This window comes from Phocoena phocoena, chromosome X (genome assembly GCF_963924675.1).
Source record: "Phocoena phocoena chromosome X, mPhoPho1.1, whole genome shotgun sequence".
NCBI lineage: Eukaryota > Metazoa > Chordata > Mammalia > Artiodactyla > Phocoenidae > Phocoena > Phocoena phocoena.
This window is the reverse complement of record NC_089240.1, coordinates 122,552,099-122,624,187: the sequence shown is the minus strand read 5'-3', so window position 1 is coordinate 122,624,187 and position 72,089 is coordinate 122,552,099. Positions and strand designations below refer to the sequence as shown.

General features: G+C 39.4%; 1 pseudogene; it reads left to right on the top strand.

The window, feature by feature from the left end:
• Positions 1-52,954: 52,954 nt before the first annotated feature.
• On the top strand, positions 52,955-54,940 carry LOC136142284 (tigger transposable element-derived protein 1-like; annotated as a pseudogene).
• The last annotated feature ends 17,149 nt before the right edge of the window (positions 54,941-72,089 follow it).

The following is a 72,089-nucleotide window of genomic DNA, read 5'->3' as shown; positions in this document are numbered from 1 at the left end:
TTAAATATGTCCTGCCACTCCCTCTGGCTTGCAGAGTTTCTGCTGAAAGATCAGCTGTTAACCTTATGGGGATTCCCTTATATGTTATTTGTTGCTTTTCCCTTGCTGCTTTTAATACTTTTTCTTTTTATTTAATATTTGTTAGTTTGATTAACATGCGTCTCGGTGTGTTTTTCTTTGGGTTTATCCTGTATGGGACTCTCTGTGCTTCCTGGACTTGATTGACTATTTCCTTTCCCATATTAGGAGACTTTTCAACTATAATCTCTTCAAATATTTTCTCAGACCCTTTCTTTTTCTCTTTGTCTGGGACCCCTATAATTCAAATGTTGGTGTGTTTAAGTTGTCCCAAAGGTCTCTGAGACTGTCCTCAATTCTTTACATTCTTTTTTCATTATCCTGCTCCCTGGCAGTTATTTCCACCTTTTTATCTTCCAGCTCACTTATCCATTCTTCTGCCTCAGTTATTCTGTTATTGGTTCCTTCTAGAGTATTTTTAATTTCAGTAATTGTGTTGTTCATCACTGTTTATTTGCTCTTCAGTTCTTCTAGATCCTTGTTAAATATTTCTTTTTTTTTTCCATTCTGTTTCCGAGATTTTGGATCATCTTTACTACCTTTACTCTGAATTCTTTTTCAGGTAGTTTGCCTATTTCGCCTTCATTTATTTGGTCTTGTAGGTTTTTACCTTGCTGCTTCATCTGTAATGTATTTTTTTGTCATTTCCTTTTTTTTTTTCTTTGATGGGTGGCACCATATTCCTGTTTTACTGGTTGTTTTGCCTGAGACGTCCAGCACTGTAGTTTGAAGGCAGTTGGATAGAGCTGGGCCTTGGTGCTGAGATAAGGACCTCCAGGAGGCCTCACTCTGACTGATATTGCCTGGGGTCTGAGTTTCTCTGTTAGTCCAGAAGTTTGGACTCAGAGCTCTCACCACAGGAGCTCGGGCCTGACCTCAGGCCTGGGAACCAAGATCCTGCAAGCTTTGTGTTGTGGTTAGAAAATAAATAAATAAAAGAAGAAAGAAAGAAAGAGAAAAAGGAGCAGTACAATATCAAAGAAGAAAAAATAAAATAAAATTAGAAAGATAAAAAATATATTAGGAAAAATAAAACTATAATTGAAACAACTTGCAACAAGGTAAAATAAAACCACAACAGAAAAAAGAAAAAAAAAAAGGTGGGGGGGGACAAGCCAGAAGGAGAGATCACCAGTCACTGAGGGTTCCTCCCATCCCCTTAGGTGTCTGTGGTCCCCCACCAGTGCCTGGTAGGTGCCATAGTTGTGAGGAGACTCGAATTCCATATCCTCGTAGTATGTCATCTTCAAATAGATACATCTTTGCTTGATAAGAGGCAAAGACATTCTCATGTTGAGTTGAAACTATGTATGACATGACATTAATTTCTAGGAAGTTCCATCAGTAGAATCCTGATACTGTGCTAATATTTTAATTAATTAATTCATGGTAATACCTATTTTTATAAATTATTATAAATTCAAGTTGTTTTTAGGTTTATTGTTGAATACACTTTCTACAAAATCCTATTCGATTTTTACTTCTCCTAATGAATATTACTTTGGCTCCTGAGGGTTCCTTTTGTTGCACTCTTGTTTCATTTAAGTCTCCCCTATATATTTACAAAGTATATATTATATTTATATATATTTTTTATGTGTATATATTTATGAAAAAGTAAATGTTTTCTTTTTTCATATATTAAATCTCTTTTAGGAGAAATATATTTTTGAAGACTTTCCTACTTTTGTCATCTTCTCTTTTGTTGTAGATTTTTTCACAGGTTCTGTGCTGTTTTTCCATTTCCCTGAGTTTGAATTAGTTAATATTGACAATGATACTAACAGTAACAGTTACAATAATAATCATAGCTACTAGTAAGCAAATGCATTTTATATAACTGGAACAACATTGCATATTTTATATGTATTATTTCATTTAGTCCTAATAACAAAATTGTGAGGGAGACAAATGTTATTACTATCTTCTAACAGAGCAAAAAATGAAGGCTCAAATGGGCAAAATATATTGCCTAAGGAAAGACTTAAAATAATAAAAAACAGGTAAGCCTATCCTGTCATTCAAACTACTCACTTCTAAAGGATGTTAAGATCATTCCCGATATGTTTATCCTTCACTTGGGAAATTACGTTGTCTTGAGTGTTTTCTGAATGTTTTTGAGCTTCAGTTAGGTTTAGACTTTCTTTTAAACATAAAATATTTCCATTTTTCAGGAGGATAAAACCTAGCTAACAGTTAATCTTTCGTTTGTGAATTTCAATTGCATGTTTTTTCTAGATTGCAGACTGTTTCCCATGTAAGATATTACTTAAGGACAATTTAACATTTATTCTCCATGAGATTAAAAAAATTCTAACCTATAGAAAATCTCTTAACAACAAGCTTATGAACTTTATTTCATGGCATATCAAAGATAATATTTATTACTTTCCTAATTGTAGCTATTGTACATGAGGCAAGAATCGATTTAGGCAAAAAAGTAGATATAATTTGATTAGAACATTACTGAAGTATAAAAAATCTTTGGCCTTTCAGTTTAAATAATGATCAAAAACCAATATATCATCCTTGGATTCTGTTTTCTTGACAGTTTTGAAGGTGATCACTCTGGTGGATTAGAACAGTGCAAAGACTCAAAGTTGCATTACAAAATATGAATCTCATCAATGTATGTTTTAATGACAAAGCACAGTTAAAACTAATTCCTTGAAACCAAAATTTGATAATTGTTGCAGTTGAAAAATAATTTTCATATCCTAGCACTCTTCCTGACTCTGGTGTTCAGTCTTGCTAAATTGGTATTGTATTTTTGTTTCATTTTTTAACATTATTTATTTATTTATTTACTTTTTGGCCACGTGGCATGTGGGATCTTAGTTCCCCAACCAGGGATGGAACCTGTGCCCCCTGCGGGTAGAAGCAGGGAGTCTTAACCACTGGACCACCAGGGAAGTCCCATGGTATTGTATTTTTAGAAACACATTTTTCCTTGAAATGCATAATATAAAGAATTTGATCAATATTTTTATGTAATGAATTACATTAAAGAATAGCAATCTTTACTCTGCCAACAAGTATGTATGAATTCTGACAAAGTTCTCAAATCAATAAACAGGAAACCATTTGCAAATCAGATTTATCTGCCCAAAGTTGCATATGCCTACACCATTCCTAAATCATCCTTAACTCAGGACATGAGACCATATTATCTTTCAGGGACAGGGAAAGACCACTGTGTAAATGTTTCTCATGACCCCTTTATATCTCTGCAGTTTTTGACATGTTACCAAGTCAAAATGATATGATTTGCCAGTGATATGAAATACAAGAGGCCCAGTTAAATAGTTACATTTGAATTTCAGATAAACAATCATTTTTTCAGGTAAGTCTATCCTATGCAATATTTCAGATATACTAAAAAAAATCATTCATTGTTTATCTGAAATTCAAATATAACTGGGCGTCCTGTATTTTCATTAAATCAGGCAACTTTACCTCCTGCCCACATTTACAGCTACCCCTCTACCATCTTACTGTTCTCTGTCTTTCCACTGTGGGTAGTAGACCTAAGCCTTCTGTTCTTCACTTCTCATTTTCCTACTCACCACAGCTTCCTCTAAACTTTATCCTGGCATCTCTTAAATTGAGAGTTCTCTCCTCTTAAGAAAAGTTCTAATCATGCATTCTAGCTGCCTGCAGGCTACCTTTGCTTGAGTATCACACCTGCATTTGAAATCTAAAATATCAAACATGAAGCCTATATATTCAGCCTCGAAAATGTGTCCTCCAACCCATCACTGCCATTGCTTGACGGGGTACCACCATTCTCCAGGGCCTCAAGGCATTTTGCTGAACTTTAATGAGTGGCTCCTTCCCCTTGACCATCATATCCAGGCAGTTACTTATACTTGGTAAGACTTTATCTTTTCTACATTGCTGCTGTCATCAACTCATCTCCAGGTGCCCCTCACAACGTGCCAAGAAACCAGTTCCTCTTTAGACAATCTTCTTTTAGGAAGAATTTTTACCTAGAATATTCAACCTGGGAATTGAATCAGGAGAGGAGGTAGTGTACTATAAATTGAGGATAATTATACTTAGTATATAAGATATCTATGAAAATAAGCAATGCATATGTACATAGATGGAAAATCATCATTATTATCAGCTTTAACCACCGTACGAGGATAAATATAGTGTGGATTATGTGTTAAATATCAACCACTGTTATGTAAGGCAATGAGAAAATGGAAGTATATTCTCTCCCTTTTGTGTTGGTGTGGATCTTTTTCTTCCTTTGGAATTCTTCTCAGAATCCCTTTTATTTACATCTCTCACGGCTCCACATTAATCTACACATATCGGTACCCCATAAGAGATATTTGAACCGTAGACTGCCCTTAGTGTCACTGTCTGCAATTCAATCACAGAGACCTTTGGCCTCACCTACACAAACTTCAATTGTCTATAGACTTAGCTATTTCTGGGCCTATTTGCTATTTAATCCAAATGCATGCCCATTCTTGAAATTTACAGGTGTGGCTCTCCTCCAGTGTGAATTCAAGCCACCATTGCCTTTGACAAATTATCCATGAATATGTCATATAATATTACTTTTGTGAAGTGAGTGGAGGTGTCTGGACATCAGTGGTTTTAGATGCAGAAAAAACTAGATGGAGAGAAAGTGATACTTGGAAGCAAATTCACTGTTGCATTCAGAAATTCTTTCCTCTTTATTTGTTTCTCATTTTCTGTTGAACCTTCCTCCAGTTAGAGTTAACTGGTGGATAAGACAAAATGACCTCTGTATGGCAAAATGCTTCCTGCCTGACTGTGGGTTTATTCTTTAAATATCTCATGTGCAGTGCAGTTACAATTGGAATATTAGTTTCCTCCTTAGAGATCCTCCCCCTCTGGTTTAGCGTCTCCCAATTCATCTTACACTGTTGCCAAGCTACTCTTCCCCAATTTTCCCCCATTTATTCCTCTATCTTATAGATTCTGATGATTCCCTGCTGCTTAGAAAGTCATGGCCAATGCCTGAGCATGACTTATGAAGATGTACATCACCAGCCCCATCTTCCTAACCCATAAATCCTCTCATGACATCTTGTTTCCATTCCTTCTACCTATATCAACAGTAAGAAAATTTATTTTGTACTCCTATATCATAAATCTTGATACATAGTAGTGCAAACCTGCCAAATTTTATCCTCTTCATAAGTTTTCTTTTTCAGTATTTTCTCAGGTATTCTTGGTCCCCTATGTTTCTAAATAAATTTTAGAATGGACTTAAACCAGCTTGTTAATTTCCACAATAAAATATATTCTGATTTTGATTGGAATTTCATCTGTATATTGGGATTTATACCTTTGCTACTGCTGTCTGCCACAATTTCTCAACCTTCCCAATTACTCCAAAGCTCATAATTACTTCTCGAACAGCATACAGACTTTCTCCTCCATTAGGTCTTCATGGAAAATCACAAGATCGAAATGACCATTTTCACTGTTACATATGATACTCTCCTTTTTGAGCCATTTTGTATTTTGTCTACCCAATCAATTTAACAGAGTGTAACAGCTAAGGACTGCCTTCTACTACTTTGAGTCTCACTTAGTACAGGTCTTCACAAAGTTTGTAGCACTAAATGAATGGATGAATAAGTGAATGGTGTAGTGGAAAGACCACTGGATTTAAATTCAGTGGATCAGGATTGAAGTCTCAGTTTTCCTATTTATTAACTTGTTTTCTCCTACACAAGTGATTTTAGACAGGAGTGCCTATTCCTTTACCTGTAAAAAGGGGATAAACTACCCATCCTAATTAATTCATAGTGTTGTTAGTTGTTGTAAAGAAAAAATCAGGTAATATTTTTGAAAACCATCAACTTGGGACTTAAAGGAAATATAAATTTTGGTGTCATTGCATATCCAGTGTGTTTACAGATGAGAGGCCCAGCAAGTACAAAGGCAAGGCCACCAAATGACCCTTCCAAGAACGTGGAAATAAACAAACATTTGCCTATCTTTTCTAGCTGTAAGTCAAATCACTGCAGTAGATTTTCGCTTTTCCCATATTTCATTATGGTAATACAAAATCAGTCAACCTACCCATGAATTTATTCAGGGATGATTTTTATGTTGGCAAAGTGCCTTCTGCATAAATCTATATTTTTCTCTTCCCAAAGGTCAGATGTATTGCTGAACATCTGCTCTAAGAAAATGTTTATGGATTCAATAGTGTTCTAGAATAGGGAGCCACTTAATGCTCCCAGAACGTCTTCTGTTGTCTGTCCCTTGTCAAATGCCCATGCCTTATTGAACACGGTACTTCAACCAACACATAAAGCATGTTGGGATATGCAAAACTATTTTAAAGAATTCAATCTATAAGACGAAATGGCCAAAACATTTCTGAAAATGCAACAACATATAGCTGTTCTTATCTGGCTATAAACATCTGATAAATGATGATGGAAAACATTTGTATAGTACTTACTGTATGCCAGGTAATGTTCTAAGTGCTTTGACCAATGAATTAGCTACTACAGTGAACCATATTTTATAGAGGAGGAAACCAAAACATAGAGAGGTTAAGTGGCTTGTCCAAGGTCTTGCAGTTAGTAGGTGGCTCTCCAGAATTCAAACCCAGGTAGTTGGGCTCCAGAGTTTATACTTACAACCACTATGCTATATGCCTATCTGAATGATTAAATTTCTTTTTAAAGTTGGCACAGTACTGCTTTGTATGAATGGATCATAATTTGTGTAACCGATCATCTATTAATGAATATTTTGGTTCTTTTTGCCATTTTAAACTTTTCAATGAACATCCTAGTACAAAAATGTTGGCATATTTGTCTAAATATTTCCTTAGGATAAATCACTATACTTTCTGGAATAAAGTATTCCGGAAAGCTTGTACCTAGAGATGTTATTTTCACATACAATATCTCATTTCATGAACATAGCAAATCCACGACTTGGGTATGTTTAATTATCTTGGAATCTGGAAGGTCAAGTGAAGTGCTCCAAACCAGATAGCTAATATGTGGTACACATCAGATTTTAATCTAGGGAAGTCCAAAGTCAAGCCTCCTATATTCCCCTGTTTTCTTCAGTCAAAGCTCGCACATTTTCAGATTACATGCAATGGACTTAAAGGTCTTTTTCCCTCTGGATCCAGGTCCACCCCAGTGGAGCTCATCCTACAACTACATATCTTCATTCTGCTCTCTACAGAAAACTCAAACAAAGGCAAAAGCAAGAAAGCCTATTTCACTTCAGACCCCCTAATGCTCCACTGCAACTTTTTTCAGGTTTTGAAAGTTTAATGAGCAGATTTTATTTAATAAAAAATATTTTAAAAAAAAAATTCCTGTGTCATAATATAGCCATAAAATCACCCCAGGCGAAAAGCAGTGAAAACAATCTAATGAGAATCAAGCATAGTTATTTGTGGATGTAGTTATTTGTGACCTCTTAATAAAGGAGTTCCAAATAAGTGCTGCTGATATAGGTGGGTAGTTGAAGGAGATTTGTGTTTTTAAAAAAGAGAGAAAGAATGGGGTTGTCTGGTTAAAAATGGCGAATTAAACATACATGATTGTTACCACGCCTTCCAGAATCCTCAGTAAAATGATAGGAAAAGAAAGTGAAAGGATACAGACACAGAGAACAGACTTGTGGTTGCCAAGGGGGGGTGGGGGGTGGGGGAGGGATGTGGTGGAAGTTTGGGATTAGCAGATGCAAACTATTATATATAGAATTGATAAACAACAAGGTCCTACTGTAGAGCACAGGGAACTATATTCAGTATCCTATGATAAACCATAATGGAAAAGAATATAAAAAAGAATAGAGGGACTTCCCTGGTGGCGCAGTGGTTAAGAATCTGCCTGCCAATGCAGGGGACACGGGTTCGATCCCTGGGCTGGGAAGATCCCACATGCTGCGGAGCAACTAAGCCTGTGCGCCACAACTACTGAGCCTGCACTCTAGAGCCCGCAAGCCACAACTACTGAGCCCAAGTGCCACAACTATGGAAAGCCTGCATGCCTAGAGCGTGTGCTCCGCAACAAGAGAAGCCACCGCAATGAGAAGCCCGCTCACTGCAACTAGAGAAAGCCCGCGTGCAGCAACGAAGATCTAATACATCAACTATACTTCGATAAAATAAGTTTTTTTTAAAAAAGAGAAAGGACCAAAAGAAATGAGAGAAGAGAAAACAGCAGAGAGGTTAACAGCACGTCTGAAGACAGAAATGGGATGGGCCTTCATTCACTAAGCAGATCTGAAAGCTAAGAGCTTACTGAAGGAGTCTGTTGCAGGGATAACCACCAAAGAAGCACATTGTTGGTACTCAGATGCTTGTGCAGTTCTTTCACCTTGCCTCTGGGTTGGCCCTGTGATTTGCTTTAATCAACGGAGTGCAAGCAGAATGATGCTGTGTCAGTTCTGAAGATAAGTTGAAAATCAGTTTTTCTTTCTCTCCTGGACGTTTAGAATTCTCATACACATCCCCCAAGCAGTTGATGAGAACAATCCTCTCAAGAAGCTGACCAATTCAAGGGAAAATAACTACAGGGAATGCAATTCAGGAGAATGGTGAAGGGGATTCCAAAGTACGGGTCAATGGAAATAACAGGATTACAACCGTGCAGCAAGCCAGAGGTCTCAAAGAACACCTGTGACAGAGGGCTCTAAGAGGGAAAAAAATCCTCATAGAATACTAGATATGCTTGAAGAAAGATTTTACAGTTATTTAGGAGAGTTTGGGGGAAAAATTAATGACTTTATATTGAAGAGTAATCGAGTGAAAAAATCAAGGCAATTTTTAATTTGTGGCAAAACAAAACTTCCTAACAGATAAGAGATGTGTGTATGGCTCTTTTGTGAACAAAATAACACAAACACTGAGGGTTTAGTGAACCAAACGTTTTCATAGTATAAGAATGTTGAGGAGAGAGTGATTAAGGGTATGTGGGAGTGGTGTGGGAGTGTGAAATTTACAATTTCCATAGTAGAAGGAAAACAACTAATGTCTAAAATTGAAAAAAAAATCAAGTTCTGGCAGCATATGCATATTATTTAGAAATATGGAAGTAAAATCCAGAAGAAGAAGGGCAAAGACTTGGAAATAGGTTGCCTCTGAAGGACAGGGCTGAGAGATGTAGGCAGAGGAGGGCCGTTTTTCTTTTCTTTTTTTTTGGCCATGCCACGCGGCATGCAGGATCTTAGTTTCCTGACCAGGGATCGAACCCATGCCCCCTGCCTTGGAAGCATGGAGTCTTAACCATTGGACCACCAGGGAAGTCCCCCATTTTTCTTTATAAGCCTTGAAATATTTGTTCGAACTCTGTACATGACTTGCTTTAATTTAGATACACATAATGTTAGAAAACCAAAAATAAAAACAAAGAGGAAGAAAACGATAGCTGTATAAAAAGTGGGAAAGGATAATCCCATTTGCTTGCAACACTGAATGTGTGGAGCTAATAATTTTTTAAAATCTCTTCAAAAGACTGCTGAATAGGAACAGTGAGAATCTAAGTGCTGATTTCCTCCTCCACTTACACTGAAGATGTCATACACCTTTCCCAGGTTCAGATATTGAGTAAAAGCAAGCTGTGGCCAGATTAGTTTATATTTACAATTTATACATTCCTGTGATTTTTATCTCAAAATAAAATCTTCATTTTATTCCAGAAATTGGGCAAAATTAACCATTCATGGGAGTAAAGATTATTTCCATTAAGAAGAACTTTATGGCAGTTTTATTTAGTGTTTCAGTTTTGCCATCCTGGATCGCTAGATAAAAAATGCCCAGAATTTGTCTCCAGGCAACTACCCAAATGCAGCGAGCTGCAGAGCAAATGAAATCAGCAAGTGACAAGCTATGGGCATAAGCATAGGGAGAGATGGTGAAATGTGACTAACTGAAGAACTCGCACAGTGCAGGGGAGACATCCAATGAGCAGAGACAACAAAGAATCAAATAAGGTCTTAGAGACAACTCGAAAATATTCCTTAAAATAGAATTGAAAGCATAAGTAGAATGGCAGCTTTCCATTTTTCGAAAATGTACAAAAATAATCATCTGAATTGAGTATAAAGAAGGCAAGAGCAAGAAAATAAGCCAATTAAAGAGATCAAAACACCCAGACAAAACAAGGGAAAGAAATAGGAAATGTGGATGAAAAACAGCAACAGAACAACACAAAGCAGAAAGACTCTAGAGAATGATCAAGCTGCAAATACTCCATCATTGAACTTCTAGTCATTACGGTCAGCTAAGAGCACACAGAAAGCATTCCCTCTGGCTTCAAACATAGAGAAGTACTGAATGAAATTCATTTTTCTTTTAAAAAGTGTAGACCGGGGGGACCTTGAAGATGGCGGAAGAGTAAGACGCGGAGATCGCCTTCCTCCCCACGGATACACCAGAAATACATCCACACGTGGAACAACTCCTACAGAACTCCTACTGAAGGCTGGCAGAAGACCTCAGACCTCCCAAAAGGCAAGAAACTCCCCACGTAACTGGGTAGGGCAAAAGAAAAAACAGAGACAAAAGAATAAGGACGGCACCTGCACCAGTGGGAGGGAGCTGTGAAGGAGGAAAAGTTTCCACACACTAGGAAGCCCCTCCGCGGGCGGAGACTGCGGGAGGCAGAGGGGGGAGTTTCGGGACCGCGGAGTAGTGCACAGCGACGGGTGCGGAGGGCAAAGCGGGAAGATTCCTGCACAGACGGTCGGTGCCGACCAGCACTCACCAACCCGAGAGGCTTGTCTGCTCACCCGCCAGGGCGGGCGGGGCTGCGAGCTGAGGCTCGGGTTTTGGTTTTGGACGGAGCTCAGGGAGAGGACTGGGGTTGGCGGCTTGAACATAGCCTGAAGGGGTTAGTGCACCACGACTAGCCGGGAGGGAGTTCGGGGAAAAGCCTGCACCGGCCGAAGAGGCAAGAGACTTTTTCTTCCCTCTTTGTTTCCCGGTGCGCGAGGAGAGGGGTTTAAGAGCGCTGCTTAAAGGAACTCCAGAGACGGGCGCGAGCCGCGGCTAAAAGCGCGAACCCCCGAGACGGGCGCGAGCCGCGGCTGAAAGCGCAAACCCCAGAGACGGGCGCGAGCCGCGGCTAAAACCGCGGACCCCAGAGACGGGCGGGAGACGCTAAGGCTGCTGCAGCCGCCACCAAGGGGCCTGTGTGCGAGCACAGGTCACTCTCCACACCCCTCTTCCGCGGAGCCTGTGCAGCCCGCCACTGCCAGGTCCCCGGGATCCAGGGACAACTTCCCCGGGACAGCGCACGGCGGGCCTCAGGCTGGTGCAACGTCACGCCGGCCTCTGCCGCAACGTCACGCTGCCTCTGCCGCCGCAGGCCGGCCCCGCACGCAGTGCCCCTCCTTCCCCCATCCCCCAACCCCCGGCCTGAGTGAGCCGGAGGCCCCGAATCAGCGGCTCCTTTAACCCCGTCCTGTCTGAGCGAAAAAACAGACGCCCTCCAGCGACCTACACGCAGAGGCAGGGCCAAATCCAAAGCTGAGCTCCTGTGAGCTGTGAAAACAAAGAAGAGAAAGGGAAATCTCTCCCAGCAGCCACAGAAGCAGCGGATTAAAGCTCCACAATCAACTTGATATACCCTGCATCTGTGGAATACCTGAATAGACAAGGAATGATCCCAAATTGAAGAGGTGGAATTTAGGAGCGAAATCTATGATTTTTTTCCCTTTTCCTCTTTTTGTGAAGGTGTACGTGTATGCTCCTGTGTGACATCTAGTCTGTATACTCTAGCTTCCACCATTTGTCCTAGGGCTCTATCCGTCCATGACTTTTTTTTTTAAAAATTCTTTTTCTTAATAATTAAGTTTAATTGTAATAACTTTATTATACTTTACCTTCGTTCTTTCTTTCTTTCCTTCCTTCCCTCCCTCCTTTAGACAAAGAATCACCCCAAATTGAGGAGGTGGTCTCAGGGAGCAGGATTTATGATTTTTCCCCCTTTACCTCTTTTTGTGAAGGTGTATGTGTATGCTTCTGTGTAAGATTTTCTCTGTATAGCTTTGCTTCCAACATTTGTCCTAAGGTTCTATCCGTCCCTTTTTTTTCTTTTGTAAATATTTTTTAATTCAATAACTATATTATACTTTATTTTATTTTTACTGTATCATCTTTCTTTCTGTCTTTTTTTCCTTCTTTCCCTCCTTCCTTCCTTCCTCCCTCCCTCCCTCCCTCCCTCCTTTCTTTCCTTCTTTGCTTCTTTCTTCCTTCCTTCCTTTCCTCCTTTCCTTCTTTCTTTCCACATACTTCTACTAATTCTCTCTACTTTTTCTCCCTTTTATTCTGAGCCGTGTGGATGAAAGGCTCTTGGTGCTCCAGCCAGGAGTCAGGGCTCTGCCTCTGAGGTAGGAGAGCCAACTTCAGGTCACTGGTCAACAAGAGACATCCCAGCTCCACATAATATTAAACAGCGGAAATCTCCCAGAGACCTCCATCTTAACACCAGCACCCAGCTTCACTCAACGACCAGCAAGCCACAGTGCTGGACAACCTATGCCAAACAACTAGCAAAACAGGAACACAACCCCACCCATTAGCAGAGAGGCTGCCTAAAATCATAATAAGGCCACAGACACCCCAAAACACACCACCAGACGTGAACCTGCCCACTAGAGAGACAAGATCCAGCCTCATCCAGCACAACACAGGCACTAGTCCCCTCCACCAGGAAGCCTACACAACCCACTGAAACAACCTTAGCCACTGGAGACAGACATCAAAAACAACGGGAACTACGAACCTGCAGCCTGCAAAAAGGAGACCCCAAACACAGTAAGATAAGCAAAATGAGAAGACAGAAAAACACACAGCAGATGAAGGAGCAAGATAAAAACCCACCAGACCTAACAAATGAAGAGGAAATAGGCAATCTACCTGAAAAAGAATTCAGAATAATGATAGTAAGGATGATCCGAACTCTTGGAAGTAGAATGGACAAAATGCAAGAAACAGTTAACAAGGACCTACAAGAACTAAAGATGAAACAAGCAACGCTGAACAATGCAATAAATGAAATTAAAATCACTCTAGATAGGATCAATAGCAGAATAACTGAGGCAGAAGAACGGATAAGTGACCTGGAAGATAAAGTAGTGGAAATAACTACTGCAGAGCAGAATAAAGAAAAAAGAATGAAAAGAACTGAGGACAGTCTCAGAGACCTCTGGGACAACATGAAACGCACCAACATTCGAATTATAGGGGTTCCAGAAGAAGAAGAAAGAAAGAAAGGGACTGAGAAAATATTTGAAGAGATTATAGTTGAAAACTTCCCTAATATGGGAAAGGAAATAGTTAATCAAGTCCAGGAAGCACAGAGGGTCCCATACAGGATAAATACAAGGAGAAACACGCCAAGACACATATTAATCAAACTGTCAAAAATTAAATACAAAGAAAGCATATTAAAAGCAGCAAGGGAAAAACAACAAATAACACACAAGGGAATCCCCATAAGGTTAACAGCTGATCTCTCAGCAGAAACCCTACAAGCCAGAAGGGAGTGTCAGGACATACTGAAAGTGATGAAGGAGAATAGCCTGAAACCAAGACTACTCTACCCAGCAAGGATCTCATTCACATTTGATGGAGAAATTAAAACCTTTACAGACAAGCAAAAGCTGAGAGAGTTCAGCACCACCAAACCAGCTTTACAACAAATGCTAAAGGAACTTCTCTAGACACGAAACACAAGAGAAGGAAATGACCTATAGTAGCGAACCCAAAACAATATATAAAATGGAAATAGGAACATACATATCAATAATTACCTTAAATGTGAATGGACTAAATGCTCCCACCAAAAGACACAGATTGGCTGAATGGATACAAAAACAAGACCCTTATATATGCTGTCTACAAGAGACCCACTTCAGAACTAGAGACACATACAGACTGAAAGTAAGGGGATGGAAAAAGATATTCCATGCAAATGGAAACCAAAAGAAAGCTGGAGTAGCAATTCTCATATCAGACAAAATAGACTTTAAAATAAGGACTATTAAAAGGGACAAAGAAGGACACTACATAATGATCAAGGGATCGATCCAAGAAGAAGATATAACAATTGTAAATATTTATGCACCCAACATAGGAGCACCTCAATACATAAGGCAAATACTAACAACCATAAAAGGGGAGATCAACAGTAACACATTCATAGTAGGGGACTTTAACACCCCACTTTCACCCATGGACAGATCATCCAAAATGAAAATAAATAAGGAAACACAAGCTTTAAATGATACATTAAACAAGATGGACTTAATTGATATTTATAGGACACTCCATCCAAAAACAACAGAATACACATTTTTCTCAAGTGCTCATGGAACATTCTCCAGGATAGATCATATCTTGGGTCACAAATCAAGCCTTGGTAAATTTAAGAAAACTGAAATTGTATCAAGTATCTTTTCCGACCACAACGCCATGAGACTAGATATCAATTACAGGAAAAGATCTGTAAAAAATACAAACACATGGAGGCTAAACAATACACTACTTAATAATGAAGTGATCACTGAAGAAATCAAAGAGGAAATAAAAAAATACCTAGAAACAAATGACAATGGAGACACAACGACCCAAAACCTATGGGATGCAGCAAAAGCAGTTCTAAGGGGGAAGTTTATAGCAATACAAGCCCACCTTAAGAAGCAGGAAACATCTCGAATAAACAACCTAACCTTGCACCTCAAGCAATTAGAGAAGGAAGAACAAAAAAACCCCAAAGCTAGCAGAAGGAAAGAAATCATAAAAATCAGATCAGAAATAAATGAAAAAGAAATGAAGGAAACAATAGCAAAGATCAATAAAACTAAAAGCTGGTTCTTTGAGAAGATAAACAAAATAGATAAACCACTAGCCAGACTCATCAAGAAAAAAAGGGAGAAGACTCAAATCAATAGAATTAGAAATGAAAAAGGAGAAGTAACAACTGACACTGCAGAAATAAAAAAAATCATGAGAGATTACTACAAGCAACTCTATGCCAATAAAATGGACAATCTGGAAGAAATGGACAAATTCTTAGAAATGCACAACCTGCCAAGACTGAATCAGGAAGAAATAGAAAATATGAACAGACCAATCACAAGCACTGAAATTGAAACTGTGATTAAAAACCTTCCAACAAACAAAAGCCCAGGACCAGATGGCTTCACAGGTGAATTCTATCAAACGTTTAGAGAAGAGCTAACACCTATCCTTCTCAAACTCTTCCAAAATATAGCAGAGGGAGGAACACTCCCAAATTCCTTCTACGAAGCCACCATCACCTTGATACCAAAACCAGACAAGGATGTCACAAAGAAAGAAAACTACAGGCCAATATCACTGATGAACATAGATGCAAAAATCCTCAACAAAATACTAGCAAACAGAATCCAACAGCACATTAAAAGGATCATACACCATGATCAAGTGGGGTTTATTCCAGGAATGCAAGGATTCTTCAATATACGCAAATCTATCAATGTGATAAACCATATTAACAAATTGAAGGAGAAAAACCATATGATCATCTCAATAGATGCAGAGAAAGCTTTCGACAAAATTCAACACCCATTTATGATAAAAACCCTCCAGAAAGTAGGCATAGAGGGAACTTTCCTAAACATAATAAAAGCCATATATGACAAGCCCACAGCCAACATCATCCTCAATGGTGAAAAACTGAAAGCATTTCCACTAAGATCAGGAACAAGACAAGGTTGCCCACTCTCACCACTCTTATTCAACATAGTTTTGGAAGTTTTAGCCACAGCAATCAGAGAAGAAAAGGAAATAAAAGGAATCCAAATCGGAAAAGAAGAAGTAAAGCTGTCACTGTTTGCAGATGACATGATACTATACATAGAGAATCCTAAAGATGCTACCAGAAAACTACTAGAGCTAATCAATGAATTTGGAAAAGTAGCAGGATACAAAATTAATGCACAGAAATCTCTGGCATTCCTATATACTAATGATGAAAAATCTGAAAGTGAAATCAAGAAAACACTCCCATTTACCATTGCAACAAAAAGAATAAAATATCTAGGAATAAACCTACCTAAGGATACGAAAGACCTGTATGCAGAAAATTATAAGACACTGATGAAAGAAATTAAAGATGATACAAATAGATGGAGAGATATACCATGTTCTTGGATGGGAAGAATCAACATTGTGAAAATGACTCTACTACCCAAAGCAATCTACAGATTCAATGCAATCCCTATCAAACTACCACTGGCATTTTTCACAGAACTAGAACAAAAAATTTCGCAATTTGTATGGAAACACAAAAGACCCCGAATAGCTAAAGCAATCTTTAGAACGAAAAAAGGAGCTGGAGGAATAAGGCTCCCTGACTTCAGACTATATTACAAAGCAACAGTAATCAAGACAGTATGGTACTGGCACAAAAACAGAAAGATAGATCAGTGGAACAGGATAGAAAGCCCAGAGATAAACCCAAGCACATATGGACACCTTATCTTTGATAAAGGAGGCAGGAATGTACAGTGGAGAAAGGACAGCCTCTTCAATAAATGGTGCTGGGAAAACTGGACAGGTACATGTAAAAGTATGAGATTAGATCACTCCCTAACACCATACACAAAAATAAGCTCAAAATGGATTAAAGACCTAAATGTAAGGCCAGAAACTATCAAACTCTTAGAAGAAAACATAGGAAGAACACTCTATGACATAAATCACAGCAAGATCCTTTCTGACCCACCTCCTAGAGTAATGGAAATAAAAACAAAAATAAACAAATGGGACCTAATGAAACTTCAAAGCTTTTGCACAGCAAAGGAAACCAGAACCAAGACCAAAAGACAACCCTCAGAATGGGAGAAAACATTTGCAAATGAAGCAACTGACAAAGGATTAATCTCCAAAATTTACAAGCAGCTCATGCAGCTCAATAACAAAAAAACAAACAACCCCATCCAAAAATGGGCAGAAGACCTAAATAGACATTTCTCCAAAGAAGATATACAGAATGCCAACAAACACATGAAAGAATGCTCAACATCATTAATCATTAGAGAAATGCAAATCAAAACTACAATGAGATATCATCTCACACCAGTCAGAATGGCCATCATCAAAAAATCAAGAAACAATAAATGCTGGAGAGGGTGTGGAGAAAAGGGGACACTCTTGCACTGCTGGTGGGAATGTGAATTGGTTCAGCCACTGTGGAGAACAGTATGGAGGTTCCTTAAAAAACTACAAAGAGAATTACCATATGACCCAGCAATCCCACTACTTGGCATATACCCTGAGAAAACCAAAATTCAAAGAGAGTCATGTACCAAAATGTTCATTGCAGCTCTATTTACAATAGCCAGGACATGGAAACAACCTAAGCGCCCATCATCGGATGAATGGATAAAGAAGATGTGGCACATATACACAATGGAATATTACTCAGCCTTAAAAAGAAATGAAATTGAGCTATTTGTAATGAGATGGATAGACCTAGAATCTGTCATACAGAGTGAAGTAAGTCAGAAAGAAAAAGACAAATACCGTATGCTAACACATATATATGGAATTTAAGGGAAAAAAATGTCATGAAGAACCTAGGGGTAAGATAGGAATAAAGACGCAGACCTACTGGAGAACGGACTTAAGGATATGGGGAGGGGGAAGGGTGAGTTTTGACAGGGCGAGAGAGAGTCATGGACATATACACACTAACAAACGTAGTAAGGTAGATAGCTGGGGGGAAGCAGCCGCAAGGCACAGGGATATTAGCTCGGTGCTTTGTGACAGCCTGGAAGGGTGGGATGGGGAGAGTGGGAGGGAGGGAGACGCAAGAGGGAAGACGTATGGGAACATATGTATAGCTGATTCACTTTGTTGTAAAGCAGAAACTAACACACCATTGTAAAGCAATTATACCCCAATAAAGATGTTAAAAAAAAAAAAAAAAAAAAAAAAAAAAAGAATTGATAAAAGATAAAAAAAAAAAAAAATAAAATAAAATAGATAAAAATTTGGCTTCACACAGATATATAGCTGCAGAAGGGAAGATAATTTTAATAGCTTTTTGAGATAATTGTGGCCATTCTTCTTTGCTACCACACCAAAAATATACAGGCCGCAGTTTCGTAAAGATTATTTGCAATGTAAAATCAATTAACTTTTCATATTCAGTTACATTAAAATCCATTGGTCTCTCTTGCACTTTGAAAAAAAAAAAAAAAAAAGTGTAGACCCAAGGCTAAAAGCAAGAAGGAGAAACCCCTAGTAACCAAAATGAAGCAGACCTCCAAGCCAGAAGGTGAGCAGGAAGCATATGAACTTGAGAGAAGCCCTGAGACGTGTGTGGCTATGGAGCTAGAACTGAGCCCCCCAGATAAACTCCATCAAAAGTGGAACTAGAAAATAAGTGTTCCCATAGGTCTAAGACAAGGCAAGGAATCTTCCCTGTCCTGTCCTGCCCTACTCCAATCCCTACAATGCTTTGAGAAAAAAAGAAACAAACAAAAAAGGAACTACCTTGATAAAATGGAACTCTAATATGCACTGCCCGTTGTCTACTTAAAGAACTACACTGGGAATTAACACCAGACCAGAACTGGGGCAATCCTGCAGCAACTAATGCAGAACCCACCAGAGGTAGGCCCCTACTCTAAAGGCACGAGGGGCCTCCACAGAAAAACTGTGCTGTGTTAATAAAGGAAACTGGACCCATAAGAAAGAAGTGGGATGAAAAAGCAAAGAAACTGGTTAAGATCCACTGTGAAATCTAAATAAATACTGACGATAAATAATAGTAATAGTGAAAGTAACAGCAACGGCAAATGTGGAGGGGTCAAAACCAAAGTGAAATATGAGACATACATAGAATGGAAGGTGGAATGGGAGTATTTGAATTTAATCTTTCTGAAGGCTTGAGGAGCAAAGCCAGCACGCAGCTTTAGAGTTGAAACACTTGTGTTAAAAAGGTTAAGGGTTGCCATGAAAAGAACAGACATAGAAGCCTATACTGGATAATTTCCATTTGCCATTAAGACCAATCTCCACCCTTCTCTGTCCTACTCTGTGCATCTAGAGGCTTTACCTCTAACAACTACATCAACTGGCCGCTCTTGGTTTGTCAGTAGCTGAAGTAGCTGAAGGCCACAGCTCTGACGGGATGACCCTCTCCTGTAGCCTGCCACACTTGCTGGACCCTGCAAAAGCCTCTCTCCTCTTGCCTCTCAGGCCTCTGAAGTGCTAGTAGCTTCTTTTGGTCTCTTAGAGCCTATTGAAAGAGCCTCAAGATTATCAATGATCCCTTGTTTTTGTTAACACCTTTGAGGGCAGCCCTTTCGATAATCTTTTCAATAACCCATTTCGAGTGTGTAATCTGTGTATTTCCCTGTGTATTGGACCCTTACAAATACAAAGACAGAACTTCCAAATCAGTATGAGGAGGAAGAAACAGGGCTGGAGAGGGTAAAGACAACTCTAAATCCTAGGAAACTAGAGGAAAAATAAAAGTCAAACAAACAAACAAGCATGCTAAATAGCAATACTAAATAATGTGATTGACGTAAGTCAAAATGATATACACAGTGAGGTGCCATGTATATATATTTAAAAATGAACAAAGTGATATTTTGATCATAGCTACATTATGCATATAAAATTATAAAATCATGGATTGGCATTATATATACCAAATTCAGCTTAACGGTTGCCTCCAGGAAGGCATAAAAGAAGACGGATTCAAAAGGAGGAAATTTAAATTGATCTAAGTATTTTATTTCTTGAGAAAAATATTTGAAGCAAATATGTGACATATTAGCACTTTTGCTTATTTTGGGTGGTGTCTGTGTGGGTGTTATAAAACATTCTGCAGTGTTCCATGTGTCTGACTGTTTCATAAAAAAAAAAATCTATTATTCCAAAGGAGAACTGTTTGGTTCTTACTCAGATCCTGTTGTATCCTGATTGGTTTCCCTTTTATATGACCCACACTATTATCTTAGAATGAAAGAAGTCTTAAAATGTCACAAACATAGCAACAAAGATCTTTTCGCCATGTGTATTAATAAATACCTTTGCTGTGCCACTACTGACATATAAAATGTCATCCTCAAGTGTCTCGTAACATCCCAGGTGCTCTGGGATTTACAAAGCACTAAGAAGGCATAATCTCAGCCCTCAAGGATCCAATAATAATGAGACTTTAACACCCCCAGATGATATGAATTAAATAAGAAAAGATAGGTGCATTAGAGAGACATTGTAGCCATATCACATACTGGATTGCTAAAACCATCCATGGACATTTCAACACAAAGTCATACAGTTATTTAGCAGGTTGAGAAAAGAAAAGCCAGCTCCCACTGACTTTTATACATATATATATATATATATATATATATTTTTTTTTTTTTTTTTTTTTTTTTTTGGCGGTACGCAGGCCTCTCACTGTTGTGGCCTCTCCCGCAGCAGAGCACAGGCTCCGGACGCGCAGGCTCAGCGGCCATGGCTCACGGGCCCAGCCGCTCCGCGGCACGTGGGATCTTCCCGGACCAGGGCACGAACCCGTGTTCCCTGCATCGGCAGGCGGACTCTCAACCACCGCCCCACCAGGGAAGCCCCACTTTGATATATCTTAATAAAATAAGATGGAATCAAGTGGCCATCTTTCTGAAAACTAACTATATTATTTACATTTTGTCATATGACACTGTAGATATACGAAAATGTAATTCAAATTTCCTTTCAATCTTCATATGGCTTTCTGCCCCAGATATAATATTCTGTTATGCTCTAAGAAACAGAATAAATGTGATAAAAATTGGCATAGGGCTTCCCTGGTGGCGCAGTGGTTGAGGGTCCACCTGCCGATGCAGGGGACACGGGTTCGTGCCCCGGTCCGGGAAGATCCCACATGCCGCGGAGCGGCTAGGCCCGTGAGCCATGGCCGCCGAGCCTGCGCGTCTGGAGCCTGTGCTCCGCAACGGGAGAGGCCACAACAGTGAGAGGCCCGCGTACCGCAAAAAAAAAAAAAAATTGGTATAGTGTTACACTGAGAATGGTAAATATATTTTAATCCAATATTCTAATCCTTTCCCATTTTCCTTGTGCATTTTTATGGTCATAAAAGATAGATCTCACTGGGATTTATGTCTAGGAAGGATATCCATAAACCTGCAGATTATCTAATACACAAGGGAGAATACTTTCAATTAGGGAAGGGCTGATTTCACCAAGTTCTGGATTACACAAAGGCCTTTGGGTTCCTTCTGATTACCAAGATCTCAATGTGAGGCAGCTTTACACTCAGTTGTACTGCCAGTCTTCTTCAAGTATGAGTAGAATGGGTGAAAGAGAAGAAATCTCAATTCAGTCTAAGTTTGACATGATAGTATTCTAGATAGATTTTCTTAAAGAGAAAGACGTTAATACAGACCAAAATGTAATTTGGAGACTACACATAAATTCATTTTTGATACCATCTTCCCCATAAGCGTGTAGAAAAGATTGACTACCAAGTGCTTAACCAACAGCTGAATAAACAGTGAAATGCACTCCTATTCTCAAAGAGAAGGAGGCGAGAAAGGAGCTGAACACTAATTTATCATCCCCTGTGGGTCATGAAGCTTTGAATGCATTATATCATTTAATCCTCTCAACAATCTTAATTTTACAGATGGGGAAACTGAGGCTCAGGGAAGTTCACTAATTTGCCCGTGGTCACACAGCAATTAAATTGTGAATCCGGGATTCTAGTGCCAATAGTTTTGGCTGTCAATCACAAATGTAGCAACAGATGGAATTGAGGGTATTGGTTTTAAACCAGAATAAAAATTCCAGGATCCCATTTTCTTTGTAGATATTCACCCAGAAAATACTCCATTTAGGATAGATGGAAAAAATCTTACTTCCCTCTACCCCTTGGAATAGTTTGACCCGTCCTCAAGACGAAAATCTAACCTCAAGGCTGGATCTTTGCAAAATGAAGACATATACTACAAAGTGATTTTCTTCACCAAAAAGTCAAGTGGAAAGAGACTTTCATGGTCTGAAGACAGTGTTGTTGACACACTTCATTCAATCAACACATCCGTAGAGTTAAGATCAAGTGCAAGGTTGCATGTTATAATGGCGTGAATCAGAAAAGAATATTTTAGACCTGGATGGAACCCAAGAAACCTAGTCCAGCAGTTTCAAAGAGCTTCTCTCAGGGGCTGTGGAGGGAGGTGGAGATAGAATTCAAGGGCAATAATCTCGGCCTTTCACCCCTACTTTAACCAGAACAGTTCTGGATTTATCTGTGTAAATCATAAACTTCTTCATGAGGCCTCATTTGAATACACTGTTTCACAAAATATAACAACTTGAAAATTATTGTTCTGGTTCAACTCGCTTAAGTTTTCAGAGAAGGAATATGAGTCCAGTTTAGGGAAAAGACTTGCCCAAGTCTGCATAGCTACTTAGGGCTGAGCTGGAATTTAAACAATTCTGTACCATGTCTTATTCTACACCTAAAGTGCTTTTTCTTTTTCAGTGTTTGATTATCTGAATTTATATATTTCTTTATTTATTTTTATTGGAGTATAGTTGCTTTACAATGTTGTGTTAGTTTCTGCTGTACAGCAGAGTGAATGAGCGATACATATACATACATCCCCTCTTTTTTGGATTTCTTGCCCATTTAGGTCACCACAGAGCATTGAGTAGAGTTCCCTGTGCTATACAGTAGGTTCTCATTAGTTATCTATTTTATACATAGTAGCATATGTATGTCAGTCCCAATCTCCCAATTCATCCCATGCCCCTGCCCCGCTTGGTATAAATGTTTGTTCTCTACATCTGTGTTTCTATTTCTGCTTTGCAAATAAGTTCATCTGTACCATTTTTCTAGATTCCACATATAAGCGATATTATACAATATTTGTTTTTCTCTTTCTGACTTACCTCACTCTGTGTGGCAGTCTCTAGGTCCATCCACCTCACTACAAATAACTCAATTTCGTTTCTTTTTATGGCTGAGTAATATCCCATTGTACATATGTACCACATCTTCTTTATCTATTCCTCTGTTGATGGACATTTAGGTTGCAACCTAAAGTTCTTATTATTTTAGTTAGCATACAGTTAAAGGCTACTAATAAATCGTAATCTTATTATGTACTGTGAATATAATTTCTATAGTGCGTTAAAATTTTGCCTTGTGTTTTTATGTCTGTGTTCATTACTTGTTCCTTATAGTTTTTCTATGAGTTGGGCAATGTTAATAATAGCACCTTTATTCACAGAAAAAGATTTTGAGGTTCAGTGTGTAAGTGTTTGAACTAGGGCCAGAAACTAGTTGTACTAATTTTCAATCCAGTACACTTTTTTGTACTCTTAACAGTATTTCTGAACGTCTTGATTAGGGATGAGCATCAGAACTACTTCCTTCCAAGAATATTTTGTACAATATTACATTTATATCTATGAATTTTTACTTAAAAAGAACAAAGAACAAGGTCATTCATGACCTTGCTGGAAATTCCAGAGCTTGCTGTCCCTGCAGTGAACTAGCTTATAGATATCATCCCTGCTTGTTTGAGGAGACTGGAAAAGGAACATTTTCAGACTTAGGCAAACATCAAAGACCTATTATTGCTGATAAATTACAAAAACCCACTTTGGATATTCTTCTCCACAAGTTTCAAAACAGAATTTAGTAAAAAATTTTCAAGCGCTTTTTCCATAACATTGATCATAAACTCAAATTCTTTTCATCAACCACACATTCTACTAAAAAGCAACATTGCTACTCACCTTCACTATTGAGGGAACGAATGAAAGAAGAAATGCAATAGCTTCCTTATCTTTATTGCTCATTTGGAGGTGCCTCATACATGCCTCTTCAGCCACAAGTGGTAGGTAATTGAATTCTTGAAGGTATCACAGACCTTGAAAAGTATTAACAGTTTTCTTAAGGAAAATATCACTGTCGGTTTGTTTTAAAACTGCTATTTTTCAACCAACACATATATATGGGTGTATACACAAACACATATCCTTCATTTGGCTTCTACCACCCTGACCTGTCAAGTGATATTTGCATGGTCCTTAATTTTGGCTTTCCATTTACTCTGGTGGAAAATGGATGCTGCTATATGTGTGAAAGAAATTTGTAAGCTGTAATTTTCTATTTAAATGTACTGAATTATTATTATTACATTTTAATAATACCAGCTGCTACAGGATAGTTTGGGATAATAACCAGCCACACCTTTTCACTTGAAATACTCATGTGTCATACCACATCTCAGTCTGCACTGTTGAATATCTCATTGTGCACCTTCATTATCAACTCACACTAAATTGTGCAGCTATAGAATTCACTAACTGTCCACGGAAGTTTATTCCACAGTTAATCTTGTCTTAAGGTTTACTTGAATCAAAAAATAAGGATTCTCCCCTGATTTCTTACTGTGTTCTGTCCATTTTGCCTGAAGAAGTTGTTTAAAGTTTATAATAGAAGGAAATCTTGAAGGACATTTAATCCAACTCCTTCTTTTGCCCAAGAGAAAGTGATTTGCCTAAGACAGCACATAGACAAAACTTATTTTAGACCCTTGTCTTACAATTACCAACCCAGCCTTCTTTTTTAACACCAAGCACAAGCAACCTAAAAGTGCTACTTTCCCAGAAGAAATTCCTCTTCAAATGATAACAGGTGAAAAGGCTGTGCCTCATTTATCTCTCTGGCTTATTTTCTAAAGGTATGGACACCTATAAGGCAGAGTTTTGCTATTAATGCCACAGAACACCATGCTATTCTGGTGGTACAAAATATAGTGGCCATAACATATTCCATTATATCAGCAGATTTTGTATAATAAGGAACACAAACTCATGGCTCTTCTGTTCTCCCATTCAATTATGAATGCACTAAAATAGGAATACTGATATTATGGAGTTTCCCCTAAGGGCTACTTCAGCTATTATTTTTTATGACATATATAGGCTTAAAGTATTTCACAATACATATTCAAAAATAGAATTACAAAAAGTGAACTTGGGAAAGCAATGCCACATGAAAACCTATTGAAATTATAAGACAAAGCCTCCATGAAAAGTGTAAATTCATTTCCATTCACTATGCCTCAAAAGACAAAGTGTACTTAACGGTTTTATTCTGCATAAAATATCACCGTAAGACATCCAGAGAATGTTCTTAATGAATTTTGTTTATAATCTTTTTTGAGAAAATTAGGAAGAGTAGTCAATGAAAACTCATATTTTCCTCTCCCCCTGAACAGAGACCCTCTTTCTTCTTCCACGTTTGGTAATAAAATACACCTGTGACTGTGCATTTTTCTAAAAGTCATAAGAGGGAGAGGGAATCGAAAACAATATTTGCAATCTTTTGGGGGATGTTTAGCATTCCCACTGGAAACCTATCAGAAATGTGAAGGCAAACACCTTGCAGTGTTAGATTATCCTATGGGAAATTACCCATTTCTTTCCCCCCTCAAGGCTTTATTAAGGTATAATTGACAAATATGTATATATTTAAAGTGTACAACATGATGATTTGATATACATATACATTGTGAAATGATCACCACAATCAGGTTAATTAACACATCCATCACCCCACATAGTAAGCTTCTTTTTGGTGAGACACTTGAGATCTACTCTTTTAGCAAATTTCATGTATACGGTAAAGTATTATCAACTATAGTCACCATGCTGTTCATTAGATCCTCAGAACTTATCTTGTAACTGAAAACTAATACCCTTTGACCAGCGTTTCCCCATGTTCCCCACCCCCAGCCCTTGGTAACCACCATTCTACTGTCTATTTCTATGACTTAAGCTTTCTTTTTCTTTTATTTTTCTTTAGATTCTACAAAAAAGTGAAATCATACAGTATTTGTCTTTCTCTGTCTGCTGTATTTCAGTTAGCATAATGTCATCAAGCTTCATCCAAGTTGTCATAATTGGCAGGATTTTCTTCTTTCTCACGGCTGAATAAAATTCCATTCTGTGTGTATATGTGTGTATATATATATATATATATATATATATATATATATATATATATATGTCATCATCAATGATACTTGGGTTGTTTCCATATCTCAGCTATTGTGAATAATGCTGCAATGAACATGGGAGTTCAGAGATCTCTTAGAGATAGTAATTTCATTTCCTTCAGATATATATCCAGAAGTAGAACTGCTGGATCATATAATAATTCTATTTTTAATTTTTTAAGGAACATCCATATTTTTTGATAGTGGCTGTAACAATTTACATTCTCACCAACAGTGCACAAGGGTTCACTTTTCTGCATATCCTTGCCAGCACTTGTTATGTCTTGTCTTTTTGTCAATAGCCATCCTAACAGGTGTGAGGTGAGATCTCATTGTGCTTTAGAATTGCATTTTCCTGATGATTAGTGATATTGATCACATTTCATGCACTTGTTGGCCCTTTGTGTGCCTTTGAGAAAGTGTCTATTTAGTTTCTTTTTTTTAATAGGGTTACCCATTTTTAATAGGGTTACTCAGTTTTTGCTTGAGTTGTATGAGTTACTTATATATATATCCCTTATTCGCTATATGGTTTACAAATATTTTCTCCCATTCCATAGGTTGTCTTTTCATTTTGTTCATTGTTTCCTTTGCTGTGCAGAAGCTTTTAAGTTTGATCTAGTCCCACTTCTTTATTTTTGCTTTTCTGTTTGTACTTTTCGTGTCATATCCAAAAAGTCATTGCCAACGACCAATGTCAAGGAGCTTTTTTCCTATGTTTTCTTTCAGGAATTTTACAGTTACAAGTCTTACATTTAAGTCTTTAATCCATTTAGAGTTAATTTTTGTGAGTGGTGTAAGATAGAGGCCCAGTTTCATTAGTTTGCATGTTGCAATCAAAATTTCCCAACATCATTTATTGAAGAGAATATCCTTTCCTCATTGTATATCCTTGGCTACTTTCTCATAAATTAATTGACCACATATTCACGGGTTTATTTCTGGGTTCTCTATTCTGTTACATTGGTCTATGTATCCATTGTTATGCCAGTGCCATAGTGTTTTGATTACTATAGTTTTGTAATACAGTTTGAAATCAGCAGGTGTGATGCCTCTAGCTTTGTTCTTCTTTCTTAGGGTTGCTTGGGTTATTTGGGTTCTTTTGTGGTTCACTAAAAATTTTAGGATTTTTTTCTATTTTTGTGAAAAAAGCCATTGGAATTTTCATAGGGATTACATTGAGTCTGTAGATGCCTTTGGGTAGTATGGACATTTTAACAATATTAATTCTTCCAACCCATGAACATGGGATATCTTGCCATTTGTTCATCTCTTCTTCAATTTCCCTCATCAAAGTCTTGCAGTTTTCATTGTACAGGTCTTCACTTCCTTGATTAAATTTATTCCTAAGTGTTTTGTGGTTTTGATGCTATTGTGAATGGAACTATTTTATTTCTTTTTCAGATATTTTGCTGTAGTGTATAGAAATGCAACTGAATTCTGTATGTTTACTTTATATCCTGCAACTTAACTGAATTTATTAATTAGTTCCAACGTTTTTTTTGGTTGAAACTTTAAGACTTTCTATGTATAAATTGTATCATCTTCAAGCAACAACTTTACTCCTCCTTTTCTCATTTGAATGCCTTTTATTTTTTTTACTTTGCCCAATTGCTCTAGCTAGGACTTCCAGTCCTATGTTGAATAGGAGTGGCAAGAATAAGCATCCTTGTCTTGTTCCTGATCTTAGAGGAAATGCTTTCAATATTTTACCATTGAGTATGATGTTAGCTGTGGGTTTGTCACATACAGGCTTTATTATTTTGAAGTACGTTTCTTCTTCACCCAACTTGTTGAGGATTTTTATCATAAAAGTATGTTGTATTTTGTGAAATGCCTTTTCTCTGAGATGATTATACAATTTTTTTTACCTTTCATTCTATTAATGTGCTGTATCACATTTATTGATTTCTTGAACCATCCTTATATCCCAGAAATAAGTCCCACTTGATAATGGTGTATGATCCTGCTGTTAAATTTGGGTTGCTAATGTTTTGTTGAGAAATTTTGCATCTGTATTCATCAGAGATACTGGCCTTTAGTTTTCTTATAGTAACCTTATATGGCTTTTGTATCAGGGTAATTCTCGCCTTGTAAATGAGTTTGGGAGTATTCCCTTCTCTTCAATTTTTGAAGAGTTTTAGAAAGATTGGCATTAATTCTTAGTTAAATATTTGTTAGAATTCACCAGAGAAACCATTTGGTCCTGGGCTTTCCTTTTTTGGGAAGTTTTTCATTACTGATTCAATCTCGTCAGTCATTTTTGCTCTCTTATTTTGGTCCGTATTAGCAACATAGTCTATCTTGGCAAATATTACATGTGCTTTTTAAAAGAACTTATATATATATATATATATTTTTTTTTTTTTTGGTTGCATTGGGTCTTTGTTGCTGCATGCAGGCTTTCTCTAGTTGCAGCGAGCGGGGGCTACTCTTCATTGTGGTGTGTAGACTTCTCAATGTGGTGGCTTCTCTTGTTGCAGAGCACCAGCTCTAGGCACGCGGGCTTCAGTAGTTGCAGCACATGGGTTCAGTAGTTGTGGAACATAGGCCCCAGCGTGCATGGGCTTCAGTAGTCGTGGTGCATGGGCTCAATAGTTGTGGTGCATAGGTTCTAGGGCGCATGGGCTTCAGTAGTTGTGGCACATGGGCTGTAGAGCACAGGCTCAGTAGTTGTGGCACATGGGCTTAGTTGCTCCGTGGCTTAGTTGCTCTGGACCAGGGCTCAAACCCGTGTTGCCTGCACTGACAGGCAGATTCTTAACCACTGCGCCACCAGGGAAGTCCTCCATGTGCTTTCGAAAAGAATGAGTATTCTGCCATGGTTGAAGGGAGCACTATAGAAATGTCAAATGTGTTATGTTGTATGAAAGTGTTGTTTATATTTTCTATATACTAATTTTCTACTTGTTCTATCAATATTAAGAGAGGTATAATAAAATGTCTGATTATAATTTTGGATTTTTCTCTTTCTCTTTGCTGTTCTTTCTATTTTTATGTAATGTATTTTGAAGTTTTGTTATTAGGTGCATAAATGCTTAGGATTCATTGACACTTTTATCATTATGACATGGCCTACTTTATTTCTGGTAATATTATTTCTCTGAAATCTACTGTTTGATATTAATCTAGCCACACCAGCATTGTTTTGTTTTGTTTCGATTAGTGTCAGAATGGTAGATCTTTTTTCTATGTTTTTATTTTCAACCAATTTTTGTCTTTATAATTAAAGAATTTTTCTTATAGGCAGAATAGTGTTTTGCACCTTTACCCAACTGACAATCCCTGCATTTTAGTTGGGTTATTTAGACAATTTACACTTAATATGATTTTTGATATGGTTAAGCTTAAATCTATCATCTGCCTACTTGTTTTCTGTTTGTTCTACTTTATCTTTAGTCCCTTTTATCTTTTTAACTTCTTTTTATTGAATAAAGTATAAACTTTATTACATTTTATCTTTTTTACATCCTGTAACTTTTTGTTTTGTTATTGTAGTGTGCTTTAGGGTTTATATTTTACACTTTTAATTTGTCACAGTCTGCCTTCAAGTGGTAGACTTGAAGGTACGACTTCATATACAGTATAAGACTCTTGAAATAGTATACTTCCATTTCTCTCCTCCAGGTCTTCATGCTATATTGTCAGATATTTTACTTACACATATGTTATAAATCATGCAGTACTTTTTGTTATCTTTGTCTAAATAGTCAATTATATTTTATTTTAGAGAAATTAAAATAGTAAGAAAAAATCTTATATAGTTTTGCATGTAGTTATTATTTCCAGGAATCTTCATTCCTTTGTGTATAGCCATAGTTCTATCTGGTATTATTTTTGTTCTGCCTAAAGGATATTCTTTATCATTTCTTGTAGCATGGGAATGCCTTTGATGGACTCTTTCACCTCTTGTATGTCCGAAACATCTTTAATTCATTTTCATATTTGAAAAATATACCCACAAAGTATAGAACTCTAGGTTGCCAGTTGTTTTTTTTCTTTTAGTACTCTAAAGATGTTGCTACACTTTCTTCTCCTTTGTACTATTTCCTGTGAGGAAACTGATATCCTTTGTTGCTGTGTATGTAAGATGTCTTTTTTCTTTTGCTGCTTTTAAGATGTTTTCTTTATCACTGATTTTGAGCAGCTGATTATGTTGCGTCTCAGTGTAGTTTTCTTCAAGTTTCTTATGTGAGGTTTGTTGAGTTGCATGGATCTGTGGGTTTATAGTTTTCATCAAATTTGGAAATTTGGGGACCATAAATTCCTCAAATATTCTTCTGCTCTCCTGTTCAGAGACTCAAATTGCACACATATTAGGGTGCTTGTAATTGTCCCACAACTCTCAGATGCCTTTTTTCAAATGTTTTCTTGTTTCTCTCTGTATTGCATTTTGGATAGCTTCTAGTGGTATGTCTTCAAGCTTACTAATCTTATCTTCTGCAATGTCTAATCTATCTTTAGTCCCATCCTGTACATTTTCTATTTCAGACATTGTAGTTTTCATCTATAGACATGTGATTTGGATCATTTTTATATCATCCATGTCCCTATTTAACTTTTTGAACATATGGTAATGCAGTTATAACTCTTTTAATGTCTTTGTCTACTAATTCTAACATCTATGCTATTTCTGGGTTGGTTTTAATTGATTGATTTTTATCCTCATTATGGAACTTATTCTCCAGCTTTTTTGCATGTCTGAGAATTTGTCATAGATGCCAGACCTTGTAAATTTTATCTTATTGGTTGTCTTTCTATAAATATCCTCAAGCTTTGTTCTGGGATGCAGTTAACTTATTTGGAAACAGTTTGATCCTTTTTTGGCTTTGCTTTTGTGATTTGTTAAGTGGGACCAGAAGTGTTTAGGGCTAATTATTCCCCAATGCTGAGGCAAGTCCCTTCTGGGTACTCTATTTAATGCCACATGGATTATGCGTTTTTCCTACTTGGCTGGTGGAAACTGGCACTATTTCCAGCCCTGTATCAACACTGAGTGCCGTTTCCTCTAAATCTCTCAGATGGTTCTTTCCCTGCCCTTGGATAGTTTCCTCATATGCATGTATTCTGCTGAATACATGCATGAGACCCTCTGCAGGTGTCAATGTTTCCATTTCTGTTCATTTCTTTCCTCTCCAGTACTCTGTCCTATGGACTCCAGCTCCCAGACACTCACCTTTATTTCCTCAAGTCATATAATTCACCTGGCTTCACCTTGGTTCTCTCTCCCTGTGGTGCAGCTTGAAACTCTTTTAAAGAAATAAGCTGTAACAATTATAACACATTGCTTGTTTTCCACTTCTCAGGCAACTCCTGTTTATTGTCACTTGATGTATACTGTCTTAAAAGCCATTGTTTCATAAATTGTGTGTGTGTGTGTGTGTGTGTGTGTGTGTGTGTGTGTGTGTGTGTGTTTTGGCCAGGTGGTGTTTCAGGGAGACGGTGAATCTGGATGCTGTTATTCCATCTTGCCTGGAAGCAGAAGTCTTGCATATGTTTTTTCATAGGGTATTCTGTAAAGTATAAATTATCATACGCTAATGTCTCCTTCATGGAATCACTAAGGTGGCATAATTATTTCAATAATCACCATGAATTAACTTCCAACTGCATACAGAACACTAGGTTTGAGACAAATGACAGGAAAAGAAACACAGTCAATATTATGACTCCTGAGCTAAAGAAAATCATAATCTTTTTTCCCAGACCATATCTATGATCCTGGTGGTGCCACACACGAGCCACAGAAGCAGAATCCAAGGAAGCACATTATCCATATGATAAGAATTCATCACTATGGGCTTTCCCCTGTTGTATATGAATTCTTTTTCCATAAGAGTGATTCCAATAGGCAAGATTATTTCTCAGTTCCACGGCTCCTCCCCCAAATAATCACATATAGAAAAGAATTTTAGAACCATCAAACTTTTGGACCATTTTCTAGAATTCTATGTAGTTCCTTAATGGTTAGGTCAAACACAATCAAGCATCCATAAAATGATCCTCACATCTACCTTTGGTTTGGAAGGCAAGCTACATAGTATTTCCCAGATTTTCTGATAATAATAATCAGCTGGGGAGCTTGTTAACAATCTAGCTTGCCAAACCTATCTCTTGTAGAATGTGCTTCAGATTGTCTGGTGTGGACCTGGAAATTTTTCTTAGCAAATTCCCCAAATGATTCATAAAACCAGGGAAGTTTCGGAAATAATTAATTAGAGGACTTTTGTACAGTGGGTTCCACTAAAAAATGTACTCTCTAGTTATAATCTACATACCAGCCTCATACTTGGCCTATTTTTTCTCAGGCCAAAAGAAACTAATTCTGCATAGCTACTAGGTAATGCTCCCTGATGTCCGATGACAGTGAGATGGCATCTATGACCCAATAGCAAAAAAACAGGTTGCATTTCTACTGTACATTTCTGAGGAAAAAAACCCTTTTTTATAAACCATAATCCCTTCCTTTATTTGATATATAAGTGCTATTTTCAAAATCTCTGTGCCCATGATCTCCCAACTTGAGAAAAACATCTCATAGAAATAAAGTACTTTGCTTGATACTAGAGCATTTGGCGTCTTGAAATAAGTCATTTACAGTGGCTTCATCATTCAATGTGAACAGCAAACAACAGAAAAAATTACACTTGATGAGGCTCCAGCATCATGGCTTTCATCTTCCTCACTAACAGCACTCACAAGAGATGGACTCTATTTAGGCAATCTTTTCAACCTTTGATTAGCCAGTTTTAAAGAACGTGTGTTGAAGCTATATTAAAGGCATGGAAGTCCGAAGTTTGTTTGGATGGCATAGCAGTCAGAGGAAGAGCCAGGGATGGGGGATAATAGCACCTGGAAATAGGACTGTAATAGACAGCTGACAATTTCTGAGCACTTAAATGCCAAGCACTGTACCAGGTACTTTACATATATCATCTCATTTAATAAGTTATAACAACCCTAATGGAAAATGAGACTTTGATTCTGGGTTACCAAGAGCCAGTCATCCATGGTGTGGTGTGTGGAGAACCTATCCATGGATAGGTTTTCCTATGGAATTCAGAGGGAGTGTTAAATGCTAACACTCAGGCTACCAGTTAGCAGAGGGCCTGGCCCTGGGCGATCCAAACATTGTCAATCAACAGTGTCCTAGAGTGAAAACCCTGAAGAGCCTTTTTATGAGGGCAGGAAAGACAGCTGGGGAACCTAATCGGACTCCTCCCACCCCAAGTCTTCCTCATTATTCAAAGCTATGGACAATAAGGAAAATTAAATATCCCAGCCTTTTCCCACACTATTATTTATCACAGAGGAGGGGAGGGTGTTAAGCAGAGGTGGTGGGTGCCTGTACATGTGCGCGCACGTGGGCACAAAATCCTCCAGGCTTTCAAAACTCCACTTCCTCTAGGAAGAGCTATGAAAATGCATATGGAACCTGGATACACTTCAGTTTTCCTGGGTAGCATTTCTTCTCTATTCCTTCTCTATCTATGGTTTTGGAAAGCTGCTTAGGCTATAATGAGCAATTATTGCAATGGACCTTTGTATGAAGCAAGATAAGTAAGATACACATCACTTCATTTGTTGCAGAAGACATTCATGTGCTCTCACATCTGTAATTGAAACTGCCATATTGTAGTGCTACATGACATTAATGGAGTATGACATGTAATGTTACACTTGGGCAAGCCCAGTCCCCCCAGGCTTTCCCTCTAGCTAGGTCAATATTTAAGAACCATTGCAGGAAACCAGTTGGTAAGTCCTAAAGGCAAAAGGCCATAGCACTTAAATTTAGAGACTGCTAAAAGCTATTTCTATATTATTATATATGCTTTTTTCAACCATAGAAAGCTATGCAGCAAATATCAAAATATTGTTTTAATGTATTATTAATTCTTCAAAGTAAATAGCATACACAAATTAAAACATTCTTTCAAATTATCCAAGCTTAGAATAGTACACCTTTGCTAACCCACTGCCCCACTTCCCTTTGGTCATCTGAACATCCATTACTTTATAGCTTTCACATACGCTAGATCTCTGTTACTCTCCACAGCTTGGGGACATGAGGATTTCCAAGGAAATCCTACAATAAATAAAGCTAAATAAGGGAGCTGTCTATACTAGCGCTATCCACTATAATTTTTAAAAATTATTTATTTATTTGTCCACGCCAGGTCTTGGTTGCGGCACGTGGGATCTTCAATGCTGCGTGGGGAATCTTCGTTGCAGCATGCGGGATCTTTAGTTGCAGCATGCGGGACCAAGTTCCCTGACCAGGGATCTAACCTGGGCCCCCTGCACTGGGAGCGCACAGTCTTAACCACTGGACCACCAGAGAAGTCCCTCCACCATAACTTTCTGTTATGATGGAAATGTTCTGTGTCTACACCGTCCATTAGGTAGGTACTGGCCACATGTGGCTGTCGAGCAATTGAAAGTACATTAGCATGAATGGGGGTCTGAATTTTTAACTGTATTTCATTTAAATTCATTTAAATTTAAACAGCCACATATGGCTAGTGGCTATTGTATTGAACACTACAGATCTATACCAGTGGTTTAAGACCACTATCTACTTTAAGACCAGTCAAATCCTGGTGAAAGGTGAGCACCAGAAAAACTATGTAAGATGTAATATCTACATAAATTATCTCCTTCTAACAAGACAAGGCCTGGCACACAAAGCTGGGGAAAAATTTCCTCTTCAGTGCTCTGGGATTTGGGAGACGTGTGTTCCTCATATTTTGTAAAGTGGCAAAAGTTAACTCAATTCAAGCCATGCCTTTGGAAATGAGACTATATGCCCCGCCCCCACCCCCAGGCCACCTTTATTGTATATTCATCAATACATCACACAGCTGTTATAACTAAAGAGTGCACTTGATCAGTGCTAATTATTCAAATAAGAGACTATAATACAGAGGGACTTCCCTGGCAGTGCAATGATTAGGACTCCGCGCTTCCAATGCGGGGGGCGGGGGTGTAGGTTTGATCCCTGGTCAGGGAACTAAGATCCCACATGCTGCACAGCCAAAAAAATTTTTTAAAATAATAAAAATTTAAAAAAAGACTATGATACAGGTGAAGTGCTGGTACTGGCAGTGCAATGCATTCTAAGCCTCATTCTAGTGGTGGTGAGGACTGTGGAACATGCTTATCCTCAAAGCACCAGCCTAGGTCAAGAAAAGACCACTTCCTTTGCAGAAAACTTTCTCTTTAGCCTGGCTCATCACAATCTCTGAGCAATGGGTACCATTTTATTTCCTTCTCTCTTCCTGTGCAATGCATTTACCTAACATGACTGACAAAGACTATTATATTGTAAATCCATAATCCAATATCTCTAAAGGTAATGACCTCTAAAGGGATAGTGGAGTATTTGAAGCTTCAAAAAGCAGTCCAGTAAGTTGGGTGTGATGGTCTTCTGTGGCCTTGGGGAAAACATCAATGGCAGCATCTCACTGCAGCTAATTTGATGAAGCCATTTTTGGTAGTTAGGCTGAAAAGTATAGAAACTTGAAAATCATTTTTTTAGAATCCTTAAAAGAAAAGGAATTCTGATAACAGCTAGTGATGCTACAATGATTCCTAATGCATGCTTATTTACCAGGCTTCTCAGCACTATCAATATGTTTTCTTTTCCTCCTCAATTTGTAATGAGCTGGGTTTGCTCTGTTGCATTCATATGTCCTTTCTCCGGTTTTATCATAACTCTATGTTGTTTTCATGGCTGTTTTTTTTTTTTCTCAAAGGAAATTGGAGCACACAAACCTTTCATTATACTAGGTGGAAGCAGTTAGCAATACATGAGCACTTCCCTTTGCCCAAGCAGTAAGTATTATCCTGGTAACGATGATAAAGAGAGTCAAGAGATGAATGGGGGCGGGGGGGGTGAGTCAGCGGCAAAGAGGTGGCTATAGGAGCACCATTTCAAGTATATTTAAAAAATCATAGGGAAAGATGAAGAATGGGTTAACAAAGGATAAGGAAGGGCTTGAGGAAAGTTTAATGTGTGGGCATGTAAGGGGAGAATTTCCAGAATACGGAACAGAGAGTTTAAGAAAACAAGGACAAAATATCTTGTCAGCACCTGTCTGTCCGTCTCTCCTGCTAGATTGTGAACTCTTTGGAGACATGAGCTGCATGGGCTGTGTATTCTTTCCTTTTATCGTGTGCCGGTGCCCCTCCCTAACCATCCAAGGCAGCAGCTTGCATGCTTCTTGTCATGTATATTGTTGAGGAAATGTGGAACAAGGAAATGAGTGAATGAATAGAAGGACGCATGGAAGGAAGGAAGGAAGGAAGGAAGGAAGGAAGGAAGGAGGGAGGGAGGAAGGAAGGGGAGAGCTGGAAGAAACCATAAAGGTCACCTAGTACAGGCAAACATTTGATGCTTTGATTCTGTTTAAAATGGAAAGGACAGGAGCTTGCCTATAGTTAACCCTTCCCCAGGCTTGGAATGGAGAGGAGAGCCCAGTTGTGTGTCTCAATTTATTAGTTTTGCTTCCCTTGCAGTGTCAAACTCAGATACAAGTCAGAAGAAAGAAAATATTTCCATCGAATGTATAGCAACGTGACCATAGTTGATAACACCGTATTGTATAACTGAAATTTGCTAAGAGAGTAGATTTTAAGTGTTCTCACCAAAAAGAAAAAAAAGGTAAATATGTGAATTGATAGATGTGTTAATTAACTCACTTGTGGGGATTCTCTCACTAGATATCTATCAGATATCTATACCTATATATAGATTTACATAGATTATCTATATTTATTATCTATATTTAGATATAGATATAATTATCACGTTGTACCCTTTAAATACATTAAAATTTTTTTGTCAGTTATCCCTTAATAGAGCTGGAAATAAAAGCATGGAGGTAGGAACAAAAAGAAAGAAAATATTTCAACACAATTTACTGTTTCTTACAACATCTGGTTAAATGACATTTCAAGAGTTATCTATTCCAAACTCACATCTGTGCTCACTCTTCTCCTCCCCCCACAAAATCCTGATATTTTGCATGAACACCTCCATTGATAGGGGCTCTCTACTTTCTGAGGCAACGCACTGCATTTTAACAGAGCTCTAGTGGTAGAAACGTTGAATCAAAATATTTCTTCTCACAACTTCCATCTTTTAACGTGAGCACTTTCCTCTGGTACCACAGCTTAGTCTGTCTTCCACATGAAAACACATATCCATCAGGATACTGGCAGGAAACAGATGGCACGTTCAAAGATATGATTAAAGAGTTTCGTAAAGACACTATTTATAAGGGGATAGACAAGAAAAGGAGCTGAAGAACCCTGGGGCTAGAAAGTTGCTGAGGGGACAAGAAGGATTACAGAGGAAATTGTACCTATAAGAGAAATAAGCCCAACAGGAGCTATGACCTTCATGAAAGGAGCACAGACACGGTCAAGACAATTTCAGCAAGGAAGACATGGGAAAATAAATATCCTGACTCTCTTTTCCTCCGCCCCTAACCATCTCTTTCTGGTACCTCTCATTGGCTAAATCCAATCAGAAGCCAGAGAGCTAGAGAGTGGCGAAGGGTGGGAAAGGGATCCTGAAGGGCAAATCACACTTAACATTTTTAAACGCAGAACTTGTGTCATCTCTGAGTCTTCTCTCCTCCAGCCAACCATCCTCTGCTCCTCCTTCAGAAGATACATACACATATCCATTCTCCAACCCAGATACCGATTCTCGACCCAACATGGCTGTCCCAGTGCAAGGGGGCTGGTACTACCCTCTCGCTCAGTCTAGGTAACATACTTGTGAAGTGATATACCTCAAGAAAGATTTGAAGAACTCTCTCAGTGCTACACAATATAGTGACGCGTTATGATTTTTACAGTCCTAAAATGTCTGCCCACCAACCCCATTAATCAAGATTAAGCTACATCTCCCACATTCTATAGGTATGTAGTTTACTTTTTGGACCCAAGGGCAGGACCAGGCATTTATCCATTTTTACATTTCATTTTGATTACGAGTCTTTTGAGATAGCTTGCTGCAATCTTTTTTGGATTTCATGAAAACAGCTTTTTAAATTAAAAGACATTTAGATATCATCTCATCCAATGCTATCATTTTTTGTAAGGGCAGACAGTGACCCAAAGAACAAGAAGCTTGGGCAAGTGAAGAGTAGAGTAGAAACAGGGCCTACTGGCTTCCGATCCAAACCCCACAGAGCTTTTATCTGGAGTCATCGGACATTTTAGCCTTTTTGTACATTTATTTTCCTCAGACATAGGACAAGGTAAACTCTTATTATTCTGCAGTATTGCCTTTTGAAAGCATGCTTGTCTGCTGTCAGTTTGATGACACTATTCTCTCAAACTATTAGGTAGCAGGCAATTTCTTATATCTGAAGAATTTGTTGGTTCATTTTGCTCCAACAGTCAAAGTCTATTGGATGAAAAAAGCCTGACTATGGCCTCTCAGCCCTCAGAAGCAATATTGCTGAATTACAGTTCAATGGGTAACACTATTAAGAAGGACTCTATTGTTGGATGTTTCTAGGAGAATTACCCTTCCACTTTTACAAATCCCAAAAAAACACAGCCTACGTCAAGCCAAATTCACAAGTCAGCTCATATATCACTTTTGTCTAATCTACCCATGAATTTCAAAATGAGTGACTTTAACCAAAACCGATTATTTTAAAAACTAACACCTAAAAACCAAAATAATAAATAATAACAACATCAACAAATCTGGGGTCTAACTCCTTAGTTCCCCACTGAGTGCCTTTCCTGATGACAACCTTAACATGATGCCCTTGGCTTTTATTAATGCTCAAATCAGAAAATGACAACGAATGATGCTTCTCTGCATTTTATGATAAACAACTTCTGAAGATGCTTTCAATTTTGTTGTCCAATGTCTCATGCATTTGGATCCATACGATAAATTTTTTTAGAATCCAATATCTACCTCAACCACTCCCCGCCCAATCACCAACCTCCGGGAAGAATTTACTAAACAGGATGTATCGATCGTTGGTCTCCCAAAAAGAAAGTGGCCATTTGCTTTGTAGCAGATAATAGGAATTTTGTAACACATTGTGTTTTCTTTTATATCCCTGTGGCCGGGAAGCTCACGGTCAACCTAAACATTCGGTCATTGTTACGACAGTAATGAGGTACTCCTCCACGTAACTGTTTCCTCCTCAATATCCACGGAGGTTGTTTTTTTTTTTAACAGTCTTATCATAAACATATTTTTATTGTAAGCCACCTCAAATCATCTTTGTAAGCAAGCACACTAAGTGTAACAAAGCATCTAATCACTATTGTTAACGGAGATAAAACAGCATTTTGAAGAGGCTTCACCAAAATCCTCACTGCAAAGCTTTGGCCTGAACTATGATCTAGTCGCATCCATTTAGAGGAATAACTGTTGGGGGAAGTTGGGAGGGGGTACTAGGATAGTCATCAGAAAGCTGCTGGAAGGAACGAGAACCTACTAAGCTGTGGGGTATTTTTAAGTGGCCTAAATATGTGAAAACCAGAGGCCATGCTGTTGGTAACTTTCAGAGTCTATAATCAATGCTACTTTGTGTCCCTGATGGGAAAATTCAAGTAAAGATAATTCTATCTTCAGAAATAGAAACAAGAACTCCTCTAGGTTCAGGTATGCAAGTGAAATGGGTGTATGTGCATAAGAGCTAGGAAGACAAAGAATTCATCTTATTTACTCAGTCGTGCAATTCCCAGTTTTGTGGCTGAACCAGATCTGCAGAAAAAAAGCAACTATGAAATCAAGCCTCTACAGTGGGAAAAATTACTCTTATTTAGCCCTATAATTCCATGTCTCTTAACTGGGCCACAAATCATTCAACATAAGAATTCAAAGAGATCAAAACCAGCCGACAAGTCTCTAGCATTACCAAAGCCACACCCCCTCATGTGGCAAATATCACCTCCACAGAAATAACGGGTTGTTAATCGGCAAAGAGGAATCCTATCTCCTATGTGGGTGTAGAAAATTCTAGGGAAGCCATGAAAGCCTTTTTGTAAATATCTGGCTATTTAAGGCTACTCTGCCTTGAAGTGGTAATTCCAAACTTTTAGAGGGAAATAGAATGGCTTAAGGGGTGGGAACCCAAAAGTGCTCTGTCCATTTAAGTTTATTTTAATTTTGTTTGAATACTACATCTCTATATGATTAATGTTAGACCCGTGTAGCATCAGGGTTCTGCTCAATTCACATCCTAATATGCCACAACAAACTTCACTTCAGCAGCTGTGCACACCAGAGAAGTTATACCACTTCCCTGTGATATCTGCCCTGCGAAGTTCTTAGCAGGTGCAAACTCATTGCCAGATGGCCCTAGAGGAGATACTGTTAACAGGTCCTCCTATAAGGACACCTTGGATGCTCACTGACTTGTCAACGGCCCATCTTCACACTAGATCTTATCTACAACATCCTCTCATCTCATTTAGAATAACCATAACCTGCTCAGGTAAAGCTCTATAACTTTAGGTAAAGACCATGCCTAGTAGCTCATGTGAATAGAAATATGTATAGAAGCACCACGGACCACATGCTTTCTGTTGACTTCTAGGTCCTCATCTTTGACCTTGTGGAGAGACTTGAGATTCATTCATGGATGTTGTTGACTGAATAATGTCCACCCGCAAAATGTCAGGTCCCAATTCCTGGAACCTGTAAATATTCCTCATAAGGAAAAGGGTTCTTTGTAGATGTGATTAAGTTAAAATCTTGACATGGGCAAATTATCCTGGATTATCCAGGTGGGCCCTAAATGGTACCACATATATCATAAAAAGGAAGCAGAGAGAGGCTTGATAGACACATGTAGGAGAAAGCAAGATGTGAAGATGGAGCAGAGAGAGATTTGAAGGTGCTAGCTTTAAAGACTGGAGTGATGTGGCCACAAACCAAGGACTGTTGGCAGCCACCAGAAGCTGGAAGAGACCAGGAATGAATTCTTCCCTAGAGCCTGTGGAGGTAGCATGGCCCTGCCGACACCTTGATTTTGGCCCAGTCATACCGATTTTGGACTTCTAGCTTCTACTATGAGAGAATAAATTTCTCTTACTTTAAGCCTTCAATTTTGTGATAAGTTGTCACAGCAACCATAGGAAACTAATTATATCTAGAAATGATCTTATATGTCACCGCATTCAACCCTTACACTTAATATAGAGAAAACTAAGGAAAGAGTTATTCCTGTTTCTGAACAAGGAAAGGCTTTTTTTTTTTTTTTTTTTTTTTTTTTTTTGCGGTACGCGGGCCTCTCACTGTTGTGGCCTCTCCTGTTGCGGAGCACAGGCTCCGGACGCGCAGCCTCAGTGGCCATGGCTTACAGGCCCAGCCGCTCCGCGGCATGTGGGATCTTCCCGAACCGGGCCACGAATCTGTGTCCCCTGCATCGGCAGGCAGACTCTCAACCACTGTGCCACCAAGGAAGCCCAAGGAAAGGCTTTTGAGTGATAACTTTGCCAAAGTCATATTAGTTAATTTTCACCAACTAGATCTAGAGTCTGAAGCTTCTAGCCCTAGGGGAAGGTTCCAAAATAATGTAAAAAGAATAATGAATTCAATTCTCAGCTTTGGGTTTCAAAATAAGCAGGGAAGCCATAGCAATGAAGATACAATTGATCCGTATTTTTTGTGACTTCTATATTTGCGAATTTGTATACTCACTAGTATTTATTTTAACCTCAAAATCAATACTTGCAGCGCTTTTCCTGGCCATTACCAAACATGTGCAGAGCAGGCAAAATTTTGAGATGCCTTACCTGCGTGTGCCCAATTGAGGTTGAAGAAGGAGTCACTCTGCTTCCTTAGTTCAGCTCTCATACAGAGATGGACAGAGACTGGAGGCAGTAGGGGGCAGTGCATTGTAGTACAAGAAGCTCCAGCTCTGGGGCCAGTTGGACAAGGTTTGAATCCCAACTCCTGCACTTCTTAGTGGGGCAGCTTCCAGCAGGTCACTTAGTACTTTTGAACCTCACTTACTCTTTTTAAAAATACTGTAGGGCTTCCCTGGTGGCGCAGTGTTTGAGAGTCTGCCTGCCGATGCAGGGGACACGGGTTCGTGCCCCGTCCGGGAAGGTCCCACATGCCGCGGAGCGGCTGGGCCCGTGAGCCATGGCCACTGAGCCTGTGCGTCCGGAGCCTGTGCTCCGCAATGGGAGAGGCCATAACAGTGAGAGGCCTGCGTAGCACACACACACACAAAAATACTGTAAAGAAAATGGAAACTACCAAGAAGAATTGATTTTATAATTTAAGATGATAATCTATGTGAGATATGTATATACATACATATCTGTCTACTTACCACTGTGTGTGTGTGTGTGTGTGTGTGTGTGTGTGCATATTTCCCCTAGGGGCTGGGGTTCAGTACTCATTAATTCAGTGCTTATGGTGACTTTATAGAAAATATCTACAACAATAATGAGAATTGACTATACATTATAGAATACGGATGAATGTGTAATATCAAAAATAACAGCAAGCGGGCTTCCCTGGTGGCGCAGTGGTTGGGAGTCCGCCTGCCAATGCAGGGGACACGTGTTCGTGCCCCGGTCCTGGAAGATCCCACATGCCGCAGAGCGGCTGGGCCCGTGAGCCATGGCCGCTGAGCCTGCGCGTCCGGAGCCTGTGCTCTGCAATGGGAGAGGCCACAACAGTGAGAGGCCTGAGTACCGCAAAAAAAGAAAAAATAATAACAGCAAGCAGATGATTCGTGGTCTTGCTCCAATGCCAGGATGATAGGTGACCCCCCACCCCCGTCATGCATATCACCTCCAGAGGAAATGCAGAGGAGGAAGGAAATGAAGGAGGAGGAGAATCTTTAGTTATTTACCCAAGAGAGGCTGCAGAATAAATCCTGCACTGATCAAGAAATTATTAGACTGAGGAAATGCATGGAATGTACTAAAAATAAGTTTTCTAGAAGGCTGGAGACCAAGAGTCAGCAAAAACAACTTTCTGTAACAATGAAAAACAGAAAACAATGTTTACCAGAAGGAATTGTTGAAGTAAATTAGAAAACCTGTATACCAGGGCATACTATTCAGCCATTAAAAAGACTAAAGCAGATCTATTCATATACACACTGACATGAAAAGGTCTCCATGTAATATTGTTAAGTGAATTGTATAGTCATAAAACTGACCAGATAGCATGATTGCAATTGAGGGAAACAAACCAGTACGCATGCGTGGATGTGTGGGTATGTGCACAAGTGACATGTAAGAATCCACACGTGACTAATTACATACTTTGATTTGTCTCATAATTGCATCAACTCTTTTGTCTCTATTTACTCACCTTTCCAAAAACATGTCACATAAATGCTGCATAAAAAGAATTCGTAAGATGAAAAATCATTTGGAAACTATTTACTTTGCCTGCTTGTTTTTTCATGCCTGCAGTTGTCTGCCTTGGTGCACCTGGAGTTTGGACTTCAACCTTCTCTCCCTTCCATGGGCATGTGCAGCCTTCATACAACCTAGGAATTAGATTTTCCTGTAGCAAATGATTTGAAAGGAATACATGTGCATGAATTGACGTCACCTGCTCTTGTCCAACTTTTGGAAACACAGTTGAAACTTCTTTGCCAGAAAGATGCTGTTTTGAGTCATCTCACTTCCACTCTACCCCATCTTTAACCATGACAGCATAAAACATGAAAAAGGCCCAAGCATGCTACCCCTCAAGAAGGAATGGACTTCCTCTCCAAGGTATGTTGGGCAAATTCTAATTTCAACTCTAGTGCCATGCACTGAAAATTTCAAAAGGCCTGACCTTGCATCAATCATTAGGAATTGTTACACCAAGAGGAACACAAGTGGTTCTGTACTTTTAAGGAGTCAGCGCTCAGCAGCAGTGCTTTGCCCCTCATTTCTTCCCTCTTGTCCTATGAAAAAGTCAGGCACGTGTCATGTTCCACTCCTAGCCAGCACTGTTCCATTTTTTTCTAAGACAGTGTCAACTGAAGAAAAACACATAACCTAAAATTATGAATTAAGTTTTATTTGGGGACCTTACTGAGGACTATAGCCCAGGGGGCAGCCTCTCAGCTCTGAGGAACTGCTCCGAAGAGGTAAGGGAAGAGCCAGGGTATATAGGGTTTTTTGCTGAAAACAAAACAAAACAAACATATAGTCAAATATCAAAGCATTACTGCTAATCACAAAAACCAGACATCTCAAGTTAATGCTTTTAGCCAGTTTCTATGTATGGGAAAATGCAAGAGTCTGGACTAATTGAAATTATTCCTTAAATATTCATCTTAACTATCTAGGGCCAGTATTGAGAGCACAGAATGTTTCCTGTTTTTCTCCATCTTGAATTCCCCTCAGGGTGCACCATCTGGGGGTGGCTGCAGTGGCTGATGGCTTGATGGCAAGCAACAAAGGTCCAATAAAACTCATCTGTCATTGGTTCTTAGGAGCACAGGCTTCAGTGAAAGATAGCCTTGTGTTGAAATCTGGCTCTGCTAGTTCCTAGCTGAGTAACTTAGGCAAGCGGCTTTACACTGAGCCTCATTTTCTATACCTGTAAAATGGGAATAATAATAATACCATTTTCATAGGGATTTGTGAAGCTTTATTAAAATAATCCACATAATGTGCTTCTACACAGTGAGTCTCAGTAAATTCTACTAGTTACTGCTATTGTTGTCACCATCATTCCTTATGGTGTGCTCATTGCCACAAGCACAGTGAGCTCCTGACAGAATCAGAAAAGCCTTTTATGGCCAACACTCTAACTTTAATGGGCCTCAAATACCTGTCTGCCTTTCACAAGGAGGTCCTGTGATGCTTTAAGAGTGGACTCCTAGCAGACAAAGATACATTAGGCAAGTAGCAAGAGATTGCATATGGGATGGGGGATTGAATTATATCCTAAAACTCTCCTCCCATTCAATGACTCATATTAATGGCCCACATTTTAACAATTTAACAAAGGTAAGGTAACTTATAACATTATACTGAGAGTCAGGTGACCTGGATTCTTGATCAAGCTCTACCTCAAAGAAGTCATGTGCCTTCTTCAAATATCTGTTTAATTGTTTATAAATAAAAAGGGATTGGACTGCTAGATGGTGCCATTGTATCCTGAGTGGTATTGGTGTGAGGGATGAGTGACCTACCTTTTTACTTCATAAAGCACAGAGCCCAATGGAGCCATATCTGAACCTAATGGAAAGGAATATGTCTTACCTCACCAGAGATGGATGCAATAAACAGATGGGGATCTTGGCTACAATCTACCGATGGGAGGAGTAGAGAGTTAATGTGTTGTATATGCAGAAGAAGAGTGCAAGGAAATTTGGTAATCAGAATGGTACGCTGTAGCAAAGCATTCTTGTACTCGCTAGCATCTGCTTTCTCCCTCTCTCCCTTGTCACACCATTAGATCACATTTCCTGGCCCACTTGCAATTAGGTGGGTTCATGTGGCTGAGTTTTGGCCAATGGAATGTGTACTGCAGTAGATGGGTTTCTAGCACCTCTCAAGCCATCCTCCTTGGTTCTCCCTTCTATCACCTGCCAGTTGGATGCAAAAAAAAAAAAAAAATCCAGTGGAGAAGTCCAAGGCTCTCTAAGAGGGTGTGAGTCCTTGATGGAAGAACCCCAAGTCCCTGAAGCAGAGTTCCCTGTTGACCCAATTAGATTATGACAGGAATAAAAAATTAACCTTTGTTGTGTTAAGCCATAGATTCTGGAGTCATCCATTAGCCAAGTCTGACTACTGCATAACTCTACATAACTGTTGCCTCATCTATAATTTGAGGAGAATAACATCTACCCACAGGGATGTTGGGAGAAGTAAATGTGACAAATGTCTAGCACAGTGCCTGGCCCATAAATGTAGTGATCTTCAGCCTTAACTATTCACATTAATTCATTGCAACTACTGAGAATTTTTTCCCTTTTGCTTTTTGACAATAACATCTTTATGTGGTAGAAATATTGACCCTTTAGAGCGAGTCTGAGTTGTTTTAAATTGTTACAGACACGTGAAGATGGCCTTTTGGTTTATTCTTGAATAATGTGAAGCTGAAGCCATTGTAAACACTGAACGAGCTCACCAATGCCTCAGCTTCTGCTGATCTCAGAAACCACAAACACTGTTCTTCCATGGGGGAAGAAAAATATGCCATTCCATCTGGTAACTGTAAGAAAACCTTTTCCTCCTCTGTGTTGACTTCAATGTGGATTGTGTCTATTTTGAAAAAAAATAAACCACTATTCACATTTATCATCACAGGACTGAATCACAGAATGTAGGCTGGAACCAACTAGGGTTTCATATCTGCAGCCAGAAAATGATTGAGGGCTGGTTTGGAGTCATGTGTTCTGTTTGTAATAGCTCCATTTTCTTCTTAATTGGCCCAGCAAAGACACACTGATACAACAGTTGCAGTTCCTACAAAATTCATTGGAATAAAAGACACACTCAGGTAACCCATTCATTATTCTGGAAAAGCATTGGTAGCTTTGACAAAGTAATTATATGGAGAGTCAGCCTGTTAAAAATTCCATTGATTTTCTACATATTCAGATAAATGACATATCAGAAAACAGACTGGTGCCAAGGGCTCTGGGCTAGCAATAAATCATTTCTTGGATGCCGGATATGGGCAAAGTATCTCCTAGAAGCTACGTGACATTCTGCTAAACAAAAGCATAAGAATGGAGGGCATATTAATCAAGACCAAGCCCTCTTCAGATCTCTTTCCTTCTCAAAATGTCCACAAGCTCCCTATGGCTTATGAGAGTAGTTAGAAATCTGGTATTTTGCCCTTCAAGGCCCTCTGCAGTAAAACCTTATTCAACCTTTGTGAACAAACTGAACTATAGTTGCTGGTGCACAAACCTGACCTGAGCTTTCCTACATCCATGTTTTGACTATGCTGAATCTCATACCTGAATGTCCTCCCTCCCCATCTGTGTCCACTGAAATCCAATTCAGCCTTTAAAGCTCATTTCCAGTCCACTGATTTCACACAGGCTTAGCTGATTACTTCTGAAAACACTGAAAGGAGATGTCCTGTCTCCTTCTCCCCTGTATCAGTGCCTCTGGGCACTTCTCATCCACATCTATTCATCCTTCAGATATTTGTCTTAGTTGCCTTACTGCTACTACACCTGGAGGGTCAAAACTGTCTTTCTTTCTTATCTCTCACAGTACCCTATATGTAGTTCAGGCTCCTTGAACATTTTTATTAAAAAATTAAAAACCCAACAACAAAACAACATACAAACCATTTTTAAAAATGGGCAAAGGACATGGAGACACATTTCTCCAAAGAAGAAATACAAATGGCCAATAAGCACATGAAAAGAGGCTCAGTACCACTAGTAATTACGGAAATACAAATCAGAACCAACATGAAATGCCACTTGACACCCATTAGGATGGTTATTATAAAAAAATGACAAATGTTGGAGAGGATGCAGAGATATTGGAACACTTGTGCTTTGCTGGTGGGAATGTAAAATGGTGCAGCTGCAGTAGAAAAGAGTACAGTGGAACAGGCACATAAAATGATGCTCAACCTCGCTCATCAGGGAAATGCAAACCAAAACCACAGTGAGATACCACCTCACACCTGTCAGAATGCCTGTTATCAAAAAGACAAGAAATAAAAAGTGTTGACAAGGATGTGGAGAAAAGAGAACCCTTGTGCACTGTTGGTGGGAATGGAAATTGGTGTAGCCACTATGGAAAACTGTATGGCAGGTTTCTTGAAAACTTAAAAATAGGGGCTTCCCTGGTGGCGCAGCGGCTGAGAATCTGCCTGCCAATGCAGGGGACACGGGCTCGAGCCCTGGTCTGGGAAGATCCCACATGCCGCGGAGCAACTAGGCCCGTGAGCCACAACTACTGAGCCTGCGCGTCTGGAGCTTGTGCTCCACAACAAGAGAGGCCGCGATAGTGAGAGGCCCGTGCACCGCGATGAAGAGTGGCCCCCACTCACCGCAACTAGAGAAAGCCCACGCACAGAAACGAAGACCCAACACAACCAAAAATAAATAAATAAAATTAAAAAAAAAAAAACTTAAAAATAGAACCACCATACGATCTAGCAATTCCACTCCTGGATATTTATCTGAAGAAAATGAAAAGACGAATTCAAAAAGATATTTGTACCCCAATGTTCACTGCAGCATTATTTACAATAGCCAAGATATGGAAGCAACCTGAGTGTCCATTGATAGATAAATGGATAAAGAAGATGTGGTATATATATGCAATGGAATATTACTCAGCCATAAAAAAGAGTGAAATCTTGCCATTTGTGACAACATGGATGGACCTAGAGGGTATTACGCGAAGTGAAATAAGTCAGACAGAGAAAGACAAATACCATACAATTTCATTTACATGTAAAATCTCAAAAACAAAACAAATGAACAAACATAACAAAACAGAAACAGACTCATAGATGCAAAGAACAAACTGATGGCTACCAGAGGGGAGGGGGTGGAGGGATAGGTGAAGGGGATTAAGAGGTACAAACTTCCAGCTATAAAATAAGTCACAGGGATGTATTGTACAGTGCAGGGAATATGTCAAAAATATTGTAATAGCATTATATGGTGATAGATGGTAACCTGACTTATCATGGTGATCATTTCATAATGTATAAAAATATTGAATCACTATGAGGTACACCTGAAACTAATATAATATTGTAAGTCATTTATACTTCAATAGAAAAAAAGAAAGAAAAGAAAACAGTATGGTGGTTCCTCAAAAAATTAAAAATGGAATTACTGTATAACAGATACTTGTACATCAATGTTCATAATAGCCAAAAGGTAGAAACAACCCAAATGCCCATCAATAGATGAATGAATAAGTGAAATGTGGTATATACACATAACAGAATATTATTCAGCCTTAAAAGGAAGGAAATTTTGGTACACGTTACAACATGGATGAACCTTGAAAACATTATACTAAGTGAAAGAAGTCAGATATACAAGGACAAATATGATTCCACTAATATGAGGTACCTAGAATAGGCAAATTTACAGAGAGAGAAAGTAGAATAGAGGTTACCAGGGATTGTGGGTAAGGGAGGATGGGGGTTATTGTTCGATGGGTAAAACGTTTCTTTTGGGGATAACAAAAAATTTTAGTGATAGATGATAGTGACAGTTGCACAACATTGTAAATTACTTAATGACACTGAATTGTACACTTAGAAATGGATAAAAGGGTATATTTTATGTATTTTTAGCATGATAAAAAGTTAAAATTAACTTGCAGAGCTAGGTTTTAGAGCTGTAGAAATATGACTAATGATATATAGTAGAAAGCAGTGTAAAGAACACGAGAGTCGAACAGAGGTGAGTTCAAATTCAGTGTATCCTTGGGGTGGCTATTAACCTCTCTGAGTTCCCATTTTCTTATCTGGAAAAGGAAGATAACATTAGCACCTGACACATAAAGTCATTTTGTGGAACTGTATGACATAATCCATGAAAACACTCAGTATAATGTGTAGCACATATTAAGCACACTACAAAGTATTGTTATTCTTATGACCAACAAAAGTAATTGAGTATCTCTTATGCCCTCAGTGCTGAATGGTAAGCTAAGAAATGTGCGATTTATCCTGCTAATGAGGTAGAGGATTTTTTTGAAGCAAAAAATAGCCTTGGCGACAGGCAGGTTTTAAGTGGTAAACTCTGGGGACGGTAGAAAGGAAATTGAAGATTTTGTTTGAAAACGGTTGAATTGGCAGATAAGCTGACACAGTGAATTGACAGAAAAATGAACATTTCCAGGGTAGCTGGGTCAGTATTTAGCAGGTCTTGTCTACATTATCTTTATTCACTGTGATTGGTCAATCTAAAGGAGTAGAATATCTAATTAAGTACATTGAGAAATACAAAATGCCTACTGGTATTGGAAAGGTTAACAAATAAGAAGTGAGCTACAGAACCGATTTCTCATCTCTTCATTTCACATTTTGATATGAATGCTAAATCAATATTTTAAAATGTAATGCCTATTTCAAAACTATTCAAAAAGCAAAGCACTCATCCTCTTATTCCTCCTAGAAGATTTCTTTGTGTTTTTCTTTGCTATGAAGACTGTTAACCCTGCTGAAATACAAAATAAAAATCAATGTACAGTGGTTTAAAAATACTAAATAGGTAAAAATAAGCCTCCCGACCAAAAAATGAATTTAAAGTTGAAAAGAATAATTATCTAGACAATGGAAAAAATATCTTGTGAATATCTAACATGTTCTAGAGTCACCTTGAGATGAACGAAAGTCATTAATAAGTGAGCTAGTGGCTGGTAATATTGCTTTTGAGCACTTTACTTCCTGACAATTCATTTAGAGCCAGAGGCAAAAATTTTTAAATTCAAGCAATATTGAAAAACATGCAGAGTTAATATAATTTCAAAATTGAATTGAACTTTTTTAATTCAAAAAAATGAATGAAAGTTATTAACAAAGAAACTCGCTTAACAACCGCAAAACTTTCCCAGCATTTATAGAAATTTTCAAAAATATTTTCTAAGAAAGATAAATGGCCAGAAATGCATAAAAGCACATAAACACATTTCAAAACTGCCTTAAGGTATACAAAACTTAATTCGTGTGTGTGTGTGTGTGTGTGTGTGTGTGTGTACAGTTGTACAGTCACAGGAGATGATACAATTTTGACACATATGCTGCTTTGTCTGGTTTGACTTTTATCCATTTCTTTTCTTTGCCAATATCTTTTCAACAAATTCACCTGCAGTTCTGCCAAAAATGGATTGGAGTCGGGGGAGCCATGAAGAATAGTTGGGAGGCTGCTACAACATTACGTGTGAAGGGGGGTGGGCTGGATCTGTGCTATGCAAGGGCTTTTCTCATTCTCTAAGCTGAACAGCTTCTAACAGGAGGCTGAGCTAGGTCCTCCCCACGGTACTTTTACTTATTTTCACCATAGGACTTGCCACACTCTGTCCTAATCATCTGCTTTTCCCACTAGACTACAAGCTTCTAAATGGCAAAAACATTTTTTTCATTACTTTATCCCCAGTGTCAGTTAGAGAGTCTGGTGCATAGTACGTTCTCCAAAATGCTTGTTGAATAAACAGAATCTTTGCATGATCCTTGTGACTCATTAATGGACACTTTTTCCTCCCACAGTCTGCAGCACTTTCTATGGAAGATTCTTCAATGATTCTCAATTATGGAACAATACTGATGTATAGAATTCAAATGGGTGCCTTTGTTTTGTTTTGTTTTGTTTCTGTTTTTTGACCACGCTGTGAGGCACATAGGATCTTAGTTCCCCAACAGACCAGGGACCGAGCCCATGCCCCCTGCAGTGGAAGCGTGGTGTCTTAACCACTGGATCACCAGGGAAGTCCCCTAAGTGGGTGTTCTTTCTCAGTGAGTTCAGCATTCTTTCCAACTGAGTGTTGACTTGCACACTCGAGGCAAACAGACTACTCAATGGCAGAAATCCAAATGAATCCAAAGCAATTATGAAGGTGGCAAAATGTAAAGGAAGTTGGCAAACTGCATCAACCAAGCAGGGCTGCTTCAGTGCCCTGTAGAGAGGACAAATGTTAGGGTTACACGTGGACCTTAGTTATCACTACAAAACAGTAGGGGCCGAAGATTGAAAGAAGTTCAAGGCAACTAAGAACGATCCCTTAGTAAGATATGTATAACAACAGGCACCACGTATTGAGTGCCTCCTCCTAGCTAGGCCTGTTCTAACTCTCCAACAAACATATAAGATAGGTATCACTATCAATCCTATTTTACAAGTGAAGAAGCTGAGGTGCAGAGAAGGTAGGTCACTTTGCTAAGGACATACAGCAAGAAAAAGGAAGAACTGGGATGTGACTTCAGGCCCTCTGTCTCCAGATCTGGGAAGTCAACCACTGTCCTATGTGAGTTGGAAAAAAACATGGAGCATCCAGAACCTTGAGTATGACATTAGAAAAGAGAACTCTCCCCAAGCTTCCCATGATGGCAAACCAAGCCTTCCACCCCGAGGGCATTGTCCCTCTGAATCTGGAGGGGTGGAGGGACTCTCAGGTCCTAGAAGAGCCTATTCGCATCTAGTCAAGAAAAAGAATTCCGAGCAGCATTCCCATGACTGAATCTGGTTCATTCACAGAGAGTTGTCTTGACACCAAGAGTATGTCTACTTCTTATCCCCACTGAGGCAAAACCAGGGTGACTCCAATGGACCAAATATTAACCTGTATACTGATGTGCTCCCATCTCTCACTTTTGTCATCTACAAAATGAGGATAATATTGATCTCAACCTCACAGGGTTATTATGGGGATTATTGCATGAAAAGTATTAAGTACAGTACCTGGCACAGAATGAGCACTTACGAGTACAGGCACACCTAGTTTTTTTGTACTTCACTTTACTGCACTTCTCAGACACTGTTTTTTTTACAAATTGATGGTTTGTGGCAACCCTGTGTTGAGCAAGTCTATCAGCACCATCTTTCCAACAGCATTTGCTCACTTCATGTCTCTGTGTCACATTTTGGTAATTCTCACAGTATTTCAAACTTTTTCTTTATTATTATATGTGTTATGGTGATCTGTAATCAGTGATCTCTGATGTTACTACTGTCTTTGTTTGGGGGCCATGAACTGTTCCCATATATGACCATGAGGATAATCAATAAATATTATGTGTGTTCTGACTGCTCCCCCAACCGGCTGTTCCCCCATCTCTCTCCCTCTCCACAGGCCTCCCTATTCCCTGAGACACAACTATATTGAAATCAGGTCAATTAATAACCCTACAATGTCATCCAAGTGGTCAGGTAAAAGGAAGAGTTGCACGTCTCTCACATTACATCAAAAGCTAGAAATAATTAAGCTTAGTGAGGAAGGCATGTCGAAAGCCGGGAAAGGCTGAAAGCTAGGTCTCTTGCACCAAACAGCCAAGTTGTGAATACAGAAGAAAACTTCTTGAAGGAAATTAAAAGTGCTATTCCAGTGAATATATGAATGATTAGAAAGCAAAACAGCCTTATTGCTGATGTGGAGAAAATTTTAGGGGTCTGGAGAGAAGATCAAACCAGCCACAACATTCCCTTAGGCCAAAGCCTAATCTAGAGCAAGGCCCTAATTCTCTTCAATTCTATGAAGGCTGAGACAGGTGAGGAAGCTGCAGAAGAAAAGTCTGAAGCTGACAGAGGTTGGTTCATGAGGTATAAAGAATCCATCCCCATAACATAAAAGTGCAAGGTGAAGCAGCAAGTGCTGATATAGAAGCTGCAGCAAGTTATCCAGAAGATCTAGCTAAGATCATTCGTGAAGGCGGCTATACTACACAACAGATTTTCAATGGAGATGAAACAGCCTTCTATTGGAAGAAGAGGCCTCTTTCATAGCTAGAGAGGAGAAGTCAATACCTGATTTTAAAGCTTCAAAGGAGTGGCTGACTCTCTTGTTCAAGGCTAATGTGGCTGGTGACTTTCAGTTGAAGCCAGGGCTCACTTACCATTCTGAAAATCCTAGGGCCCTTAAGAATTATGCTAAATCTACCCTTCTTGTGCTCTATAAATGGAACAACAAAGCCTGGATGACAACACATCTGTTTACAATATGGCTTACTGAATATTCTAAGCCCCACTGTTGAGATCTTCTGCTCAGAAACAAAGATTCCATTCAAAGTATTACTGCTCATTGACAATGCACTTGGTCACCCAAGAGATCTGATGGAGATGTACAAGGAGATTCATGTTGTTTTCCTGCCTGCTAACACAATATCCATTTTGCAGCCCATGGATCAAGAAGTCATCTCAAATTTCAAGTCTTATTATTTAAGGAATACATTTCATAAGGCTATACCTGCCATAAATAGTGATTCCTCTGATAGATCTGGGCAAAGTACAGTTGACCCTTGAGCAACACAGGTTTGAACTGTGCTGGGCCACTTACACACAGATCTTTTTTTCAATAGTAAATACTGCAGTACTACATGCACAATCTGTGGTTGGTTGAACCCGCCAATATGGAACTGTGAATACAGAGGAACCGCATGTAAGGGGAAGACAGACTATAAATTATATGTGGGTTTTTGACTGCACTGAGGGTTGGCGCCCCTAACCCCCGTGTTGTTCAAGGGTTAACTATAAATTGAAAACCTTCTGGAAAGGATTCACCATTCTTGATGCCATTAAGAACATTTGTGATTCATGGGAAGAGGTCAAAATATCAACAACCACAGGAGCTTGGAAGAAGTTTATTCCAACCCTCATGGATGACTTTGAGGGGTTCAAGACTTCAGTGGAGGAAGTAACTGCAGATGTGATAGAAACAGCAAGAGAACTAGAATCAGAAGTGGAGCCTGAAGATGTAATCAGAATTGCTGCAATCTCATGATAAAACTTTAAGGGATGAGGAGTTGCTTCTTATGGATGAGAAAAGAAAGCGGTTTCTTGAGATGGAATCTACTCCTGGTGAGGATGCTGAGAAGATTGCTGAAATGGCAACAAAGGATTTAGAATATGACATCAACTTAGTTGATAAAGCAGCAGCAGGGTTTGATAGGATCGACTCCAAATTTAAAAGAAGTTCTACTGTGGGTAAAATGCTATCAAACAGCTTTGCATGCTACAGAGAAATCATTTGTGAAAGGAAGAGTCAATCAATGTGGCAAATTTCACTGTTGTCTAATTTTAAGAAAGTGCTGCTTCCACCCCAACCTTTAGCAATCACCACCCTGATCAGTCAAGAGCCATCAACATCGAGGCAAAACCCTTCATCAGCAAAAAGATCATGATTTGCTGAAGGCTCAGATGATGGTTCGCACTTTTTAGCAATAAAGTATTGTTAAATTAAGGTATGTACATTGTTTTTTTAGACATAATGTGACTGCACACTTAATAGACTACAGTATAGTATAACTATAATTTTTATAGGTACCAGAAATCCAAAACATTCACGTGACTCACTTTATTGCAACATTTGCTTTATTGTGGTGGTCTGGAACCAAACCCCAATAGCTCCGAGGTGTGCCTGTACTGCATTTGAAATGAGTGTCTAGTTACTCTTCAGTGTCTTGTCTCTCTCTCTAGGCTACGAGTGTGTCAAGTTCAGGGATCAGGGGTTTCATGGGTGCTGAGTTCTGTCTACTCAACAAGCCTTAGTGATGAGATAAGTGCTCAGGACAGGTGGCTATTTATAACCTATTGAAAGCATAAATTAAAACATTCACCAGGGGTCTTCCCTGGTGGTGCAGTGGTTGAGAGCCCGTCTGCCAATGCAGGGGACACAGGTTGGTGCCCCGGTCCGGGAAGATCCCACATGCCGCGGAGCGGCTGGGCCCCTGAGCCATGGCCACTGAGCCTGCGCGTCCGGAGCCTGTGCTCCGCAACGGGAGAGGCCACAACACTCACCGGCACAAGTGAAAACGCAAATTTATGGTCACAAAAAAGTGGAGTAGAAATTTCTTGGAGAAGTTTCTGAAGAACAGAGGAAAATAACCTTCCAATGGAAAAGCCCCAAGCATCTTGTACAGGGGAATTAGGACAGCTCCAAAGGGGCTCTTGAATTTACTGAAACTACAGACTTATATGAATAAAGTTTAACACCCTCTTCCTGCTTCAATGAAGAAGATGTGTAAACTGCCAACGTGCTGGGCTTTTACTTATGTAATGGGTGCTGTTGTGATGCTCAAATATGCATCTGAGATACTTTGCAATAATCAAAGCAGGGATGAAGAGTACTGTCTAGAACAAGAGTATAATTATACCTCTTCACAGACTTTGATAACAGGTAAGGAAGATAATATATTTAGATTTGCATTATGCAGCCTCCATGTAAAACATATTTCTAAGAATCCTAGAACTCTGACTCTCAAGCACTTGTCTACAAACTAGCAATCAAATGTTTATTCTTTAGTATCTGTTTGTTCTCTTCTTTTTTCCCTTCTCAGTTCCAATAATTCACCCAACAGCACACAGCTCCGGCCATTGGGCTGAGAAAGGCTTCTCTAAGAGATCTATTTTGGAATGACCAATTGAGGAAAAGAAACCCACAAAAACCAGATTGCACTCGGGGGCAATCTTAAGAAAGGGAGGAGAGAGTGAGCATTTAGCATGTTCCCTTTCCTGATAAGGTTGAAGATATTTTATCTATTTTATTTAACATGTAGGCAGCACTTACCAAGAGCCAGGCACTGTTCAAAGTACTTATAAAAAATGAACTCATTTGCTAGAATAAACATTGAATATTCAAGACTTCTGCTTTTGCTAACAGTTTTATGTTTTGGTGGGAAAGAATGTATTTAAGTTATAGCTATGTTCTAGTAAGATGAATTCTCCTGAATTATCAGATGCTACTTCAAGCTGGTGGTGAGAGAGCAGGCAGCAACCAGAGATTGGAAAGTATGCAGTTGTACTAAGGAACTCTGACTGCGTTCCTCAGGCGATGGGGAATTTCCATTATTGGAGAAACAGATCCTGTTTGTGCAGGGGGAGTATGGGTTATGACTGGGCCCGGATTTCAGGATTAAGATGTTTTATTCTTTGATGAAATAGAACAAAGTTGCCACCTGGCTGTGTCTACACATTGAAAAGGGAAAAGAGAACTGAGAGAATTGCCCAGTGTTGGACACATTTTAAATTGTCCATAGATGCAGTTCAATGAATAGGAGGATTAAAGCTTAGCTCAGTTGTGCCTCAATTCCCTTGATAATTCATGAATAAATGGATGAGGGTGTTTTGAATTTTATAGTTTATCTCTCTTTTTTTTTAACCTTATGTTCATGTATTCATTTTACTGATGGAAAATTCCAACCATACGGATAGTATTAATAATAACTACTATTTCTTAAAGACCTACTTTGAGCCAGAAAAATGCGATGTTCTTCACATATACCTTCTTTAACTCTTACAGCTTGTTAGGTGTTATTATCATCATCTTCCAGGTGAGGAAATTGAGGTTCAGAGAGGTTATGTATCTTTCCAGGGTCATTCAGCTAGCAACTAGTTGAGCTGGGACTCTTACTACTCTCCCTCTGACCTCGACTTGGACCACACCAGCCTGCTTGCTGTTCCCTGGCTACATGTGCTCCTTTTTTTTTTTTTACATCTTTATTGGAGTATAATTGCTTTACAATGGTGTGTTAGTTTCTGCTTTATAACAAAGTGAATCAGCTATTCATATACATATATCCCCATATCTCTTCCCTCTTGCGTCTCCCTCCCTCCCACCCTCCCTATCCCACCGCTCTAGGTGGTCACAAAGCACCAAACTGATCTCCGTGTGCTATGCGGCTGCTTCCCACTAGCTAGCTATTTTATGTTTGGCAGTGTATATATGTCCACGCCACTCTCTCGCTTTGTCACAGTTTACCCTTCCCCCTCCCCATATACTCAAGTCCATTCTCTAGTACTCCTTTTGATCCCCAAAACTTTTTGCTCTCTGTTTGGAAAGTCTTTCTGAATTTCTGTTCTCACTCTTCAGGGCCTAGCTCAAATGTCACTTTCTCTGAGATTTTCTCTCCCCAAGAACCGGCAGTTAGTCCTCAGCACTAATACTGACTTATATTGGTACTCAATACTAATAGTACTTTAGTACTAATAGCACTTTATATTAGGACTAATTAGTACTAATTCGTGTTTTATATTAGTGCTCAGTACTCAGTATATTCGTACTCAGTACTTGTATTAGTACTCAGTACTTATACGGACTTTGAAAATGAACTAGTAAGTGGGAAGTAGGCTAGGAAGGCCTAAGACAAGGTGTCTCTGTGTAGTCTTTGTATCACTCGCATCAGAGCCACTTGCATTGCTGGTGTTGAGTGTGTGCGTATTGAGGGGGACAGGGAAGGGAGTTGTTAAAAGGCCCTTTCCTGGGCCCCATTCCAGACATGGAGAAAGAAAGTCTCTGGTCCTAAGTCCCTGGCATTTGCAAGCACCCCAGGCTCATTCCTAAAGATGAAGGTTTGAAAGACTTCATAAGCATTAGAACTACACAGTTTCCCTCGTGACAGGTTCCCCAGACAGAGGACTAGTCAACCACCTCTAAATAAAAAACAATATCACCTACAGGAAAAGGAATGAAGAATTGCCAAGACTGAGCCTTTTTGTTTAGATTTCAAGGACTTCTCTTGTGATGGAAATTTTAAATGTAATATAAATTCATTTAACCCCAAATAACTACAAGATTATTTTTATTAAACTTCCAGATAATGTTTATTGTTGACTGGCAAATTTCTTCCCTGAAATGTCTTTTACCTTTCTTTCACCCTGTAACCCTCTCCAGACCCAGCATACCACTGGGCATAAAAGTGTATGCTCACTGAAACAAATAGCTGAAGAGGAGGAAAGTAAGATCCCCACCATAAGCATTGCATTCTACCCAAGGGCTTCATTCAGCAGACATTTGTGGTCAAGTGTTGGTTGTGGGTAAAAACAACTTTGGATTAGCCCTAGTACACGACCTCAAGGAGCTCACTATGGAGTAGGAAGATTAACACGTACACAAAGAACTATAATGCAGTGAACTATATGATGAATACTATGAGAGGAGTATAAAAAAGCCCTATGGGAAGATTGCGGGAAATCGTTTTCTACTATTGGATTAGGAGGGACTACATGGAGGAAGGGGCGTACACCTAAAAGTATAGTAGCCTGAACACTTTAAGATAGAAAGTAGGTGATAAATATTTCTGTTTGTACATAGTATGAATTATGTTCAAATAAAAATGAGCTAGGAAGGCAGTAGAGATTTGTCCTTACTTTTTATACCAGTAAGTACAGAATCCATAGGCAGGTTCTTTGATATAAAAAAAAATTCTCCAACTAATAAAACATCAGGAATATATTAAAAATTCTCAGGGAAGAGAACTGTGAAATAAACATAATAAATCACTTTAATGGTAATAAAGCCAGGACAAATCAAAGTCCCAGTGTTGACTTTCCAGCTATCTTTGTACAATTTTGTATCTTGAGAACAAATGTCGACATAATTCCAAAAACGTATGAAGGACAGCATGTAAATATTATATTAAACAGTTTTTCATTTAAAAGACTTGCCTGACTCACATTTTATAGCTTTCCCATTCAGAATGTGAATTTTTGTCTGGAAGTTGCTTTGTTTTATTATTTCTGCCACATATGCTTTTAGAGAACTGTGCTGCCGAATACTAATTCAGAGTTTCTTCTTACATTTTTTAATTCCTTAAATGGGGTTTAATTTCTTTGTTATGACTACTCAAGCTTGTTGAACTAAAGTAGAATTTAAGGCGCACAGATTTATCCTTACTTGGGGCATCTTAAAGTCTACTGATGTCAAATGCTAGGCACAAGTTACCCACAGGTTTAATGCTTCCCACTTTTCTTTTGTTAATGAAATGTTTGCACAGCTGCTGCAGTGTGTACAGGAAGATTAAAACCTGCTGTCACTTCGTTAAGAGAAACCTGGGGGAGATTTAACACATCTGGCCTGGGGATTAAGGAAACCTGGTAAAACAAAAATTGCCCATTAGTTTACAGACGCTTCAACCCAGGGGCCGGAAGCAGGAAGGAAGACGTGTTGACCTTTAAAACTGACCAAAATCAGTTACCCCACGTACCTGTCAACACTTCATGACTTGTGCTTATGCTATAGCCACCTTTAACACTCCTATGAATTCCTATCTGAAAACAAGTTCTTCATTGGTTTAAGACGGTGTAAGACAAAATGATAATTATGTTATGTGATGGAGGTGGCAGCTAATTCTACGGCGGTCATCATATCGCAAAAATATATAAATGCATCAAATCAACACATTAAACTTACACAATGTTATATGTCAATTATATCTCAATTTTTTTAAAGATGGGGTAAAATAACTGAGCTGGAAAGCCAGTTCCCATCTGAATCACAAATGCAGTTCCTGTCAAGCAACTTATAGTCCTTAAGAAAAAATAATAAATTTAATTAAAATAAAATAGCAAGCCACTGGGATAGATCAGAAGAGTAATTTGACAAAGCTGCGTCCTGGGTGTGACACAAAGGGAAGGAACACATTCCCAGAAATGCATAGCTCCAGCAACAGCTAAGGCACAGTTCCACAGCTCCGTGTCAAGCCCTGTGAATGGGAGAGCGTGCAGATCTGGGACAGAATGGCTTGTCACTCACCTGAAGGCTAAAAGAGCTGCTGTCTGTCAGTCTGCACACCCTTCTGAACTAATCACTTAAGGGCAGCGTTGAGGGCCTGCGGAAGGCCCCAGGCCTGGTAGGCTCAGAGGACTTCACATCTTAACTCTTTGTACTTGAGGGGCTCTTGTGTTGAGGAAACACAGCACACTTTGGGGCAACAGGAGAGCAGAGAGGCCGAGATAGTTTCACGACTTGCTCAAGGCTAGCAACCTGGCTTTGAAAAGGCTATAGGGAAGAAGGAACTTTTCCTCTTTGTCCTAACCACCAGGCCAAAACTCAATCCACAAAGATGCTTCTCTTGGAAGAGAAGGCAGTCTGATGAAAGAAAGCCAAATGAAAGAAAAGCACACAAACAAACCAAACCCACTACCGTTGAAAACAGAGTCCAGTGGGTTGAATTGATACAAGCAACTGATATTCAAACAGTTACAGTTCATTTCAGCACCCAACTCATTTGCAGAGCTGTCAGGGGGCCCGGGGCATCCCTGGAGTTGCTCTAAGGGGAGGCCTGCTGGGCCCGGGTCCTGCCCTCTCCTGCCTCCTCTCATGTTTACATTAAGAAGCCACAGCAGGGCAGGATTCTTCACTAGTACAAGAGCCTTTGGGCCCCATGGGGTCCTTCAGTGCCCATGATGGTTGCTGGTCTGTGTTTTAAGAGTTTCTGAACAGGAAATTCTCAGCCCTATTTCCTTCAAGAACCACTCACTGACCAAGCCAGTGCTTCACTTCTTCGCTTGGAAGTACTATTATTGTTTGTCAACAGGCCGCTCTAAGGTGAAGGGCAGTTTGCTTTCAGAAGTCACGTGGCTAAATTCGACTGGCAGACAAGCGACAAGACAACAGATGGACGCTGCTGGAAAGTCGTGCCTCTCTTGCACTCCCCTTGCCACCTGCTGCCAGAGCCTGCTGCTTTTGCTCCACAGTCTGCTTTGCAGCTCTGCCTTCCTGCCTCTGTCACAGCCATTCCCAGCAGCTCAGCGGGCTGCGACCGCATTGTCCTCACAGCTCCCCCTGGTCCAAGCCTAAAACAGATAGCTAGTGGGAAGCAGCCGCATAGCACAGGGAGATCAGCTCGGGGCTTTGTGACCACCTAGAGCGGTGGGATAGGGAGGGTGGGAGGGAGGGAGACGCAAGAGGGAGGGGATATGGGGACATATGTATATGTATAGCTGATTCACTTTGTTATAAAGCGGAAACTAACACACCATTGTAAAGCAATTATACTCCAATAAAGATGTTAAAAAAAAAGAATAGAGATAATAGAAAAGATTGAGAAAACCAAGAGCTGTTTCTTTGAAAAGATAATTTTTTTCAAATTATAATAACATACATGTTTGTGAACATTTATCTCATGTTGGGGATAAAATAAATGGGTAGTCTTTTTGGAAGGCAATTCAGCAGGGTATACATACATATTAAATGTACAGACGCTTCCAACCCATGATTTGATTTCTGGGTACTGATCCTTATGTGAACCAATAGGCATGTACAATGTCACTCACTACACTGTTGATGGGCTACAATTTAAATGGATATTAATTGAGAAGTGGCTAAATAAGTTGCAGTATCATCTATACTATAGATTAATATATATTTAAACATAATGATGCATGCACTTACATAGAATGAACTGTAATACATATTATTTAGTGAAAATAAGAGTAGTAGAACAATACAGAGTCCAATTAATATAAAAATGTTTATTTGTACATGCACACAGCTAGAAATAGACACTACACTGTTCACAGTTGTTGCCTCTGGGAAAGAGAGGTGGAATTAAAGGCACACTGCCCATTTTTATCCTATATTCTGCATGTTTGAAATCATTTTTCACTACAAGATGGTGTCCACACTTTGCTTGCATAAAAACAAATTAAAATATGTCTATTTTCTTTCCTAATTCCTTCTCCTGAATAAATCACATTTCTATAAGCTTTGTTATATCTTTTCTTATTTCCCTTTAGTATGACAAGTGTAATTACCTATTTAAAAGTTTCACTGGTTTCATTAACTCATTCCAAGTTCAACTTTTTAATGCTAGTAAAGTTATTCTGCTTAGTTTGAGAGCTACAAAAGAAAAAAAGAAAAAAAAAACTTGCATAATCGTTCAATTTCATTAGTTTCCTTGGGCCAAAAATCATTAGACATGTTTTCAACAGTCATGTTATGTTCAATGGCTTACTGATGAGTCTAATCCGGTAGTCCAATGTGTTGGTTGGTAACCAAATGCCAATGGCAGTCCTGAGTTGTTATATCCACTAAACCTTCATTAGGAGTCACAACAAAATTAGTTTCTGCACAACAACAGTCTTAGTGAATATGAACTGGCAGCTTTTAATACTTAAGCAGAGCGTGCAAGTATTCTACTTCAAAGGAATTTTCATTAATGAACATTTTATTTTACATCTCATGCAAACGGAATAAAGAAACAAATGTTCCTCACTTGTTATTATGCACTAAGCCATATTTGATAAAAGCTGGGACTGAAATAACAGATGTCTTCTTGTATTTTGTCAGAGTAAAACATCTCTCAAGCCATATAGTATTGGAGAATGGGTCTTGGTCAGACTTGAACAACCTAGGATCTAGTGACAGCTTTTGCATTTTCCTGCTATGTGACATTGAAAAAAAGCACAAGACCTCTATGAACCTCATTTTCCTTATATGTAGGACACAGATGACGTTACTTGTTCTTGTCCTTTCACAGAATTGTGAGAAGATTCACATGAAACATTGGAGGGCGAAATTTCTCAACGGCAAAGCACTCTGCACACTGGAGGTATGAATATTAGATAAGAATCAGCCAGTTAACACTGTACTGATTCAATCAACAGCCAAAATAACTATCTAAACCTTGTGCTTCTCTTTCAAAAATTGTTTTTTCTTGTATCATAGAGTCAAGTCACACTGTGAAATATAATAAATGCGTTTCCAAGGTACAGTCATTGGGGAGACAAAGCTTTACAGGGGAGTACAGACTCCCTTACTATTCTGAATGGTGTGGAAAAATAACTGTCAGTCCTTGTCACACCTTGTTATATTTTGGTCAGTGGTGCTCTTTGGTGTTGGAACTGCTGTTTTAGTCTCCTGGGAGAAAGGCTCAATGCTTAGGGTGCAGAGGGAGTCTTGCAGAGAACAGAGCAAAGCCATAACCGCCATTAGCAGCATGATGATTCAGTGCTTTCCTTTAGGAAAACATTTTTTAAAACATCTTTTGCTATAACAAATGTTTTAAACACTAAGACAAGAAAAAATAAAATTAGCTTTAAATGTTTCTGTATGTTGCACATTCTATTTCTGTTTAAAATAAATTAGGCTGTTTTGACACCTGTGCACAGGAAGGATAGAGGAAACAGAATCAAGAGAGGAGAAACTCAGACAGTGATGGGATTTGTAAAAGTATTGACCAACCTAAAGCAGAGCTCTGGGGCAAAGAGGAAGAGTTAGAGAGTTCTACCTTAGCCAAAATGGCCAGGCCCTTATACCTCTGCCATTTTCAGTCATGGCCTAGGGTTTACCTGGGAAGAATGTGGCCTTGCCAGGAAAGCTAAGATGGTTCCTGAAGAAGTGAACACCCGAACAGCAAGTTCTTTCTTGCATGGCAATCCGGGCACACACATCCATGGCGGCCACCCTGGTACTGGAGGTCAGGTGAGAAAGAAAAAGAATTAGAAAGTCTTCTCGGGCTGAGGAATAACGAGTGCATTAGGTAAGTGCAATAGGATTTCTGGATAGCATGATCCTGTGCTCTTCTCAATTTACACTCACCTATTACAGTACGTAAGTGGAGAGTAGGATTTACCAGGGTTGGCATTTTGTCATTTGAGTAAAACAGAGGGCAATGTCTGTACAGTCCATTTCTGTTCCCAGATTCTACAATTTTAGGTGCATTAAGGTGATCTTTCACCCCAGTGTCTCCCACATAGATTCTGGCAAAATACTGCCCATGGGGGGACTTCCCTGGTGGTGCAGTGGTTAAGAATCCACCTGCCATAGCACAGGGGGATCAGCTCAGTGCTTTGTGACCACCTAGAGGGGTGAGATAGGGAGGGTGGGAGGGAGACACAAGAGGGAGGAGTTATGGGGATATATGTATATGTATAGCTGATTCACTTTGTTATACAGCAGCAACTAACACAACAATGTAAAGCAATTATACTCCAATAAAGATGTTAAAAAAAAAAAAAGAATCCACCTGCCAATGCAAGGGACACAGGTTCGAGCCCTGGTCCAGGAAGATCCTACATGCCGTGGAGCAACTAAGCCCATGCACCACAACTGCTGAGCCTGTGCTCTAGAGCCCACGAGCCACAAGGACTGAGCCCACATGCTACAACTACTGAAGCCCATGTGCTCTAGGGCCCACGTGCCGCAACTACTGAAGCCCGCGTACCTAGAGCCCATGTTCTGCAACAAGAGAAGCCACCGCAATGAAAATCCCAAGCACCACAACAAAGATTAGCCCCCCACTTGCTGCAACTAAAAGAAGCCTGCGTGCAGCAACAAAGGCCCAAAGCAGCCAAAAAAATAAAACAAAACACCCCATGGGCCAAATTTGGCCTGTTTTTGTAAATAAAGCTTTACTGCAACACAGCCAAGACCATCTGTTTACATATCGTCTATGGCCTTTATCATGCTTCAAAGGCAGGGTTGAGTAGTAACAATAGGGAATGTATGGCCTGCAAAGCCTAAAATATTTACTTCCTGGTCCTTTACAGACAAAGTTTGTCTCTGGATTAGGCTCATCTAGTTGGTCTTCCCTGTGGATCTGTCCCAAAACTGTGGTTTCAAAGAGCATGATCACCTGGCACAGACAAGGGGCATTCTTCGATAGTGGACATAGGAGCAGGTGTGACCCCTGCTGGATCCCTCAGGCCCTAGCAAATAGCTTAACACTTAGCTGACACAATACATTTTTGTGGAATTAATCTGTTAAATATTATCCCAATTTTGTATTAATTAACTTATTGTACAAATATCCAAGCACTGCCACTGTTACAGGGGCTCTGGATACAGCATATAATGATGGTATCATTATTACTCAATATATTCTCGCAACTATGTATTTTATCCGATCTTCCAAGAGAAAGTAACACTATTCTTCCGCTATATATTACCTTCCTATCTATTATAGAAATAATGACCGATGAATAATTTTGTATTAAATAAAATATGTAAGCCAGTATCTGGGAAAGTGAAAACAGGATTCTAAAATCCTGCTGAAATGTTTATAGGAATTTTTTTTTTTTTTCCATTTTTTTTTTTTTTTTAAACATCTTTATTGGGGTATAATTGCTTTACAATGGTGTGTTAGTTTCTGCTTTACAACAAAGTGAATCAGCTATACATATACATATGTTCCCATATGTCTTCCCTCTTGCGTCTCCCTCCCTCCCACTCTCCCCATCCCACCCTTCCAGGCTGTCACAAAGCACCGAGCTAATATCCCTGTGCCTTGCGGCTGCTTCCCCCCAGCTATCTACCTTACTACGTTTGTTAGTGTGTATATGTCCATGACTCTCTCTCGCCCTGTCAAAGCTCACCCTTCCCCCTCCCCATACCCTCAAGTCCGTTCTCCAGTAGGTCTGCGTCTTTATTCCTATCTTACCCCTAGGTTCTTCATGACATTTTTTTCCCTTAAATTCCATATATATGTGTTAGCATACGGTATTTGTCTTTTTCTTTCTGACTTACTTCACTCTGTATGACAGATTCTAGGTCTATCCATCTCATTACAAATAGGAATTTTATTTTATGTGGCACCTTGCCTGTTAAGTTTATAAACAACTCCTCTTCCTAGCTCCGGTCATTGTTGACATCGACCTTGTTTTGTAGCACCCATTCAGCAGGCCTTTAATCAATTAGTCGTTCAGATGCGAACTTTAGGAAACAGTGTGGCATTCATAGTTCATATGCCCTTTCAGGTTGCAGAAAAGGGAGCTGAGACTAAAGGACCAAGCTTTGTTCCTACAATTTGCATAAAAGGAGACGGCTTGCCACTTCAAGGAGGGTCTGGAGATTAGAGAGGAAAAAGGATTATGGGCTGGGGAAATGGAGAAATCAGGGGTTATTTTCGGGAGAGGTGAGAGAGAAAACCATGGACAGCAATGCTGGAATTGGGGCAGGGCAGCCTGTTCAGAAGACCAAGTCATGGTTAGCTGGGGCTGAGTGATAAATTTCCCAAGTGCAGGATCAAATATTAGCATGGAAAGTGATGCTAGTGCTAGAAAAGGACTTGTCTCTGGCCCCTCCTCCAGAGGGAAAGTCAGAAAATACATGTTGGAGATGCTGGACCGAACTGGGAAATTCATATGGCACATTTGGCTTTCATTTGTTATCTGCAGAAATGATAGGTGTTGTTTCTGTTCATTGAAGTTCTTTCCATAACTTTGCCTGGGTTGCTTGCTATGAGGGACAAGAAGAAAGGTCAGCTGCCATTAGGGACTGAATTATGTCCCCCTCCCAACTTCCTGTGTTGAAGCTACAAACCCCATTGTAGCTGTATTTGGACACAGGGCCTTTATGAAGGTAATTAAGGTTAAATGAGGATGTAAGAGTGGGGTTCTGATCCAACAGAACTGGTGTCTTCAGAAGAAGAGGAAGGGACAGGAGAGATCTCTCTGCATGTGCACGGAGAAGGGGCCATGTGAGGGCGCAGCAGGAAAGTGGTCATCTGTAAGCCAGCAAGAGAGCTCTCACCAGAAAGAGAATCTTCTAGAACCTTGGTCAGGGACTTCTAGCCTCCAGAATCGTGAGAAAATAAACTTCTGCTGTTTACGCCACCCAGTCTGTGGTATTTTTTTTTATGGCAGCCTGAACAGACTAATACAACTGCACACTGTCATCTAGATAAGGATTAATGCCGAGTAAAGCCCAACACACACAGAGAAATGAAGCCATACTCGTGTGGTCAGGGATAGCTATGCATTTAGGGCCGTCTTCTCACTGAGCTCCTGGCATTCGGTCCATCCTGCACACGGAAGTTTCAAGGGTGTTTTTCTAAACCGTGTCACACTCACAAATTGTTGTGGGCCACCATCTACTGCACAAGAGCTATAGGACATACCCCCTACGCCTTAAGCTGCCTTACAAAATTCTGCACAATCTCTCTCCAACTTGAAATTGGGGGCCATCACCCAGGCCCCTTTGTACCCAGACACCCTCAACTCCAGCTGTACACTTGCATTTCCTGATTATGCCATAGCCTTGTATGTTTCAGTGTCTTTGAGTCATCACCCTGTCTAGAATGTCCTCCCCTGCATCTTGCTCCTCAACTACCTGCCACACCTCCTCTCCCCCTCCCAGGGCCAGCTCAAGCATCACTCTGTCTCAGTCTCTCCTACCTTAGCTGGAACTAATTGCTCCCTCATTTTTGTCTCTATGTCTATTTCCCTTCAATAGCACTTGTCACATTCAATTGCAGTTGATTTTCAGAGTGTCCCCCCCCCCAAGAAAGAATGATCTTTTCAAAGCAGAGAACATTTCTTACTCATCTCTGAGAGGAGAACAAAACCAGCTCAATAAAAGCTGCTGAAGGAACGTTGGACAAATTTACATAAATGTTGAAGAAGATCAGTATTAAAGAGAAATGAGGCCCCTTTGGGAATAGATAAACGAATAACTTGCCAGAATACTCATGCACGATTCCCTTCTGTAGCTAAACCACATCATTATCATCAAGAGTATTCAACTGGTAGGAAGTCACATTTTTACAGAGAGAAAATTCCATGATTCTGGCCAATGTTTAGGAGGAATGGGGCTCAAAAAGAACAGGTTGCAAATATCTGTGAATGCAAAAATAGCAAACCGACCTAATGGCTTCCTTATTTGTAAAGTGAAAGATTAAGGCAAGATGACTTCTAAGGGCCTTCCAAAGTCCAAACTCTCTGTATGATTCACCGATCCTTACCTCTACAGCCCCAGGTTCATCATTTTGCGTTTATGATCTGCTGAATAAACCAACTCCTCATCATCACCAAGGAAATGGTTAACTGGAAAGGGCTGGGTTGAAAGTAAGCTTTAAAAAAAGACCCCAAAGCCCAGTACAGCACTTGATTATGCAGCTGCCTGCCTGGGCTGCCTCTCTGGACCCAACAAGCCATCAGATTTAATGACTGGGGTGAGCTGGGGGCATTTCCCACACGTTTAAATATCAGCAAGCCTGACAGGCCACTGCTTCTTGAGGCATGGGGACCAATGCAAAATAGGCATCAGGATTCAAACGTGGAACCAAAGCTTATTTTTTAAAGAACGTAAGCCGAGCAGCGTGCCTTCCCGACAGTAGAAGTGTCTTATCCAGATAGTTGACCCAATTTAAATAAATCTACACTGGAAACTCAACTATACTGTCAAATTAAATTGCTAATTGCTTAACTACTTCACATTAATGGTAGAGACCCAATTCAAGTAGATTTTCAAGCCGAGCTATCATTATCTAAGTTATGTCAAGACAAGCTATTAAGAACAGAATCATAGAAGTGTAGAGTAGGAGGAACCTCAGAGGTCATATTCATTTTACAGATGAGAAAACTGAAATCTAAAGAGGCTTAGCTGCTTCACCAGTGTCTAGTGTTCTTTTTAGTATGTAAATGCATTATGGCACAGTGGTGTGCATTTCTGCAGATGTTTTCCGGACATTGCAGATTTCAGAGTTAGACTTATTAATGTAAAAAATCATATAAACACCCCTCCCTGCACACATACAACTCATGGTTGTCTGTAGGATAAAATAGGTGCTCTTTAACTTGGCACACAAGACCCTGTAGGACTTGGCCCCTTCTACCTCTACCAGCACTGAGCCCTGCTTCTCCTACCCTGGACTTGACCTGCAACAACTAACATTTCTTGTTTGTTCCCATAAATGCCATATCATCACTCATGGCGGTGCCATTCTTCCTGCTGGCATTGCTGCCTGGAATGCCGGTTCTGCTCAACTTTTATTCCTCTTTGTGTATCCAGCCCTTTAATCCCCACCTTCTATAAACCTCCGTAGAGAGTCCCTTTCAGAACCAATCTCTTCTTTCGCTCTCACTCTTAGCATTACCATTAGAGTCCTGGTCACATCCCGCCTTGCATTTAGAGGTCATCTTCACATTTGTCTCTCCACTTGACCTTAGGTTTGGGAAGTCCCAAGATTCCTAGTATGGAGCTTGGCATACAGTACGTGCTCAATAAAGGCTATTTGTTTGCATTTGAATTGAGGATACAGGTGAGGGGAGGGCACAAAGGATCTAGGCAAAGATGCAAAACAGCCAACACAAGTATATCTTGCCTTTCTGTTTTGCATATTTCCCCACATCTTAGATCCAATACCCTCATGCTAGTGGGTTGGCTTCTCCTGATGTGCCCTGTGCACTCCAAAAATAACCTCTTCTCTGCTGCCACCTCAAATTCCATTCCAAACCTCCATTCTCTCAGTGTAGCTGATCACAGTTGGGCATTAAGGAAGAAAGGAGTTAGTTTCAGGTAGTACCTACAGGGGTATGGGTGGTGGGACAGACCTTTGCATATACCTACTGAAAGCTCATAGGAAACATTTCATGGGAAGCAATAGCTATTAACTATTCGTTCATTTCCCTCCTCTTGCTGAATGAATGAATGCTCTTGAGTATATTGGATTCAGCCACAAGAGCCTGTTCTTTCTATAAAAGTGGCTTTATCCATACAGGACTATACAGGGACTGGGGCATGGTAAACCCAGGCAATACTTAGTTAATCTAGTTAGTTTCTTCTAGTTAGTCCCAGTGAGCTATGCATAATAGCTATAGGCAGCTCTATGGAATGACCTTGGAGTCACAAGTCTTGTGTGTAAGTCTTGGCTCCACCAAAGAGCGTCAGTTTAGGCCCTCCAGAAAGGATAACCAAGACAGAGCTAGAAGTGCAAAAGAATTATTGGGATTAACCACTGTGATAGATAAGGTGGAAGAGGAGGCAGGAGTAGGCAGGGAAAGCTTTCAGAGAGCAACGCAGGTATGACACATGTGAAAGGAGGGAGGAAGAAAGGAGGATTGGTTAGGAAGAGCCTCAGACTGTAGTGTAGGTTTCAGAATGGCTCGTCTAGCCCAAGACGGGACTCCAGAGTGCTGGGTAGAAATAGCCAGACCCTAGTACCCCATTGTGCTCAGCCATTGTCTAGCGCTGCGTAAGGAAAGCCTGTCCTGGGCTGAACACTGGAAGTTGTCAAATGACTGTACTCCTTATGGGAATTTCTCTCTTGATAAATCTGAGCGGCAGCCCTCCACGGCTGCCACACAATGGAAGTCATCGAATCTTACCATGTTTCTATTTCCTCCTCTGCAAAATGAAGGAAATAAGAGTTACCAATCATATTGATCAAATAAATCAATCTGGATTACTGATTGATTGGTTTTGCATTGTGAAAGTAGGGGTTTTGTGAACAGAGCAGGCTTCCAGTAGAAGCAGAATTTAGAGAACACTCTGCCAGATGAAAGGATGATATAGTTTTGGACTTTGTTTGGGATATGTGTGTGCGTGTGTGTGTATGCATGTTTAATCAAACAACAGTTCAGTATATCTTTAAGTAAGTGGTAGAACTATGCTTCAAATCAAGACCTTCTGAGTCTAAATTCAGTGTTTTTCCTATGATTTTACTGTGTCTCTTAAGAAAAATAGAGCTAGTGGCAGAATGAGGCAAAAATCTATATAACAACTGACCTGGGACTTGTAGGGGGACTTTTCAGACATTTTCAGGTGTGTATGTCAATAGCGATATAGGCTGAGCCTACTTTGAAGTCCAATTACACACTACTTGGTTCACTGAAAAGGTACATATCAACAGATGTGCTCTTTCAATCTGTACTAAAGACTCCAAAGGATTCTTGGACCCTGAATCCAAGTCAGCAAAATAATTTTACTGTAACAGCTTTTTATTTATTCTTTTTTTTTTCTTTTTTGGCTGTGTGGCATGTGGGATCTTAGTTCCCCGACCAGGGATCGGACCTCTACCCCTGCGTTAGAAGCGTGGAGTCTTAACCACTGACCATCAGGGAAGTCCCTGTTACAGCTTTATTGAGATATAACTCACATACCAGACAACTCTCCCATCTAAAATGTACATTTTAATGGCTTTTGGTGTATTCACAGAGTTGTACAACCATCACCGCAATCAATTTTCATCACAATTGTTTTAATCATCCTCCAAAAGAAACCTTATATCCACCAGCAGTCACGCCCAATCCCCCAGCCCCAGTCTTCGGTGTCTGGCTTCTTTCACTTAGCAGAATGTTTTCAAGGTTCATCCATGTTGTAGCAAGTCCTTCATGTTGTTGTAGTATTTTACTCATTTTTTATGGCCAAATGATACTCGATTGTACTGGTATGCCAATACATCATTCATCAGTTGATGGATATTTGGGTTGATTCCACTTTTTTGCTATTATGGATAATGTGGCTATGAACAGTCATATATAAGTTTTTGTGTGAATGTGTTTTAATGTCTCTTGGATATATACCTGTGAGTGGCATTGCTGAATCACATAAATCCATGTTTAACCTTTTAAAGAGCAGCAACGGACAAAATCTATGAGGTATCTGGAAATGACAGTTTCAGAAAGAATAAGTACCTTATTCTCTGCACTAGGACAGGGACAAGTCCACATCATGTAGCTGGTAGAAATTATTGAGATCTCCTAGATCTGATCTAGTCGCTTCTTTTTTGTCCAGTCCTGAGGATACAGCATGTTGCCAATTCTAAAGGTGTCTTTCATGTTTTCAATAGGTTTAGGCTCCTTCCTGCTTTTGCACCTGCTGGTTTTTCTGCC